Genomic DNA, 57,500 nt, shown 5'->3' with positions numbered 1-57,500 from the left:
TCATGGACACGCCGAACGACTTGGGCGGGGGTGCTGTCTTCGCTCGAGTGGTCGTGAGGTCGCTTCGTCATAGGGTCTGTAGGGTCGGCTTTGGGCTCTTCCTGGTCGTCATGTGATGCGGTCAAGGCTGGGGACGGGGCTGGGGAGAGCGGCTGGTCGGGTCTGAGCACAAAGGGCGGGGTTTAAGTTGGGCGGCGATCTCCATGGGCTCTCGGCCGATGGACCCGGCGTACGGTTGGCTTCGACGGGGCAAGGCGAGGATGGGGATGAACAGCACCTCCAACCAAATGTTACGAGGTGGCATGACAAGCGATGGAACACGGCGACACAACAAAAACAGAACGACGTAATGACATGACGATAAAATATTCTTTAATGGCCAGCGGGCCTGGCGCGAGCGCTCCACCCCGCGCCACTGCGCGCTTTGTCCTCTTCGTAGCAGTATGATGACCAGCCCCGGTATTTGCTACCAAATCATCAAGACCACCTGAACTAGAATGGTAGAACTAAAGCGATGGTGAGGACGAGGGAGAGGACGTTAAAGAGGTGAGCGACAGCAAGAAAGGAGAGATACTTTTGCATTTCCTCCCTTATGAAGTCCCCGTTTTGGTCTGATTATTCTCTTTGTAAATTAAAACAATACTAGGGAACGTCAGTGTATTTCCTTTAAAAACTGGACGGCGTTAAGTAGCAAGTATGCATGACGGGGTGTGAGAAAAATATGACAACACCTGATTAATACACGGCAACGACTGGGGCACACCGGAGAAAGCCGGACAGTCATTTTCAAGCATTTGTACCTTGTCAATTTGCCGTTTGTGCTGTACTGGTTGCAAGAATGATGAAACACGTTACCAGGAAATTGCGCACAGCTTACTTGCACCTTTTGTTCCTATCTAGCATTGCACATTTTCATTTACTGCAGCTCTAAACTGCTATCCTTAGTGGTTTTATTAAGTGACATTCTAAATATTCTTGTTTAAGACGAGCAAAGAAGCTTCCAGCCAAATAACATAGCAGTTAGGGTGTTGCAGTGGTTGAAAGACCAGTTAGAGATCGTCAAATCGTAATCCGCTGAATAAACCTTTCGACCGGTAGCGAAAGCCGTCTTCACAGTAACCGCAAATAGGAGCGAATGTGTATCAATGCTCTTATTCTTTTAGCGACAGCTCATAACACATCTAAGTGACAGAATAAAACAAACAGAGGCAAATCCTAAACGATTAGAAAACGTTCTATACGGCCTATAAATGAACAATCTCAATGAATTTGGAAATTTGTTCACAAGAAGATATATAACTACGATTTATGTATTGCATGCACTTTTACATTTTTTCATTTTTGTGTTCTATTTTCCATCATTCGTTCGTATAAAAACGCAGGCAATATTCAGTGTTTAATTTTTTTTTATTTCAGCTTAAAATTTCGCATATCTCTTCTTGGCACTTGGAACAATTTGGTCTTTCTATAAGCAGCAATTTGCTCAGGATTCGTAGCGGGCGCGTATTTTATGACAGCAAACCCGCGTACGCTTAGAAACAAACCGACACCACGCGCGTTTTTGCAGCAGACCCAACTTTAGCTCTAACTTCAGCTCCTGGATCTCGTCCCTCAGTACAGCAGTAGTCTTGCTTCATTTCCTGGTATACTGTGATCCGGTTCTTGATGTTCTCGGCTCGATTCGCATGCTTGAGTTCGTTTATAGTCTTTGTTAAATCTCTGTTACATGGAGGGATGTTGGCAATTATCAGGGTACTGCTGCTTCCTCCCAGGGAGCCCTGTAATAGCCTAGTGAGTATGGAGTTACGATATGGAACATGTGACAACCTCCTCGATGCGTCGCCCAGGGCTCAGACGGCATATTCGAGATCAAGGAAGCCACAGTTTATGGAGATGTCTTCCTCGGCTTTGTCCTCCTCGGCACGGTGCTGTCTTTGTAGCTGTCAGCCCCATCCGCACTCGTATGGACAATTCGGTGTTGCTTGATGTGCAGGGTGAAGATTGCGTTTGACCTGGACGACTGCATATTCATTTGGGTGCTAGCCGTTGTTCCTGACAGAGCTCTCGATTAAAAGTTCTTCATTCTGTACAGCCTTTTTGTCATGCCCGCAGTGCAGATCTCACCATTTGCATGGTGGATTTTCACCGACCTGTCCGGTTTATGCAGGTTTTTTCCAGAGCTCAATAGGCCGAGAATTTCTTTGCAAAGCTTCATAAACTATACTTTTACTTTGAAATCGGGCGATGGACTCCCTGGTCTCGCGCCTCTAGTTGTCGGCTAGTGATGCCCTGTAAGAGGAGCTCCACAGCTCGTGGGATGATGCCCTGCTCGTGGGGATTAACTTGGAGGTCGGAGCCAGTTCCCATTGTGTTCGTCTTGCCTGAGGCACTCTGTCCGCAGGCGTGGACTGTGGCGTTGTAACCTTCGAAACATCCCTCGATGAGGGGCTGCACATACGTATTGAAGATTGTGTATGTCTTCCGAGGAGCAGTCGAAAACGTGGTCGAAAGTGAACGCTTCCCCCTTGCCGGCAAAGATCTGGGGCGCCCCATTGGGAACACGGCTTCAGTCATGGTACATATGTCTATCACCTCCCTGCGTATCAAGGGCCGCAACCGGACGGCTCCCCTAATACTGATGTCGTCGCCCATTTTGCGGCTGGCAGAGGCTCGTCGACAGCAGGTGGCTACCTCAGCCCTAACCTGCGCTCATCCTTTGTTCTTCTTCTTCTTCTTCCTCTGCTTCTTCTCCTTCGCTGATCCCTGCAACATCCTTGTGCACACGAGCATGCTGCTTCGTCGTGTGATGCACCCAATGAAAGCGCAAGCAAGACCATGCGCGCCATAGTCAACGCTCTATTTTGGCACAATTTTGTTAGCCGTGCTCGGTTTCCTGTCTTGTATTCTAAGCGTATCGGAAATCATAGTGAATATATTCGCTCAGTTTAAAAATCACTCGTCCGGCCGAGCGCAGCGTGCTTTGTTCAAAAAAGCTAAATCAACTCCTGTTCTTCCGGGGGTCCAAATTTCCAAGCGTCTGTTTTAGTTTCTGAAAATCTATTTAGATTTGTAGCCCTTGAGTACAAATTTTGTTTATATGAGGCGAATATCTTTTATCATGCAGTGCTAAATGTTCACTCAGTTGGTTTCGTTTGGTAAAACTTTATTTCCCACAGTAGGGGTCCTGGAGGACACTCGGCTAGGCGCCAGGTGTAGAGGGCAGCTCCCACGTCGGCACAAAGAGCCCGAAGCTCTCCGCCGCCGCGCGGGCCTCCTGGACAGCCCGAAGCTGATAATGTAGTGAAGCACTTTTTAAAACTTTGTCCCAACGTTCCTTGTTCTTGGCGTAGGCGTCGCTCGATGCACAACCACACAGCATATGGTTTAAGTCTACACGGTCACTGCACCGTTCACACACATGTTGTCCGTCGTAGTCTGGGTCGATGTGCTTCATGCGCCAGGGGTTGGGGTATGAGTTCGTTTGGAGCAAGCGTAACGTGACTGATTGGCTGCGGGTTAATTTTTTATCCGGGAGGGGAAATGGTCGTCTGCCTAGATAAAAGTGCTTAGTGAGCTCGTTGTACGTGAATAATTGATCTCTGTACTCGATATGTGGAGTAGCAGGGGAAACCGGAGGGACGCGGTCGATGTCCTCGCGCCGCGATTCCGCAGGCCGCCCCCTAAGCTGCCCATGTGTGCCGGGAAGCATACGATGGAGTGATCGGTGATGTTACTTCCGCCTAAGATCCGCAGCGTCGTCTTGTCTATCCCGCCCTTGGCGAAAGCTCGAGTGGCTGCTCTAGAGTCGCTGTATACAGTTGTGAAGTCCGAGACTTTTAGAGCTAGTGCTATCGCTGCTTGTTCAGCTACCTCTGGCTTCTTAGTGTAGAGTGCGAGTGAGTTGCGCGTACGCCCGTGTCCGTCGACTACTGCTACCGAGTAGGCATGCTTTTCCGGTATGTACGCTGCATCCACGAAAGCTGTCTGGTCGGGGAACTGTGCCGCGTCCGCAGCGAGGGCTTTGGCGCGGGCGAGCCTTCTTCCTTGATTGTGGATTGGGTGTACGTTTCTTGGGAAGGGGGACACTTTGATTACTTCTCGCACGACTTTAGGTAGCTGCAGGACGTTGTCCTTTTCTACTATGGTGTTCAGGCCGAGCTTAACGAGAGTCTCTCTGCCCGCTTTGGTGCTTGATAGGCGTGCAATCTGTACCGTGTGCTGTGCCTCGATGATTTCGGCAAGGGTATTGTGCACTCCTAGCTGTAACAGTAGTTCAGTGGAGGCATTATCGGGGAGCCCCAACGCTGTCTTGAAAGCTCGGCGTATGTGTACTTCAAGCCTTCTCTGATGTTCTTTTTTCCAGTTGAGCATTGCAGCCACGTATGTGATGTGACAGAGTACAAAAGCATGGACCATTTGAATAGCGTTGTCCTCGCTCAGTCCCCTGTGCCTATTCATGATGCGCCGAAACATCCGGATCGCGTTTGCAATCTTGATCGTGATGCTGTGAAGCATCGCCCAGTTGGACCCGTTGCTTTGGATGATTAATCCTAGAATTCGTATTTTATCTACCGTGGGTATGCGATTTCCATCCCTGTCGTGTAACTCTATGCATGGTGTGTAGTGTCGGTGCCAGTCGTTGGACGGGCGCCCTGGTCTTGGGGGGTGGTAGATGAGTAGCTCGGATTTTCTAGAAGAGCAGCGAAGTCCCATTGGGGCAAGATTGGCCTCGATAACCGTGATGGCTTCTTGTATGCGCGCTTCCAATTCCGCATCGCTGCTATCGGTGCTCCAGATGGTAACATCGTCTGCGTATATGGTGTGCTCCACATCAGCAATTTCACCCAATGCGCGAGAAAGCTTTGTCATCGCCAAGTTAAATAAGAATGGTGAAAGTACTGAGCCTTGTGGTGTTCCCTTATCGCCCAGATTAAAACTCTCCTAGGCGCGTTCGCCTATCCGGATAGTGGCCGTTCGATCCTGCAGAAACGCCTTGACGTAGTGGTAGAAGCGTGTTCCGAGATTGTGGTCAGATATGGCTTTGAGAATGGCTTGATGTTGGATTTTGTCAAAAGCTTGCTCCACGTCGAGTCCCAGTAGCGCCTTGGTGTCTCGCGTGGGGCGATCCAACAGACTTTTCTTGATGCGTAGCATAGCGTCTTGCGTTGAGAGACCAGGCCGGAAGCCAATCATATTGTAAGGGAAGTACTCCTTTTCTTCTACGTATTCCGATAGTCTATTCAGGATGACGTGTTCGGCTAGCTTTCCAAGGCAGGACGTCAGTGAGATCGGCCTTAGGTTGGGTAGGCCCAGCGGCTTGCCCGGTTTTGGGATGAGGATCGTATTGGCATGCTTCCACTCTGCAGGTAGTTGGCCAGTTTTCCAGACTTCATTGATTTGTTGCGTTAGGAACGTGACCGAGTCGTTCTCTAAGTTTCGGAGAGCCCGATTTGTGATACCACCGGGGCCGGCTGCAGAGTTACTGTTGAGTTCGTGAATTGCGAAGCGTACTTCGCTTTCTGTGAAGTCCGTATCTAGCTCTGAGTTTGGGGCACCGTCATAGCTTTTCCTTTGTAAGGTACTGGGTAGCCCCAATTTAAGCGGTAAGTACCGTTCGGCAAGGTCATCCAGAAAGGCTTCAGCGGTACTGATTTGCTTCTCGCGATGTACTAATTTACTTAGCCTGATCCGTTGCATAGTTTTGGACTTTGTTCCGTGTTCGTCGAGGAGGTGTTTTATGAGTCCCCACCCACTTCCTCTGCGTATTTGCCCATTGAGGGAGTTACAGACTTCATCCCATTGTTGTCGGGAGAGAACCATGCAGTATTTTCAATGGTCTTGTTGAGTTCGGCAAGTTCCCTTCGTAGTCTTCTGTTAAGACGTTGACCCTTCCACCTGGCTAGAATGGAATGTTTGGCTTCGAGAAGATTCGCTAGCCGACTGTCCATCCTCTCTACCTTAACGTCCGTGGTAATTGTCCGTTCCGAGGCTGCAATGTCTGCTTTGAGCTGCTAGGTCCAGCTAGTTATCGTGTGCTTTGTGGTTGCTCCTGATGAGTTGGATGGCTGCGCCCGTACTGCACAAAATTTGTCCCAATCGATAAGTTTGTATTCCCTTTGCCTCTTTCCCGGTATCTCTGCATCAATTCGGAGAATATATTGGTCACTCCCAAGGTCTATTCCCGAGTTGTGCCAGGCACATTTTTCTAGGCCCCGGACAAAAGTAAGGTCCGGTGTGGTGTCTCGACATGTGGAAGTGCCACATCTGGTTGGGGTCTCCGTGTCTGTGGTCAGCGTGAAGTCGAGATCGGAGGCTGTCGGGAGAAGACGATTCCCCTTGCTAGAGGGATACGCGTAGCCCCAAGCCTGGTGTGGGGCGTTAAAATCTCCACCTATAATCAGCGGACTGTCCTTGGCGATGTGCGCAATATTGGCCAGAATGCCTCTAAACCCTTGCCTAGTATCCTTAGGGCTGCTGTACAGATTGGTGAGGAAGATGCTTTGCTTGTTCCCTACATGGTCGTTCGGTATGATCTCAATCGTGAGGTGTTCTAGATAGCAGGCTGTGTGGCGGATCTCATGCCGAATGTACGGGATCTTCTTTCCAATCAGTAAAGCGACGCCTCTGCCCTGCTCTTTTCTGTGGGCTTCGGCCGTATATCCCGTAATGGCCAGTTCGGTTGTGAGTGTTTCTTGTAGCATGATAACGTGTGGTTTCTCGGTTTCTGATTTAACCATCTGCAGGAGGACCGCCTTTTTTGAGGCGATCCCCCTGCACTTCTATTGCCAGACGCGGAGACTGCGTGTCTTATTCGGCACTGTCATGTTGGCCGTTGTAACCTCCTTCGCTTGCAGTGAGACCATCGCGAGGTGGGCCTTGCGCACCGATGTGTTGTGAACTCATCCTTGCCATTGCCGGTACTAGCGTATTGTTTAGATATATTTCCATTTTCTGTACTCGTGAGCTAAATATGTCCATTTTCTCGTTCATTCGCACCATGCTCTCGTGCATTAGCCTCATATTCTTGCTCATGGTATCCATAGCTTCCTTCGTGGTTCGCGGTTGCGTTAAAGCGCGTTTCTTAGAAGCGGACATTCTTCGATTTGTTCTTCATGTCTCTTCGTCTCAACGAGTTGGGGAATTTCGATAGCTGTTGATGGCTCAAGTGTGAGCTTTTGTTTACGGCTGTTCGCTTTACCCATTGCAGTTAATTCGAGCGTTAGCTTAGTATAAGCGGCTTTTAGCTCTCTTAGTTCCTGTTCTAACATAGCTATTCGCTCTTTATCAGGATTGCAGTTACAGCGTACTCAGGAATTTCTGTTTATATTGAATGGAGCATGTCGATGATTTAAAATATCATAATGTGTTAGACACCCGTGTAGTGCTGCCGATGACGTCGCCTGAAGGGTGTACCACAATAGATATTTGGAGGTTGATTTTTTAGTACAATCGCCAATGCCTAACGTAAACAATCCTCAAGCGCATAGTCTCATTCAACATCATTTCCAAAGTCCGCCAAAAATGCAAAAGAACAGGTTTTGATTACAAGCCTGCACGCCTTACGCTAGAAGCTTCCATCCCAGAGGTCCATTCCTAAGACCACCAAATCAATAAAACTGTCTGCCTCGGAGGCTTGAAACGTAGAAGACAGCTCCAAGCCAACTAGGCGCTGGGTTCGCCGCTCGGCTGTTGTCGTTGTCTCATTCTTGTAATGGCACCGGCTAGAGGTAAGAAAAGAGAGGGAGTAATTGTTTCGGATTAAATTAGGAGGGGAAGACAAGAAACGTGCGTGCCGCATTCCGAGAGAGGTCGCTCTTTCTTTTCCACTGTTTGCTTATATTTATTTCATGAAAGCAAAATGAAATTTAGGAGTAGTTGCAGTATCTTTTGAAGCGATTTTTATGCAACTGCATTACATTTTGGGAGCAGTATGGGTAAAGCAATTTACTGTTGTGTTTGTTGGGTTTAATGACGCATAAACGAATAAGGCTGCCATGTGTGCCAGGCCCGAGGTGAAGGTAAAGTAATTTAGTTATATTCGTGTTACACTTAGACAATTATTCAGTAAAATAATTTTATTCCTTTTCATACATAATTATGCCATATATGCTTAAGAGAGAGTGCTCGACTCGGGATCCATGACTTCAGGAGGGTTCAGTTCTTATCTCGCACACCCATCTAAAGCGAGCTTTCTGAGTGGGCAGCTGCTGCTATCTAGGTCACGTGACGTGGTCTCATGGTGTCACACAACGAGCCGACCAATCAAAGCCATTCTTACCACCTCCCAGCTACCAAGAGTCGGAGGAATGCTCCTTGTTTTTCACCAACAACGCCGACGTGTAATTTGCTGAAGAACACACACCTTATAGCTACCGCTTTAAACAACCCATTGGTGCCATGAAGGTACCCGATTGGACTGGAGTGGTCATGTGGTCTCTTGTCTGCCCAGTCACGTGAAATTGTGACATCAGTAACGTCTCGACCAATCGGGCAACTTCTTAGCCTAGTTGGCAAGGGATCTAGCACGTGATAGTTGGCATCGCTGAGCGCAGTGCGGCACCACAATACGGGCCATGACCAGGTAGGCAGATGCTCTTGCAGAGATTTCTGCAGGGTTGTGATGTAATGCACTTGATCGGCACCTGAACCAAACAGCATTTAGATGTACCTTTGAAGAAAGGAAAACAGCTTCGCTCAAAAAAAAAACAAAGTGGTCAACAAGGAATCGAACCGCAGTACTTTCGGCCGCAAGCAGGGGGCTCAACCTCTATCCACGGAGTAGAGTTGGCTAAGTCCGAAGGCTTAGAGGCTTTATGCGAATCCCTATAGGAGGATTGTAGGCAGCAGCCGTACATTACATTACTGACCGTTGGTTAAAATTGAGATAACTGATTAGCCTTACTAAGCAGCTGAACTATTTCGTTGACTAATGACCCCCACCTGTCAGCAATTGATCAAAAACCAATACCTAGCAAGAGTGCGTAATGTCCAGAAGGCAACGATGTCTGAACAAATCAAGGATACAGGCTTCTCCTTTGCCTTTCTTACGGGTCCCAGTCTGGACCTGTAATACGTATGTATAAAATTTAGCCACATGAAATGACAGCTTCAGGCCCGTAGCCATGGCATGGCCCGATGCCCCCGACCCCCCCCCCCCCCCCCCCTGCCTTTTTTGGTTTTATTCGGCAGTGATCTCTCGCACAATGTTCGCCCAACGTTTTCCGCGACGTGTCTACGTGCTGCACGTCAACTTTACGCTAGCCGAGTACCAGCCATTGTGTATGTATGTGATCTCTTTTCTCAACCGGATCACTCCAATGATTTTATTGCAATCTGACATGATCACCGTCCATTCGCACTATCGTTTTCTTCCACTCTCCAAAGTTAAGAGTAGCCCACCAGGGTCGTCAACCCATGTTCAAACGGCGCGAAAAAGACGAGACAGAACAACCACATCATGGGTGTTTGAGTAGCAGATAAGCACTCAGAGACGCATGCAGGCACCTTCAAATCAGCCAACCTTTTTCCTTTCATTTAATCATTTATTCAACCTTCATCTCATACCCTACTGATGCCCTGAGGCAATAAATATCGATAGAAAAATCAGCCAGATCTGTGGAGATGAAAGGTATGCCTGAAATTTGTCAGGAACACCTCGCATTGACGTGAATGGCAGCGGCCAGAATGGAAACCCACTAACACGCCGGTGTGCTCTTCTTTGTCCTCTCCAGTTATTAACACGTTTAATGAAACCTGTCATGAAGTGGAATAATTATGTTTCTGTTAGGCCTCTAGAAACATGTCACATACATAAAAGAGGGATCGTGCAAGGTGTAGTGGCATTTAGAAGACAACTGCAACAAACATACTAGCAGGAAGCATGAATTTTTATAAATGTGCCAACGAAAACCGGCGGAAGAATAAATAAAGTAATAAACATAACATTCTGGTGGATCAATTATCTCCAAGAATTTTAAGTAGGCATTTCAACCTACCGGTTGAAATTACTCGAAAAGTTTTAAGAGCTAGCACTTCAACCTACCGGTTGCAATTACGCAAACATGGAGTCTTACAAACGTATCCCAATGGAAATCATTTGGTGTTCACATCGAACGATAGTAACACTGATAGAGTAAAGGGAACACCTAACCTGGAAACAGGGACCCGCATCTAGATATTACTCTGCAGCTGGAACGTCCGGCAGGAGAGGAGAAAATTTTCTGCAGATTCAACTTCCCTGCTTGAGATTTGTCGATGTCCACTCACATCTGTATAGACAAATTCAAACAGGGAATCCTGCACCACAACAGCGTCATTGATACCTCACGCAGCTTGGTTTCACAGGAACGAACGATCTAAATTATATGTTAAGTGCTGGTAATTTAATTACAGGGAATTCAGCGCAACACAAACACACACAAGAAAGAGGACACCATGGGTGCTGATAATAAGTGGTATTTAGTAAGGAATCAGGAAGACTTGCTGATATGTGCTGGAATCACTGAAACCTGAAAATCGCAAACAGACCGGGATATATCACTGGCGTATTAAGAGCCGGCCTTGCAAAGAAATGAGCCACCTCTTTTGCATGATTACCTGCATGGCTAGGGACCCAGAGGAAGCGGACCTATTTCAAACTGCATGGAACACAAAATCAAGGAAATAGCTGAAAAAAATAGTTTCTTGAAGTTTCAAGTGATCTTAAATCTGACATTTAGCGAGGACGATAACGTGTGCCACAAGACATATGTTTTAGCCCAGAGCTAATCCAGGAAACATTAATTCCGCAAAGAATATAGGTCTATAATCTTGTATTAAAGACGGAATAGCTCCGTGCAAAATCCTGCGAAAAGATGCAAACTTCCGCTTTTTCATATTTGACAAATTTTTACAAAAGCAAGACATCGAAACACTCAAATGTCGGTTGTATCAGCTGTTCGCCCATTCAAGGTGTAATCAACATGAAGGTGAAGTTTTGGTGTCTGTGAGCGTTTAGCCTGCATTCGGCGTATCCTGCAGCTTGCACGCGGGCATTTTTCCATGCAATGTTGAAAATTCGGTTTACGTAATAAGCATCTGATATTCTTTCGCGCTACAGAATAATATTCGACATTTATATTAGTACATTCATTATTATATGTACGCGGCATAATTCAAAAGAACTCAAGAACTGAATCTGAACGAGATCGCCGAATCCCCTTTCAAACAGGCGTGCCTGGTGTGCTAGGTTGGTTTCGTTGTAGATGTTGCTAATATTCGACAGCTTTGAGCCGTTCGGATGTTACATAATTTCGCACGAGAACTGTGTCTGACGATCTATGTGCATGACTTGTGAGGGTGCTTTCTTTAAAAGTGTTCAGACGGGTTACTTGAGTGTTTTGATCTCCGTGGATCTTAAAAAAGCGAAAGCATTTCCTTCTACTGGTGTCAGATTAGGAAACAAAATCGCTAAAATAGCACTTTTAAGATGTTTTGGGGCATGTTATGAAGTGAAAAAGTGTTGAGGTCATTTAAAAGGTTTTAATAAAGTTTAAAATATTTGAGTACCCCAAAACCCCTTGCGTAACAGTTACGTCAGACGTTTGCCGATTAGAGCCATGCTACGGGTGTTTCTAGCCGCCGTAAGTATGACACGTCTAGCAACCAACATTCATATCTTTGGCGAGACCTTTTATAGGCTTACTCGATGGATGTTAGCGAGCATTTTTGAGGTTCCGGAAGCTCAGCCGAGCACTAAATATGCGTTGATAACCACACAGACTGCATAGCGCAATGAATACAAAGGCAAAGACGAAGACAGACGAGCGATACTATCAACAAACGTTTATTGCGGTTCCGGAGCAAGATATATATACTCTTCTGGTTCATAAGAGAAAAGAAATAAGAGAAAACTACAGAATCGTCACGTGCGTCCTACACCCGAAACCCGAGGCGCACTATTAGACACAGCGATTCCTTAGTACCTTGTTAGAGAGAAGCCGTCTGCAAAATTTCATGTGGTAGGCGCTATTTGGGCAAACTGGAAGATGCTTGAATGCCTGGCTACTAGAGCACACTAATAAATTCAGCAATCGTCATAGGCGGGTAGCTAGCAGCCCATTCAAAAACGCATTACCGTGAAGCACGGTGCTAACCTCTCTTCGACCAAGTATGCATGCAGATATACTTTTTAAACAGCTTCTCCAGGAACACCAGCCGGGTGTTCTTATCGGGCAGCGTCATGTACACTCGTTTTATGAAGCGCCTCGACGCTGAATCGTCTAGCTTCTAAGACCGGTTCTTGGCCCTATCACAAGCACTGGCTCTTCACTGCCCGTGTGAAGTGAATCAAATTTTACAAATAACTCTGCCTTGACCCAACGTGTTGCCTTGTGCTCATTGTTTTTTCTCTCGCTCAGCATAGAACCAACTTCACAAATGAGGATGATGCTTGGCTGAAGCTCCCGTGCCACAGCAAACAGAGCTCGCAACAGCTTCTCACCCTCTCCAACGTATTTTGATGTCAGTGATTCAGCACTGATGTTCAAAAATGTTGAGATGAACTCGCGGGTGACTTCCTTAGCGAGCATGGTCTTGCCATTGCCAGGTTGACCAAAACGCTGCAGGTCCTTGGGCAGTGCTCGCAGGCCAGTGAATACCTCTGGCCTTTCTGTGGGCAGGATGCCGATCTCGCTGAGAGTCTTTTTGGCAACCTCCTTACCAGTTATGTCACTGAAGAGCACCGTGGGTTCTCCGTACACGATCTCGTCCAGGATAATGTGTGCCAGCCTTGAGCCAGCCCCCTTGAGTGTGGACAGCCTGCTGTTTGGAATGTGGCTGCCCCTGTATGAGCCGTCGCATGCACTGGATCGCGCCAGTAGCATTGGCTGTGTTTGCTGCTGACCCTTGGGCAGCTGCCGAGAACTTGGCTGCAGCGCCAGCAAGCGCCGCCTGGCTGCCGTTGGTGTTGGCGTTGGAACAGCATCGTTACCCATCGCCTACCCGCGATGGGTATTTGGTCGTTGTCCGAGGACCGATCGGTGCGTTGCTAGGCTGGGGCTGAGCTCTCCCAGAAACGCCGTGTGTAGTCATGGTTCCTCGCAAACATGCAGGCATCTGGCTTTTAATAGTCACTCCAGAGAGCGTTTGTGGTGTTCGCATAGGCGACTTGCAGCACCTGGTCCTCTCATGCAGCTGCCAATTCTTGGCTACACCTCCATTTTGCCAACTTCATCCAAGACGGGCTGTCCCAGTTGGTGGAAGCAGCCTCATGGCCTTGGCAGTCTTCTGCCACACTCGACACCTCTGGCCGGAAGAGGGCAAAGACGCATCCGCGTACCAGTGCAGGTCGTTGCCAAGGTGCTCAATATTCACCATGCTCTCTAAGTGTAGCCTGTCACTGGCCATCTTCAGATAAATCCTCATCTTTACTGTGAGTTTATATACAGGCTCTAAGGTGGGGCCTCATTGTCATTCTGCAGTTCTTCAGTGCTCTTGCGGTAGAGCGCAATGGTCAGCTCCTTGTATTTATCATCCTCCTCGTCGTACTTGAGTGCTTTGGAGATGAAGCCGAAGGCCTTTTTGTATTGCCGCTTCTGGCGAATGAGCAGGTTGTCATCTCGCTCCCCACTGGTATCCGCAAATATCTCGGTATCGTCCAGCGCCGTCAGATGGCTCGCGAGCTCGACGCCACCGCAGCCGCCGCGCAAAATGAACGCGGACAACACCTGCACTCACTGCACACCAATCGCAGGAGCCACAACACCACAAGCACCAGGTAGAAGACCAAACCCACGCTCCTCAGGGCGCGCCGGCGACCGGCGCGCGCTGCAGCATCCGGTGTGCTGAAGTTGTAGTCAGCGGCGTCGCTCGCGACGGGCTTCTGCGATACGGTGAGGATAGCCGCCACCTGTGCGTCGCCATAGCAAACCACTCGTAAGCTTCTGTGCCTCTCTCTTGCGCTAATCCGCTCGCAACCTTATATAAATGAACCGCAATAAACATTTGTTGATAGTGGTTCCCCTTGTACTGCTCTACCTCGTCTTCTCGTCTTTTATTACGGTAAGCATTACGTGTGACAATGAACCACCGTACCACACACATGTTACCTTCTAAATTCCTAATAACATGAACGTATTTTATTAGCTGAATGGGTGTATAACCTACGCAGAAACTTAACATATTGGCTCCATTGAATCAATGGCGAAATAGGTTTTTCCGGGAACCACCTCGCCTGCTCACGGGTTATACGTATGTGTTAATGCGAGCATTCTCACTTCGTTGTTTGTTTATAGAGTTTAGCATCCTAAATAGCTCCGAAAATGTTTCTCGCCTGTAGTTTTGGTTTTGGGTGGCGCGGCCGACAGATCTGCCACGTGTAGTAAACGGCTTCTTGGTCGGTATGAATTTCAAGTGTGCAAGGATGCTGCCATCACTGTATGGTTGAAAGGCCACGAGTTCACTGCGGTGCTTTACCAGTCGTATGAAAGAATCCCGGGCAGCCAGAAGGCGAACAATAAAAGATTTCTTGACAAGATTTGTGGTCGGGACGAGCGACGATTTTCGTGTGGCTACAGGTGAGAATTATCGAAACGTGCATACGAAGTTCTAGGTGTCGGTCCCGTTGCATTACGTCTAGCGTGTTTCTATTGAGAATGTTACTAGAGCCGCAATCTTTCACATGGTGCATACAATTGGTCGCACGAATGGTACAATAAAAACTGCCGAGTTATGCGAGGAGTATTGTCTGCAGTTCATAAATAGAATATCGCTTACGCGGAAACTCTCACAGCTCTCTGGAGCCTATACCCGTATCTACTTAAACCAAAAAATTAGCTTAGATGTTGTCGTAGCATAAATATCCGAAAACAACATCTTGTATGTGCTTCCTAACACAGTAACGCTAAAACCTCCTTCTCCAAAAAAAAGGAAAAAATCCGGCGTTTGCTTTCTCAGTGTCATCGTCAGCGCTGTGAGATATAATTCACGGGAAGGGCTAAGGCAGCTGGCATAGACGGCAATTGAGAAGCCTAATGTTGAATTCCAATGGCAGATCGCGAGCGCTCGGCCGGAGCACCAACGGAGCGCCTCGCTCGTGCTCAGATCTCTTCCTCCATATTTACCATTGGAACGCATTTGCTCCCGCGGGAGCACGTAATGCAAGAAAAGCTCTTGAGGCAGCGCTAGACGCGACCGGATCCTCATCATCAACCGGATGATCCCAGTATCTCATTCGTGTTTATTAGGGCGAAAACCTTTAATGGCTTATACTGTTGTGGACAGTGTGTCCCGCTTTTGTGGCGGCGGTCGCGTGGCGTTCCTTGGCGCGCTTTCAAGTGTGGGATTGCAGATGACAGGAACGCTAGACAAGATTCTGTTGAAGTGCAATGGCAGATCCTGAGCAGGTTTTTCTGCTCTGGCCAGAGCAATTCTATGCCAACGGCAGAACGGGAGCGCGAGTTGTCTGTTCAAATGGCAGATCGGGATCTCGCGTCGATCCCGGATCGCTCCGTGGAGCGACGATATTTGCTCAGTCGAAATCGGCAGGTTTGGCCGGCAGCCAGCCTGACGTTGTACCCGCTTCCGTTTCACCTCATGACCGGCTGCGGCAGCTCCGCTTCACATCGTCGCGGTGCGTCGCAAAGCAATGGACGACACGAACCCTGCGTCTCGCCGTGCGGCGCTAATTTTGCTCTATAGAAGTGTCAGTTCCGACACAGACGATGCAAGTTCGGAGTCAAGCAGTGACGACTCATCCGAAACAGATAGTGAGTGTGAAGCTGCGGTGTATAGGAGGACATTCGACGCGATGTTTCGCCTTCCCGTCAAGAGGCTTAAGGTGGCAGGCTTCGTCGAAGACGTCGTTCGGCAGTGCTACTCGGACAACGAGGTAACTTACGGCTCCAGTTGTGCTCGTATGCCGGAAACAGCGCATTTTTTCTGAAAATCCCATTTTCTCCAGTTTCGCAGCGCCGATGAAACTTGCTGCAGAACGTGGGATGCAGGTGGCGAAGACAGGAAGGAAATTACGAGGGACTTTAGCGACTAAAGTAGCGAAAGGCGAAAGCCTGAGGTCTCATCTTGTCTAGCGTTCCTGCCATCTGCAATACAACACTTGAACGCGCGCCAAGGAATGCCACGCGACAGGAGCGACGGCGTACCTCATGCATGCAAACGCGCACTACTGCGCCTTTCCTCCGTAATTAGCGCCTCACGGCGAGACGCAGCGTCCATGTCGTCCATCGCTTTGCGAAGCACCGCGATGATGTGAAGCAAAGCTGCCACAGCCGGTCGTGACATGAAACGTAAGCGCGTACAACGTCACGCTGGCTTCCGGCCAAACCTGCCGATTTCGGCAGAGCAAATATCGTCGCTCCATGGAGCGATCCGGGATCGACGCGAGATCCCGCTCTGCCATTGGAATATAATTGCTCTGACCAGAGCAGAAAAACCTGCTTTGGATCTGCCATTGGAATTCAACATAAGTGCGTCCGTGTGCTGTGCGATGTCTGGGCAAGTTACAGGCCCCCAGGTGGTCGAAATCACTCCGGAGACCTCCACTACGGCACCCCTTTCTCTCTTTCAGCTTTCACTCCCACCTTCCTCCCTTTCCTTGTGTTACAGATACTGCGCCTTTCCTTTCCTGTGAACCGTATTAAAAAAAAACACTGTTACTGCGTCTATACCTTGATATTTCCTTTCTAGGCTGCGTTCTGGTTCCTGATGTCCAACTGCATGCTTCATATGAAGTACTGATGGAACACCATCTTTTGTCTTAACGCACTATTTAAACGCTCCTCTGTCCAGAAAATGTGACGTTTTCGATGCTGAAAGCGAAATATTGTAACCATAATGAGTTTATGGGTGCAGGTTACGTGACGGACACTGACTAGGTCGGCGATATGTGTGCCTCGTCACGAGGTCCCATAACATGACAGGAGCAACCAAGTCGACTGCTCCTTTGAGATGAAAATTGAACCTACCAGTACCTTTGGAGACCGAGTCACACACCTTCACGCAAATAAAAATATCTAGGCTTGTTTTGCACGTACGAACGTGATAACCTTAAAATTAGGCTAAACTGTACGTAGACGACACCCACTACTGCTGCCGTGTGATACACTTAAATACGGATCTTAGGTGTGCCACAGGTGTTTTGTTTGGTAGTCCTATCCACAGTCTAAAGGCTGCCTCTTTAAATGGCTCGCATTTGTGAATGAAACTTCAAGAACAGTTCGTACTGGTCAACCGAGTGCCACACTTCCTGAGTGCTTCCCACAAGTGCTCCGCAATAAAACGTTTGTCTTTCTCTCGCCTAACTAGTGTAACACACTGTCAGTGCGGCTCTATCTCGTGTAAGGCGATGGGTACACTTTGTGCCAACAATACTATCCCTTATTGCTCAGATGGCATCCTTACTGTTACTACTTAGATTCCGTCGCACCCGAGTCCACGATTCTGGGACACCTTTTGTTAGTAAGGCAACTGTGGGATACTGTAAGACATATTTTGCGAGCATATTCATACAACAAATGTATAAGTTTGAGGTGCGCACCAAAACTTTAATTCTAAAGTTTGCTCTGCCCTCACAATGAGTTATTTGGACTGGTAACTATAAGTAATCTCAAACGTTTCTTGACATGCCGAGGGTTGACCTGCGGTGATACCGATAGTTGTCGTGATGTTATGAAATACATGGAAAAAAAGTATGCAATAAAAAATTCACTGTCAAAAATTGTAAAAAATTCCTGGACAAAATATATTAGCATCTGCATAAATACCTCAGCATTGGAGCTACATTTATTGAACGCGGAAGCATTACGCATTTTTGTTTTCTTCTGCGGAGTTTCCTACTCAAGCATTAGACAGAACGCAGCAGCCAAGGGAAGCTTATGCATATTAGCATGAAGTACCTCGAAGGACTGTTAAGAACTCCCATTATACAATGTCTCTAAATAATAAGACTTTAGCAATGCGCTTTGGTTACCTCAGGGTAGCCATATTAAGAGCATGAGGACATGCTAGAAACTACATCTTCTTTGTGTGTCCAATTGAAAACTGTGCCTGCGCAATTTGGTCGACGCCCACCACTGCGGTGGGCCTGGATGTGACATTAAGGACTATTACGGGGCTGGTCACCACCTGTGATGTGGTGAACGACGGCGGTCGTGAATGCGTCGGACGTGTGGTGGTTGGCCTGGGCCTCCGAGTGATGTGTACACCGAGAGGATACGTCGTAGTTCGTGAAAGGCTGCTCCAGCGATGCTGGCGTCTCCGGGGTCGTGAAGCCGCTCTCGGCGGAGACGCCGACCACAGGAGGGGCGGGGCGCTGGTTGTGGTTGTTGCGGGCCTTTTGTTCGCCACCGTCGCAGATATCGCTGTAGTGGTTGGGACTAGCAGCGTGAGAGAATGTGACACAAGTGTTTGATTGCGAGCCAGGGCGATTGTTTCTTCGACAATCGAGACTTAAAGATGTTTAGTGTCTTAGCTATAGACTTTGTAGCTATTGATTCACGCTTATGTTGTTAATAGTATTGTGAATTGATCTGTCGCAAAAACAGAAAAATTAAATTCACACTTAGAGAGTCTTGCGAATGCATGGTATAAAGGCGAACTTTAATTTGGCTGCACCATCGGTATTTTGATACATACCACTGCTTCCGGACTGCAAAGGCAACATATTAACGGAAGCTATAGACTGCTAAAAGGCATTGTGACATATCATCTCTGTTTCAATGTTATGTGACGTAGGAGGTATTTGATTATGGTATAGTCGTTGCATTGCGACGATGCTGAGAGGCTTAGTTCGAAACCCAATTTGCGCAAAGGCAGCTGTGCAGTATGCGCATCATTTTTTTTACAAGTTTCCTTCGCTTTCCAGTTAATTTCATTCATCAAGCCGTAAGCTTGAGGATTCCTTCCCAGCAGATCTTTAGCTGTCATGAAGTAATTTTTCACCTGTTTCTTGCATGTCTATAGGTATGCGCACAATCGGCGATATTTGCAAGGCACCCTAATGGCACAAACGAAAATGGGAGAGACCGAGTTGTTGTCTGTTTTTTCAATAACGTAATGAAAGTATGTGATGAATTTCATCCCATTTCGGGGGTACAAGATGAGAGGAGAAAACGGATCACCGGCCATTTGTGCTCTTTAGTACAAACCGAGCAGAAATGTGTGTACGGCAATAGCTGGTTCGCAATTGAGGTGAATGAGACGAAATTGCGCGTGGCCACAGGGGGCGGTCTGCACATGCTTGCGTTGCAAACGGCGCGTCACTGAGATGTGCACTACGCGGTGGAATGGCGGCTCTACAATCAGTTGAAAAACTTCTTTTCTGGAAGAAGACGACATTTTGCGGCCCGATAGTCAAAGTAAATTGAAAAGGAAGGTGGCTGTATAGAAGCAAAAAATCATGTTTGCGTTGCACGGTCACCCTTTAGCGTAGAGCGAAAAGCGTAGATAGATTTCGTTTTTTACTTGCTCTTATATCAACGTCCTCGCGATGTCAACAATAAAACAAGAAGTACAGTCAACGTTTGGTATATGTTAAAATGAAAATTAAATACCAATCTCGTTACCTTATCTTAGGAGAAAAAGAACGGTGCGCTGGAGAGGAGAGGAACGCAGGGAAGGCACCAAACCGACGTTCAGTGCACACGCCCACAAACACGAAGTAGCATTAAAATCACGCAAAACCTTATAAAGCTTCGACAAGTGGACGAAGACAAGTCCACTTGTCGAAACGTTGGCTCGACCTGAAAACTGCGGCTTCCCCCCCCCCCCCCCCCCCCGCTACCTTGGTGCCGTTGCTGAGTAAACAAAACTATTTGTATGGAACTCCTGATTTCTTTCACCAAATACAGTTTGTCTCAATATTTCTCACGAAAGAGATCCTTTCGTGAGAACTTTCCTCGTTGGCATCCATCCCCTACTGGTTGCGCTGTACAGGTCTGATTGCAAGAGACGGGTAACACCACATGAGCAATGTAGAGCGCGTGCCCATTTAGTACTCACCCTCCCAGGACAACAAACTCGCGGGAAGAGCAGGTTCTGGAAGCAGATAGACTGCCGGAGGCGGCTAAAGTCAAGAAGCAGATAGATGCAACGCGTGATGTCGCCGCAGGTGCCCGGAAGACCCTGAGGAGTACGGCAACGGTTAAGGTCATAGAGCTGAGAGAGCATCTGGAAGAAGGAAAGACCTAGGGAGAAAAACAACGCTGGTTATTAGTAATCATTTACCATATCAATCAATCAATCAATCAATCAATCAGTCAGGCTGTCCTAGTCTTGCACAAAAGGTAAAATATAGAGAAAAAATTGTCATTGCGAATTTGGTTTCTGACACCATTTCTGCAATTTTCTATATCTATAACTCGTCGACTTCGGACACTTCATTTGCTTCCGGAAACAAATTACTAATTAATGCTATGCACCATTCATGACTCCAGAGTCCAACATGTGCTCCCTCAATCGGGAATTGGGGGGCTGTGTGTAGTGTGCTATAACCAATGCGTTCAGGATACTCCTGACCTTAGTCCTGAGTTCCCGTTTCTGTAGAACGGCCCGCCACGGCGGTACAGTGGTTAGGTCGCTAGCGTGCTGTGCCAAAGGATGCGGGATTGAATCCCGGCGGCAGTGGCCACAATTCCATGGAGACAATACTAGCACCTATAATTAGCTGCCAACAGTGAAACAGGGACCGGCTACTTGTGTTGCATGTTTTGATACTTTTCAGGGATTCATTTAACTACACTAGGTTCCCGTTAATGCGAAAGCTCCAGTTGCATAAAATTTTAACAAAAAATTTCGGGGGACACTTGAACTAAACCATTTAGGAATTGATGCGACAGCGTTTCACACACGGGTGATGTTTTTCAATTCTTATTTATTTCTAAATTTTTAGTTTTTAATATTGTCACGGTGTTGGCGACTGGGGCTAGATTAACAGAGCCGGTACAGGTAGAATCACACGGTCCAAGGTTTAGATACGTCCTGCGAGTCCGGAGCCGATTCACTTCAACGTCGTCTTTCACTCTGAGCGCCCCCTGGCATTCCTCCCTCCTTAAGCGTAACGCACACAGTTACACGTGCACACAAGCGTACAAAAGCAACCTCCCCCCCCTCTCAAAAAAAAGTTTGTAGATGTAGTTTGTCAGTCACCGTGCAAAGTACAGCTTCAGTCGCAAGACATGAACTGTCTCTGGACGAGGTAGCCGACGGCCTGTGTGCTCTGATCCATCCGGGAGCACCTCGTAATTGACGTTACTGATGCGTCGCACGATTTTATACGGTCCGAAGTAGCGGCAAATTAGCTTGTCTGAAAGGCCGCGGCGTCGAGCAGGAGTCCACACCCCCACCTGGTCCCCGGTGTTGTAGGAAGCTTGTCTGTGGCGGAGGTTGTACCGGCGTGAATCCCTGTCCTGTTGCTGGGTGATGTGGACGCGTGCTAGTTGGCGTGCTTGCTCAGCATCTTGGGCAAACTGCTCGGCGTCAGAACAAAGTTCGGTATCTGTTTGGTAAGGGAGCATTGCGTCCAGCATCGTCCGAACCTCCCTGCCGTAAACGAGGCGAAACGGCGTGAAACGTGTAGTCTCTTGGACTGCCGTATTGTATGCGAACGTCACATATGGTACGATCGCATCCCAAGTCTTGTGCTGGGCGTCGACGTACATCGCCAGCATATCCGCGATGGTCTTATTAAGCCTTTCCGTCAGCCCATTGGTCTGCGGATGGTAAGCAGTAGCTTTTCGATGCGCCGTACCACTGAGATGAAAGACTTCGGCCATCATTTTTGAAGTAAAGGCAGTCCCTCTATCAGTAATAATACAGGTAGGAGCACCGTGCCGTAGTATGATCTGGTGTACGAAGAAATGGGCAACTTCAGACGCTGTACCACTAGGTAACGCTTTGGTCTCGGCATAGCGAGTCAGATAGCCTGTGGCGATGATTATCCAACGGTTGCCACCAGAGGACCGAGGGAAAGGACCGAGAAGGTCCATGCCGACTTGATCAAATGGTGCTCGTGGTGGTATTATGGGCATGAGGAGGCCCGCAGGCTTTGATTGCGGAACCTTCCGACGCTGACATTGCCGACAGCTCTTGACATAGCGCTTAACAACAGTGGCAAGGTTGGGCCAGTAGAATGTCTGTCGTATCCTAGCAAGTGTGCGAGAATAGCCCAAGTGGCCAGATGTTGGTTCATCGTGGCACGCGGAAAGGATTTCCTCTCTCAGAGCTGTGGGTACCACGAGGAGGTAGGTTCTTGACTCGGATCTAGAGTTCTGCTTATAAAGCACACCACCTCTCAGGCAGGAAGTTGAGAGGCTCCGAGAAAAGCACTTAGGTATGGTGGCTGGCTGACCTTCTAAATAATCAATCAGTGCTCGTAAATCTGGATCTGCACGCTGCTGATGTGACATATCTCAAGCATCAACAGCTCCGAGGAAACTGTCAGCGTCATCCGTGTCTGGTGGAGCGAACTCGACAGGCGCGCGGGAGAGCGTGTCAGCATCTTCATGCTTATGTCCGTACTTATAAACAATAGTGAGATCGAACTCCTGTAGGCGAAGGCTCCATCGCGCCAGGCGGCCGCATGGGTCACGCAGGTTGGCCAGCCAACACAAAGAATGGTGGTCAGTGACAACTTTAAATGGGCGACCATAAAGATAGAGGCGAAATTTCGCAGCAGCCCAAATAATGGCGAGGCATTCCTTTTCAGTAGTTGAATAGTTCGTCTCGGCGCGGGATAAAGTACGGCTGGCATAGGCGATGGCTCGTTCAACACCCTCTTGACGTTGCACGCGAACCGCCCCAAGGCCAATGTTACTGGCGGCCGCATGGGTCACGCAGGTTGGCCAGCCAACACAAAGAATGGTGGTCAGTGACAACTTTAAATGGGCGACCATAAAGATAGAGGCGAAATTTCGCAGCAGCCCAAATAATGGCGAGGCATTCCTTTTCAGTAGTTGAATAGTTCGTCTCGGCGCGGGATAAAGTACGGCTGGCATAGGCGATGACTCGTTCAACACCCTCTTGACGTTGCACGAGAACCGCCCCAAGGCCAATGTTACTGGCGTCGGTGTGTATTTCTGTCTCCCCCTGCTCATCGAAATGGGCTAGAACAGGCGGCGATTGGAGACGGAGACGCAGCTCGGCAAAAGCAGCTTCTTGTTCGTGCGTCCAAACAAAAGGGGTGTCTCCCCGGGTGAGCTGAGTCAGCGGTTCAGCGAGATCAGCGAAGTTATCGATAAAACGCCGGTAGTAACTGCACAAGACGAGAAATCGGCGAACAGCTTTCTTGTCACGTGGAATCGGAAATTCCGCAACAGCAGCAATCTTGTCAGGGTCGGGCTTCACGCCGGCGGCGCTGATGACATGGCCGAGAAATTTAAGCTCTCGGTAGCCAAAGTGGCATTTCTGTGGCTTAAGTGTCAAGTTAGCGATCGAAGGGCTTCGAGTACTGACCGCAGGCGCTGAAGATGTTGTGCAAATGATTCTGCGAAGACCACCACGTCATCTAGGTAGACTAGACAACACTGCCATTTAAGGCCGGCGAGGACAGTGTCCATCATCCGCTGAAATGTGGCCGGCGCGGAACACAGGCCGAAAGGTAGAACTTTAAATTCGTAAAGGCCGTCGGGTGTGACGAAGGCCGTCTTCTCACGATCTCGCTCATCGACCTCAATCTGCCAGTAGCCACTTTTTAGATCGATGGACGAAAAATACTTTGCACGCCGAAGGCGGTCGAGAGAGTCGTCAATCCGCGGCAAGGGGTAGACATCCTTCTTGGTTACGGCGTTCAGTTTGCGGTAATCGACGCAAAAACGTAACGTGCCGTCTTTCTTTTTAACTAGAACGACCGGGGAGGACCACGGGCTATTGGAAGGCTGGATAACCTCATCTTCGAGCATTTCCTTAACTTGTGACCTAATAACTTCGCGCTCGGTCGAAGAGACGCGGTAGGGGTGCTGGCGGATTGGGCGCACATTATCGAACGTCACGATCTGGTGCTTGGCGATGGGAGTTTGATTCACTTTTGACGACGATGCAAAACACTCTTTGAATTCGAGTAACAATGAAAACAGCTGGTCGCGCTGGCTGACCGATAGCTCTGAGCTGACATCGAGATTGTCGAGGGATGTGGGCGGTGGCACGGTTTCTGCGGACAAGCACTCGGAGACATCAGATATGCGTTCGGCGAAAGCTACGGAAGTTTCACAAAAAAGGTGCCGATACTCGTGCGAAAAATTTGTATCAAGTACCTTGGACTGACCACGGTGAAGATGTATCAAACTGCGGGCCACGCAGACTCCTTGTGTCAACAGTAACGATACGTTAGTTTCGGCTATTGCGCCACCATCGTTAAGGGCATTGCATTTGACATTAACGAAGGTGCTGGTTCGGGGTGGCAGAGTGACACTGTCCTCATAAACTCGAAGCACATTGAGTGGTCGCTTTGCACCGCTGAGGGCCACTGCTTTTTCAGTAGAAAACGAGACCTTAGAATTCCGGAGGTCAATAATTGCGCCATATTCACGAAGGAAATCTACGCCCAGAATCAGGTCACGCGAACAGCTTTTCAGAACAAGGCAGCTTACCACAAATGTTGATTCTTGAATTTGAACTCTGGCCGTGCACATGCCCAGAGGAGTAATCAGATGACCACCCGCGGTGCGAACGTTTGTGCCAGCCCACGGAGTCAAAACCTTCTTGAGAACTGCGGCAAACTGGCTGCTCAAAATAGAATAATCAGCGCCAGTATCCAACAGAGCCCGAACATGGCGACCATCCAGTACTACGGGTATGTCCAACGAAATCTGCTCGCGAATGTCAGGCTTCTGAGTCTTTGAGTGCTCTGCGTTGGTGTACGCGGTCTGCTTCACCTGCAATTCGTCGTCGTTGCAGGTGCGTTGTTGCAGCGTCCGTTCCACCGGCAGTTCGTCGTCGTTGCGGGTGCCTTGTTGCGTCATGTGTCCCACCGGCAATTCGTCGTCGTTGTGGGTGCGTGGTTGCGTCGTTTGTTCCACCGGCAATTCGTCGTCGTTGCGGGTGCGTGGTTGCGTCGTTTGTTCCACCGGCAATTCGTCGTCGTTGCGGGTGCGTCGTTTCGTCGTCGGTTCCACCGGCAATTTGTCGTGGTTGCAGGTGCGTCGTGGTGGCGTCGAGGTGGCGGTATGATCGGTAACCGCGGACTTTTCCAATGTCGATGCGTAGTCTTTCCGTGTCCGCATCAATGGGGGGTCTCCCGCGCCGCGATTTTCAGCGAGCCTATCCCCGAAGGTCGCTGGTTTCAGTTTTCCCTCTGGGGACTGGGCGAGCGGCCCTGCGCTGCCCATGAGGAACTCGTAGCAGATGGCGACGGGCGAGACCTGGGTGACGGTGATCTAGATGGTCGCAGACGAGACGGAACGATCCGGCGCTGATCATTGACGAAATCTTCAACGGCTCGAGGCCGTTCGCCGTAGCGAGGCCGCGGAGAATCAGTGGAAAACCCTTCGAGACCTAGTCGACGGTAGGGACAGCGCCGATAGACATGACCCGGTTCGCAGCAGTGAAAGCATAGCGGCCGTCGGTCGGGGGTACGCCACTCGTCTGCTTTCCGTGTAGGCGGTCGAGAATCTGTGACGTACTGGATCACGGGGGCTGCTGTTTTCGGCCCAGCTACGTTCGGAGGAATCAGGGACGGCGACGAGGGCGGAGAGTATTGCAGCACCTGGGAGTATGTAGGGCGGTGACACTCTGGTGGTGTAGGAGGAGGAGTAGGGCCAGGTTCACCGATTGGAAATGGAGGCCGGAGCGCTTGCTGCACCTCGTCGCGGACAACGCTATCGATGGAGGAAGGAGCTGGTTGAGGTGTGCCATACATCAGTCGGAGTTCGTCGCGCACAACGGAACGTATGAGCTCCCGTAGCGCCGATGTGTCCATGCTATGCGATGGGAACTCAGCAGAGACGGAGGCGTCGTGGATGGTGGGATCCCGTGCCGAAGCTCGCTGCTGAAGCACTTTCTCTATAGTGGATGTTTCAGCAAAGAATTCTGCAACAGTTTTCGGCGGGCTGCGCACCAGGCCAGCGAAAAGCTGCTCTTTGACGCCACGCATGAGGTAGCGCAGCTTTTTGTCCTCGGACATCGTAGGATCCGCACGCTTAAACAGGCGCGTCATGTCTTCGATATACGCCGCTACAGTTTCGTTAGGCATTTGGATCCGAGTGTGTAGAGCGCGTTCGGCCCGTTCGCGGCGATCTGAGCTTCCGTAAGTTGCCGCAAGATGACGTTTGAACTCACTCCAAGACGACAGCTGCTCTTCATGGTTCTCGAACCACGTCCGAGCGCCATCCTCGAGGCTGAAATATACATTTCGAAGCCGTGCGGCGTCATCCCAGAGGTTGAATGTAGCTACCCTTTCGTAGTGCTGCAACCAGTCGTCGACGTCTTCATAGGTGTCCCCGTGAAAGGTCTTTGGGACGCGGGGGTTTTGCAACGTCACGTAGGTGGGGGTCGCGCCAGGCATTGCGACGACGTCGTGGCTACTGGTAGTCATGCCCGAGGGGGAAAACTCAGGTAGTAGGCCTCGTTGCCTGCGGCTAGTGCGGTGAACGGGCGTTTCCTCGAATATATGACCAGCACTCCTGCTTAGCGTAGGGGTACGGGACATCAGACCTGACCTCCACCAGATTTGTCACGGTGTTGGTGACTGGGGCTAGATTAACAGAGCCGGTACAGGTAGAATCACACGGTCCAAGGTTTAGATACGTCCTGCGAGTCCGGAGCCGATTCACTTCAACGTCGTCTTTCACTCTGAGCGCCCCCTCGCAATATTTATTTTCGTTTAAAGCCAGCCGGGTGATGGCGTCACCGGTAAGCTCGGAATCCGCTTCTTGAAAGTGTCTTAGTGCATGTTCAGCTGAAAGCGCTGCGTGCTTTTGACGTATCTCCCGGTGGCACCACCATTAAGGGTATGGTGCATTAGCGTTTCCCACGTACGGACTGTTTTCTTTTTCACATTTTGTATCTTACATTGTTTTTTAATTTTTATACTCCTACTTAGCATCCGCAAACATTAGCTTTCCATGATGGGTATATTGATACATAATAATAATAATAGTAATATTGTTAAGGTTTATTTACAGAGTGGTTCTGCACCTTAGCCTGATGTGCTAACCAACAGATGGTGAGCTTCCTCTTATTCCACTTCGATTCCTGAGAGCCTTTTTTGCACTTCCTTGTTCTCTTCTGTTCGCATGCCTGACATTTCCCTCTTCGCAGACGAAGCCCCTGGGCTGTCAGTCAGAGTCCCGAGCGAGAGTGGCAGCGCTTCATTCTTGCGACATGAACTACCTGTGTTTTCCGAGAGGGCTGACCTTGGGAACATTGGCGAGACAAGACGTAATTCAACTCATTGATGCGTTTGAGCACAATAAATGAGCCTGTGTAGTGCGACAACAGCTTCTGGGACAAACCACGCTTGCGGAGAGGTGTCCAGAGCCACACTAAGTCGCCGGGAAGGTAGGAGACATCCTGATGCCGACGATCGTAGCGCTTCTTAGAGTGGTCCTGCGAGGCCAGAGTGCGTAATCGGGCGACCCGACGAGCCTCTTCAGCGCGGCAGAGGGTGCTCGAAACAGAAGGCTCGGTGTCGAGAGAGAACGGCAAAATGGTGTCGAGAGAACGTCGAGGCGGACGGGAAAAATGGAGGAAAAGAGGAGGAAAAATGGGCTATAAGAAGTTGTCTCATGCTTCGAGGTGTTATAGGCGTGAGTAATGAAAGGCAGCACGTCATCCCAGTTCTTATGCCGCGAGTCAACATACATCGCAAGCATGTTCGTCAGTGTCCGGTTTGTACGCTCAAAGAGGCCATTTGTCTGGGGATGGTACGGCGTAGAGGGACGCAACTGGCAAGTGCAATAGCGCAGAAGCTGTTCCACAACATCTGCCGTAAACTGGCGGCCTCGGTTACTGATAATTACACGAGGAGGTCCATGAAGGAGGACGACAGCGTGAAGAAGAAAGAACGAGACGTCAGCGGCGGTGGCGGAAGGGATGGCGGCAGTTTCACAGTGACGCGTGCGATGATCAACGCACACGATGACCCAGCGATTGCCTTTGGACGAGCGGGGAAACGGGCCTATGAGGTCAACACCCACTTGCTCATATGGTGTGGTCGGTGGTGTCACCGGATGTAAGTGGTCCGGCGGAGAAGTCGTGGGGAGCTTGAACCGCTGGCACTGCACGCAGGAGTTCACGTAACGGTGAGTCGTTCGACGCATATTTGGCCAGTAGAAACGTTCCTTAATGCGCGTAAGAGTCTTGGCAAACCCCAAGTGCCCAGCTGTAACGTCATCGTGCATAGAGTGTAGAACAGAGGATAAGAGGCTAGCCGGAACGACTAGCAGAAAGCGTGCACCGCCAGACGAGTATTTTTTTCGATACAGCAAACCATCGCGAATGCAGAAAGGGTTCGCGGATGCCGGATCACGAGCTTTTTCAAAAAGTGATGCCAAGTCTTGATCTTTTCGTTGTTCTCGCTGGAAAGTGGCAAGATCCGGAAATAGTACGGAAACGGAGGCAAGATAGTCGTCAAAGTTGTCATCGCAGAGGGTAGTTGCGAGAGGCAGCCGCGAGAGGCAGTCAGCGTCAGCGTGTTGGCGGCCACTTTTGTACGACACTTTAAAATTGAATTCCTGAAGGCGTAATGCCCAGCGGGCCAGCCGACCGCAGGGGTCGCGTAGATGCACCAGCCAGCAAAGCGAATGATGATCGGTGATGACTGTAAAGGAACATCCATAAAGGTACGAGCGAAACCGCTGTACGGCAAAAACGACGGCAAGGCACTCTTGCTCTGTCACGGTATAGTTGCGTTCAGACTTGCTAAGGGTGCGACTTGCGTAAGCCACAATGTGTTGGTTTTCGTCATGCCGTTGTACGAGCACAGCACCCACGCCGATGCCACTTGCGTCAGTGTGGAGTTCAGTAGGAGCTGTCGGACTGAAATGACGCAGTATGGGCCGCGAGATAAGAAGAAACGTGAGCTGGCGAAACGCAGAATCACATTCAGGAGTCCATTTGAAAGGAATATCCTTTTGCAAGAGGCATGTGAGGGGGTAGGCTACGTCAGCAAACGTAGGGATGAAGCGTCGAAAGTAACAGCAAAGTCCCAGGAAGCTCCTGAGTTCTTTCACAGACTTGGGCTCTTTGACGCAGCTGACAGCTTCAGTCTTCTGTGGGTCAGGCCTAACACCGTCTTTGTCAACCAAATGTTCAATCACAACGATCTGGCGTTCACCGAAGCGGCACTTAGAGTTCAGCACGAGACCAGCTTCCTCCATGCAGTTAAGGACCACAGCTAAACGGATGTTATGCTCGGCGAAGGTCCTCCCGAAAATCACTACGTAATCTAGGTAACATATGCAAATTCGCCACTTCAGTCCATGCAAAAGAGTGTCCATAAATCTTTCAAAGGTAGCCGGAGCGTTGCATAGGCCCATAGGCATCACGTTAAATTCATATAACCCATCGGGAGTCCCGAATGCCGTCTTCTGCTTGTCTTTCGGATGCATCGGTATCTGCCAATATCCGGACCGTAAATCAACAGATGAAAAGTAGGAAGCTGAATGGAGGCAGTCAATGGCATCATCAACACGCGGGAGCGGTTAAACATCCTTCTTGGTGACAGTATTGAGGCGGCGATAGTCGACACAAAATCGCCAGGTGCCATCTTTCTTTTTCACGAGAATCACAGGGGCGGCCCATGGACTAGATGATTCCTGAATTATCACGGACCTGTTCGTCAATTATCTTACGTTCTGAAGGTGAAACACGGTATGGTGTCTGTCTCATCGGGTGTTCAGATCCAGTGTCGATCATGTGATAGGTGCGGGAAGGTGGAATCGGTGGTGGCTGATCTCGAGCAAAGTCGAACACATCCGCATGTTTCATAAGAACCTCCATCAATATTCGGCGGTCGTTGGTGGGTAGCGATTCATTTATCATGGACTGAAAGAGGGAAACAGCATGATCGGGACGTCTAGTTGAACCAGCAACGCCGTTAATGAACGCGGCGATGTGCATAGACGGGCGTTCTTCAAAGTCGGCAAGTTTTAAACCACGCGGCTATAAGGCAGGTTCATTGGTGTGGTTGACAGTCCAAAGCGTGGCACGGCCCTCGTTCACTCGAACAACGCTGCGGGGCACCAACACACTCTTTTCGGCACCGGAAAGGGAAGCGGGTTCCACCAGAGCGTCGAAGGCATTGGGAACCGCGCCCGAAGACACAACTGGGACGAAGATGGCGGACATAGCCGGAACGACGGTATCCTCGAAGACAGAAAACACTTGGACAGCCCGCGGCGATTCTTCTATGAGGGCCGATCGAAGGCTGGGGCTTATTGATATCTCGCCACTGTTGAAGTCGAGAGTTGCGCCACACTGCTGTAAAAAGTCAACTCCTAGAATAACGTCGTGCGTAGAGCGAGGGAGAACCGTAAATTCAGTTCTAAACTCGTGTCCAGCCATAGCTACATTTACATAACAAATACCAATCGGAACCAACGATTCTCCCCCTACACCTCGAAATATGACAGTTCTGTCCCAACCAAACATAATTTTGCGGCCGAGATGATTCTTAAAATCTAAGCTCATCACGGAAACTGTAGCACCCGTATCCACTAAGGCCATAACACAAACACCATCCACTAACACTTCCAAGCGATTCTTCAGCATAACGACCGGTAGAGGAATTGGCAATATTGATGACCTGGCGACCGCACCTCCATCGGCCGCACACGCTAGTTTCCCGGTGGCGGAGAAGAACGGCGAAGAGAAGGCGATTGTCGGGAGCGGCGGGCAGGAGGAGTCAGGCTGCGATCAGAAACTGGTGAGTCGTTGCGTGATGGTACGTAGCGGTAGGAGCCCGAAGTAGGGGGATAGGTCGGGTCACGGACTTCTGAACTCACGGTAGAACGACGATTTGACCATTGGCGCTGGTAGCGTGGTGCCGGGTTCCGGCGGCGGCAGAATCTGGATATTTGCCAAGTGTAGAAAATGGAGGATACACGTGTCGAAAACGCTGCACATAGGGGGGCACCCGAAGAGCGCAGGAAGAAGAAACGAGAACACAAACGGCTTCCAGGAATTGGTCCGCACTTCGAACGCGCAAGCGAAACCCGAGCCGAAGCTGCAGATGGCCCGCTCCTGCCCCGCGAAGACCAGCATGCCGAAGCCACAGCAGAAAGCTCTCTCCCTCTCCCCCTTTCCTCCTTTCATGTTTCTCTCCTCTCCAGTGCTGCCCGACTCTTGTAAAATAAACCTAGTCTCCTAACCGTTACCGAACGTGTGTGTGTCGTTCTTTTGAGGCTCCTGCGTGCGCGGCCCTGCCGCCCGAACGAGTAACGCGCAGTAAAGGAGAATCGTGGCGCGACCTTGCTAGCATCGCTCCGTGGGGCTCGCTGTACAGTGAAACTAACCTAACAAAGAAAAACTAGGAACTCTACATTTTGGTGCCGAAACCCGGGAAGTGTTGGTCAACTGCCCTCAACGGCGACATGGAGCGACTTCAAAAGAAGCAAGCAGCACTACGACAGGCCATCGACAAGATTGTCGCAGCAGTCGCCAACCTTCTACAACAGCCTGCAGTCGAAAGCGGTGAGCTGGAAGAACAATTTGACCTTCTTGTCGAGCAGTCAGAAGAGTTAAAAACAGTCAACGACAGCATTGAAAACAAAATAGATCTGCAGGAACTTGACGCAGAGTTGTCCGCAAGCTCTGCCTACAATGAGAAGATAAGCGTCACTAAAACGCGTATCAAAAGAGCTCTGCGAGATCAAGCCTCAAGCGAAGACCGATCGACAACTCCATCAGTAACGGGGGCCTCTTGCGAGCCTAATTCTCGGCAGTTAGTCCACGCCAACGTTACCACAAGCCAGCTTCCCTCTACAACAACGAAATTGCCTAAGCTCGAAATTGTCAAATTCAATGGGGACTTGCGATCATGGCAGAGATTTTGGAACCAATTCGAGGCAACTGTTCATGAGAACGGAGCTCTTTCACCAATCGATAAATTTCAGTACCTGACAAGCTATCTTACAGGGAAGGCTGCCGCGGCTATTGAGGGTTTGTCGTTAAGCAATGAGAATTATGTCGTTGCCATCAAGACCCTGACAGAAAGATTTGGCAAGGAGGACGTCATAATCGAGGAACACATGTCTCGCTTGCTCGGTGTTCGTCCGGTGAACAGTCTCCATGACACAGAACAGCTGAGGACCTTCTATAATGAGGTACAGTCTGGGGTCCGAAGCCTCGAGGCACTGGGCGTGACATCGAGCACGTACGGCGTGTTGTTGCTGACTGTACTTCGGAAAAGCATTCCAGATCAGCTTTGCCTTGAATATTACCGAAGGAAGGCCAGTGCTACAACCGTTCCCCAAGACGAGCGCCAAGATTTCCTCGAGTTCTTAAGAATGGAAGTGGAAAGCAGAGAACGAGCACAGTGTAGCAGCCGACAGACCCTGAACAAGGACCTTAAACCGAGAGAGTCAAGCCTAAAGTGAAGACCGCCAACTGCATGAATATTTGTTGTAAAAACCACGAGTCACAATGTTCATTTTGTGGAGCAGAAGATCACGTTACAGCAGACTGCATGGCCTCCGTTTCATCAGACGTCAAGAGAGAAATAATGGCCAAAGAGAGACGATGCTTCAAATGCACGAAAAAGAACCATCGTGCCGCCGAGTGCAGAACAGTCAAGTGTCTCAAGTGCGCGAAATGCTCCGCCCGGCACGCGACAGGCGTCTGCGAAGTTAGCAACTCGACAGCACCCGTCAAAGGAAAATTATTCTGCACCTCCTCAGACTACCATGCATTCATCGTTGCAGGGTGCGCAGACTGGCTGTACGCCTCGCGTGCTTTTACAGACAGCACAAGCCTGGGCAGAATCGAGAGAGAAGCGCGCCTTGGTGAGGATTCTACTCGACGGTGGCAGCCAGAGAACGTTCATAAAACAAGGCGTTTCTCAGCGTCTCAAGCTTCGAGTGGTTGCAGAAGAACGTCTCGCTATTCACACCTTCGGGACCACCAAGCCAAATGTAACAACATGCAACAGAGTCGAGGTGTGGCTACGGAGCCGGCATTACGACCATGTAATTCGAGTCGAGGCCCTCGAGGTTCCAGAAATTTCTGGGGACTTCCTGGTACCCCCTGACGCTGCCGCTACTCGCCTGGTTGCAGACCAAGGGCTCCAACTCGCTGACCTGGACCCGGACGACTATCGGCAGGACACGAAGAGATTTTTGCTGCAAGCATCAGCGCGTATTTTCGACCCCTTTGGGTTCCTTGCACCAGTTTCCACCACAGCGAAGGTTTTGTTTCAAACCCTTTGGGAGCGAGGTACACACTGGGATGAGAAACTGCCTTCAGACGTACTTGAGAAATGGGAAATTTGGTGCCAACAGCTTCCTGAGCTTCGCCACATCTCCGTACCTCGAAAACTAGCCGTGAAAGGAGAGCATGACGAGCCTGAGCTTCACATTTTCTGCGATGCCAGTCCGAGAGCTTATGGTGCCATCGCTTACGTCCGGACAAAAACGAAGATGGGAGCTTCACTGTATCCCTTTTAATGGCCAAGTCAAGGGTGGCTCCGCTAAAGCGCCTTTCATTGCCGCGGTTGGAACTAATGGGGGCCCTGATAGGAGCTCTGTTGGCAAAAACGCTTCTTCAGCAGCTGAACGTGAGAGCCATTTCGATTCACTGCTGGAGTGACTCAACCGTGGCCCTGAGCTGGATAAAAAGCAGTGCCTTAAGGTGGAAACCTTTTATTGCCAACAGAGTACAAGAGATTCAGTCTCTGACTGATCCAGTGGTTTGGAGGCATTGCCCTGGAAAGACAAACCCCGCAGATCTATTAACAAGGGGCATTATGCCTTCCGCTTTGGTTGAAAGTGAAACATGGTGGAATGGGCCGGCATGGCTGAGGACGGCCAACGAGCACCCTGCGTTTCTACCGAACACTGATTGCAGCTCTTGCGCAGAGGAAGAAAGGGTTGTGCAGGTGCTCAATGCAGTAACCTGCAGTGCACCGGAGCCACTGTTGGATATTGTGAATATCAGCTCCTTAACCAGAGTTATTCGGGTAACCGCATGGGTACAGCGCTTCCTGAATAACTCTCGAAACCCTTCCCAGAAACAAGGAGGTGAGTTAACTGCGACAGAGCTGGCACAGGCCGAGAAGTACTGGCTTCGAGTGTCAGAAAGGACAAGCTTCTCTGAAGAAATAAGCGCCATTCAATCGTCAGCTACCCTGGACAAGAAATCACCCATTCTAGCTCTCAACCCTTTTCTCGACGCTGACGGCATACTTAGAGTTGCTGGCAGACTTCAACATTGCGCGGAAGAGGAGAGCACAAAACACCCCTGTATACTCTCCTCAGCACACCGGTTCACACTGTTGCTCATAACGCGAGAGCACAAACGGTTGCTTCATGCGGGAGTGCGAGACATGCTATGCCACCTTCGTGAGCGCTACTGGGTACTTAGAGCGAGAAAGACTGTAAAATCCATAATCCAGCGCTGCCTTCAGTGTCAGAAACAACGCTGCCGACCTGCTACAGAGCCTGTGGCCCCCCTTCCCTCAGACCGTGTCACAAGGGCTGACCCATTTCAGATCACAGGTGTCGATTTTGCGGGCCCTTTATTTTTCAATGACAGAGGCACGACACGCAAGGACTATGTGGCTCTCTTTACGTGCGCAGTAACCAGAGCAATCCATGTCGAACTCGAAGGCGACCTCACTTCAAACTCATTCATCATGGCGTTCAGACGATTTGTCTCCCGCCGAGGAATGATCAAAGTCATGTATTCAGATAACGCTCTAACATTCAAGAGAGCATCAAAAGACCTCGAAAAGATGTTCCAAACGGCGCGGGGAGCTGAAGTCCTCACGTACATCGGACAAAATGAAATATCTTGGAAATTCATTGTAGAGAGAGCGGCATGGTGGGGCGGCTTTTGGGAAAGGATGGTGCGTACTGTGAAAGCCTGTCTTCGCAAAGCCCTTGGAAGAAGCTGTCTCGATTTTGACGGCCTGCGCACAGCCCTAACAGAGGTCGAGGCGGTCGTAAATTCCCGTCCCCTAACGTACGTCCACTCGGATGCGGGGGAGCCAGCGCCCCTAACACCAGCCCATTTCCTTGTCGGGCATCGGCTTACAGCTTTGCCATCCACAGCTGCAGCCACTTCTGCGGAGTCAACGCGTGAAATACTGCGAGGGAGATGGAGGTACCGCGTCACGCTAGTTGATTCATTCTGGAGACGATGGAGGCGCGAATAACTCCTAGAGCTGAGGTCTGCGCACTGGACCAAACCCACGCGGCAGCGAAGTGTTACGGAAGACGATATTGTGCTTTTAGGCGACGAACGGACGCCCCGCCAGATGTGGCCGATGGCTCGAGTCAAGGAGACCTTCCCAGGGAGGGACGGCAATGTACGCGCCTGCGCAATTGCGCTTCCAAACAAGAGGGAGCTTCGGCGACCAGTGCAGGCCCTTTTTCCTCTCGAACTCCAAGGCGAGGATGTCCCACGCTCAGACCAGAAATGAGCTGAAGCTCATTTGGGGGGGAGGATGTAGAAAATGGAGGATACACGTGTCGAAAACGCTGCACTTAGGGGGGCACCCGAAGAGCGCAGGAAGAAGAAACGAGAACACAAACGGCTTCCAGGAATTGGTCCGCACTTCGAACGCGCAAGCGAAACCCGAGCCGAAGCTGCAGATGGCCCGCTCCTGCCCCGCGAAGACCAGCATGCCGAAGCCACAGCAGAAAGCTCTCTCCCTCTCCCCCTTTCCTCCTTTCATGTTTCTCTCCTCTCCAGTGCTGTCCGACTCTTGTAAAATAAACCTAGTCTCTTAACCGTTACCCAACGTGTGTGTGTCGTTCTTTTGAGGCTCCTGCGTGCGCGGCCCTGCCGCCCGAACGAGTAACGCGCAGTAAAGGAGAATCGTGGCGCTACCTTGCTAGCATCGCTCCGTGGGGCTCGCTGTACAGCGAGACTAACCTAAGAAAAACTATGAACTCTACACCAAGCATACCACAGCTGTAACAGACGGGTGGTTCACGTGCACGGTCCAAATGATAGCATTCGGTAACAGGATCGAAGCGATCAGCAAAGTCCAGCCGCTGGGGTTGTTGCGGAGGAGGTGGCGCCCTGTAGTGGGTACGAGCTAGGGGAGCAGTGCCATATGAGTCGTTTCGGTGGTCACGGACGGGAGGAGGAGCGGTAGAACCCCAAGGGCGCTGGATGGGAGCTGCCTGCAGGGAGCAGCTATCAGAGGGTATTGCACGGCGGTTCACATCTTGATGGCGGGAGAGCTCATCACGGACAATTTGGCGAATCATGTCGGCCAAATTCGGAGGCTCATGTGAATGCTCGTGGAAATCCACGCTTGCAACAGTGGTCACGTTAGGCAGACGGCCGAATTTCGGGGTTATGCGACGCAGCTTTAAAGTTTCGAACGTACGACAGTTCTTGATCACGGCCGTGGGAGAATCTAAGTTTTCTTTTGTAATTAAAAAGTTATATACGTCCACCGCGATGCCCTTTAAGGGGTGGCCAACTCTGTCTTCGTCAGACATGCTCGGATTCACCGCTTTGCAGAGTTTTAGGACCTCTTCTGTGTACAATGTGCATGTTTCACCAGGCCCCTGGGCTCGCTGGAATAAAGTCCGCTCAGCGCATTTCCGTTTTGCCGTGGTATCCCCGAAACAATTTCGAATCTCCTCTTCAAAACGATCCCAGCTCCTTAGGGACGCTTCATGGTTCTCAAACCATGTCAGGGCTGTGGAGTCCAAGAAAAAAACATTTCCCAGCATTACAGTGGCATCCCAGCGATTGTACTTGCTCACCCGCTGGTAATTGGTGAGCCAGTCGTCCACGTCTTCGCCAGCCTTGCCAGAAAAGGTCCGCGGCTCACGGTAATGCTGTCATGCGGGTGCCGCTGGACCTGGCTGCCGTGCGTCGCCGTCTTGGATCATTGTGGCAGTCAAAGGGGGGAGCCCAGCGAGTCGTCGGCTCGAACGAGGTAGAGAGGAATCCGGGGTGATCGTTGCAGCGCCTTCCACCACACTGTTAAGGTTTATTTACAGAGTGGTTCTGTACCTTAGCCTGATGTGCTAAGCAACAGATGGTGAGCTTCCTCTTCTTCCACTTTTATTCCGGAGAGCCTCTTTTTGCACTTCCTTGTTCTCTTCTGTTCGCATGCCTGACAGTATTGTTAATAATAACAATAATAATACTAATAATAATAATAATAACAATATTAATAATAACATTAATAACAACAACAACAACAACAACAACAACAACAATAATAATAATAATAATAATAATAATAATAATAATAATAATAATAATAATAATAATAATAATAATAATAATAATAATAATAATAATAATAACAATAATGTTTATTCCGTTTTATGCAATCCAAAGGTCAAAGACGTATAGGATAAATATGCTACAAACACCTGACAAGGGCCTTTTTGAATTCTTTTTCTGATATGCCATTTTTTAATTGGTTCAAATAATGACTTGATGAATTACACAGTCTACATTTTCTGAATTAGCATCAGCAAGCATTGGCTTTTCATTCTGTGCATTTTGATACCTTTGAAGCCCCTTTTTTTAAGTTTTAATATTTTTCTAATTATCTGAAATACTTAATTGATCATTTACGCATGCCGAATTTCCTAATTAGCATCATCAAGCATTGACTTGTACTGCGATCATTTTGACACTTTTGGGCCACCCTATTCACAACTTTTTCATTTTTTAAATTTCTCAAATTCATCAATTATCGCAATGATTTCCTTAACTCATCGTAAATCATCGATCACCAGTAAATCATCGATCACCGGAAGCCCAAAAACCACGGTACGATATTTTACGCAGCCTCTCAGTTGTTCCCGGCAAAAGGGGCCGACAACTACAACTAGTACTACGGCGCCTATGGCTTTTCGGCTGAATGAGCTATGTAAGCTATCCCTTAAAGAAAGAGTTTATGTTGAATAAAAGCACGAATTTTCGGGAAAGCTTAACTGACCACAATCTTCATAATCAATGAAGGTTCAATGCCATGCCGTAATCAGTGTTCAGTACACACTGTTCAAAGTGGAGCCCGTTATCTCGATTATATGGTATGGAGCGAGTGCCTAGAGAAGCGGGAAACTCTCTTTGCGACCCCCAAGCCAGCACAAGTAAAAAAAAAAATCGGAAAGAAAAAAAAGGGTGGCTCCGAGATGGAGTAGTCTGAATTGAGTTATGCTCACCTCGCACAAATGCGAGTGCGGCACCTTGCAAATCGAGCTCAGAACGCCAGCCACGGTCCGTTCCAACGGCCGACCGGGGCCCTTCGGTCACGCCTAGGCCGGTAAGAGCGCAGGCATCCTCCCTCGACCGAACCCCGCGGCGTGCGTTTCTTGTGGAGCCGACCGACCTCTAGGTTGGGACCCGCCTAGGGCCTTCGCAGGGCGGGCTCCTGTCTCAGACCTTCCCAGGGGAAGCAATTCGAGCAACAGTGTGCTCTGGAGGTGTCCCCTTATGCAAGCATCACCCCGCAACCCGACAGCTAACGCCGATAGGCGGCCATATTTATAGTCAAACACCATAGTAACAACACCATACTTATAGGAAAAAGACTTTATCAAAACACTAAGTGGCCATCTAAATATTTCGTCTTATTTCTCATTGTGACAGCATCCGGTAAGAGCGCAGGCATCCTCCCTCGACCGAACCCCGCGGCGTGCGTTTCTTGTGGAGCCGACCGACCTCTAGGTTGGGACCCGCCTAGGGCCTTCGCAGGGCGGGCTCCTGTCTCAGACCTTCCCAGGGGAAGCAATTCGAGCAACAGTGTGCTCTGGAGGTGTCCCCTTATGCAAGCATCACCCCGCAACCCGACAGCTAACGCCGATAGGCGGCCATATTTATAGTCAAACACCATAGTAACAACACCATACTTATAGGAAAAAGACTTTATCAAAACACTAAGTGGCCATCTAAATATTTCGTCTTATTTCTCATTGTGACAGCATCACGGTGCTATTCGGCACGTTACTTTTATTCAAATGAAGCAATACTGCGTTGCGGAACAGGCGTATGCAACTCTTAAATGACCTATACGAGGCCCGTCCGCGTGAACTAACCAATTGTGCACAAAGGAGATTCATTTGGTCAACACTTTATTCCAATTTTCTCAATCCTACACTTAATATGTTAAAAGCAAATGTCCCGTAATTTTGTATGCGGCTGCCGCTGCTTTGTTTGCTTATTTAGGTGCGCTGGCGTCACGCATATGATGCGCGTACGAAACGAAAAAAAAAAAAAAACATTTCGCTCTTAGTCGCTCCAGCTATTCTTGAACGAATAAAAAATACGGTGCTTTAACCTGCTTCTCGCTATGCAACATATTTTGCCAAATTATGCGCAGCTACACAAAATACAAATTAATAAATGGCTAGTATTGAAAACATTCAATGTGGATTTTTTTCCCCCCTTATGATGACACACAAACGTCGTGGCATCATTTCTGAACATGTGTTTTGATTACAAGACCGTCATATTTATTTTCCAAACTTTCTGCAGGGCTTTCGAGAGAAGAAGGGTGGAGAGAAAAATAAGAAAAATGAGAGAGCGGGGTGGGGAGGCAGCCTGTTTTGACAGAGCGCGTAACTGTAGCACTTAATAAAATCTTTGTGGCGCGGAAAATTAAAACGGCACCATAGTGAAGCCCCGCAAATCGACATTTTTATCAAGTTCAATATACTGCAACCTTTAGGGCAAAGGTTAGGCTCTTTTATATATATTTTATTAGTATTTGCCCCGTATAACATCTGTAACGAATAGGAAAAGCACGGGCAATAGCATAAAGTTTCCGCATATACGGTCGTTCGTTATTGTGTTGCCTGTGTTTTTCTGAAACACTCTCCAGCATATCCTCGAGCCACAGTTGTTATTACTCAGGAATATTTGGTCAAACCGTTAACATCGCATTTGTTTCGCCCAAGCTGCACGTGAGGTTGCACCGTGTAAGGATAGTCTTCGCACAGAGATTGCTCTACGTTAATGTGTTCTGGAATTTTCAGTTTATTTAACTAATGGTAACCTCCCACTACTTGATATGGTGACTTTCCTGTTAATGTTATTAATGTAATAACAACGCAGTTACCAATCGCTATGTTAAAGCTTTCAAGCCTGGCCAGCGAAGAAGAAGGCCGCTGGCTGGAAAGCGCAGACACACATCGCTCGGACGGGTTGGGATCCATCTTCGCACAGAGTGGCCTTATTCCGGCAGAAACCATGCTGAAACCCTCGGGTTCGCGAGATGTTTTCGCGAGACTCCGCGAGATGTGTCTGCGAGACGTAACAATAAAAATAATAAGACGTCGACATGATTTCCCCTTTTGAGTAGGGGTAAAAATAATGAAGTTTTACTTCCTTCCTTCTCTTTCGGGTAGTTAGGCTTTCATTCTCGAATTTCGAGGAGAGGAGTCCTGAGACGCCGATGTCGCTGACGACGAAGCCAAAGAAAATAAATAAATGAAATTATAACAAGTACACAAACACGCAACATAGATATAGAGAGAAGAGAAAGAAAAGAAGGAGGAATTAACCTCTTGTAATTCTGTAATTTTTGAATCCCCTCTTTCTACCTACCGTCCAAGGCATCTCTTTGGGAAATACCTGCGGTAAATCTAAAAACCTTCTCAGGCATAATCTCGTTAATGTTTGTCTTCATTATTGGTATCTACCAAACATGTGCTACATTTTGGACCGGAATGTTATTTCCTGCGGTTGAAACTCGCTGAATTGTTGCTTCATGCCTGCTTGACATAGGTTTCAATCATCATCATCATCAACATCAGCCTGACTATACCCACTGCAGGGCGAAGGCCTCTCCCATATTTCTCCACTTAACCCGGTTCTGTGCTAGTGCATCCACTTGACCCCGACGAACTTCTTAACCTCATCCGCCCACCTAACTTTCTGCCGCCCCCTGCTGCGCTTTCCTTCTCTTGGAATCCAGTTTGTTACCCTAAGCGACCATCGGTTATCCTCTCTTCGCACTACATGTCCTGCCCATGCCCATTTCTTCTTCTTAATTTCCACTAGAATGTCGTCAACTTGAGTTATTTCTCTGACCCACTCTGCACGCTTTCTATCTCTTAATGTTACCACTACCATTTTTCGTTCCATAGCCCTCTGGGTTGTCCTCAACTTAAGTAGAACTCTCTTGGTTATCCTCCACGTTTCAGCCCCAGAGGTGAGTACAGGTAAGATGCAACTGTTGTATACCTTCCTCTTTAGCGATACTGGTAAGCTGCTAGTCATAATCTGCGAGTGCTTTGCAGATGCTCTACATGCCAATCGTATTCAATATTTCAATATCAGTTTCAATATTTCTAGCTATATGACGGTTGATTTTTTGCTTTTCCCTGAATTTATGCTTTTATGCTTTTATGTGTTCACTATCATGATCATCACCGTAGTCCTCATTTATGATACCTCAAAAGACAAAAAAAAAAAAAGAAAAATAACGATGTGGTAAATAGGCATTTACCGATCAACTATAAAGGGCAACAAAATTTTGACAGTGTTTTATCGCATTACACCCCACCTGTGGTCTTGAATTTAAATTGCATTAATTTGCGTGATGAAATCCGCTCTCCCGATGAAAAACACGCGGCATCTGTCTTGATTAACAGTGCAGAGCGCAGTCTGCCGAGGAATACAGGGCGGTTTTGTGAACATTTCCGGGCAAAAATCCGCGGTGCTTACAAGAAAATTTTTAAGTGGCTCAGGAGATAACGACTGAGATTTTCATACCGAATATAATTTGAGCAGAATGTCGCACGCCACATTTTGCACTGGCGGGGCGGGGGAACAGTTTTTCATGTTGCCTCTGCGTGCTGTCGAAAACAAAGAAAGCTAGGGAGGAGTGAGAAAAATGAACTTCTCTTTCCTTCCTAAACAACGTCAAAGTGGAACGCACTTGCAACACGTGCAGTCGGTTCCAGCAGCAAGTCTGTGGTTTTATTATTTAATGAAGCGCGAATTTCCTTTGCGTAATATCTCTGCAGAAATACAACATTTTGTGTTCTAAATGTATGCTGCCAGCATTTCTGTGAGGCAACGCCTTGGCGATGTAGAACAAGGTTTTAATAAAAACAAAAACAAAACTGCGCATAATCTCCTCAGGATTTCCACGACAGCAGTAACGAACGCTTCATGGCAAAGGCGGCGCGGCTCGGGCTTTGAATATAAAAACTGAATTTATTTTGAAAGAGAAACTTAATATTTATAGAAGTGTTAACTATAGGAACATATGGGATTATTTCTTGGCACGAACGTGTATATATTCGTTTGAAAAGTTACGAGCTCAGTCAAGAAAGCCTCGCTAGCAAACACAATTACTATTTATTTTCTGCCGTTTAAATCAACGCTTTTTGTAGCATTTTTTTGCTATGAATTCATTCCGGGACCCAAAGACTCGGTCAGACGTCATGACGTGATTGCAACAAGTAAATCTTCATTCCGTCCCGACAAGAACTTAGAGTATTAGGCATTGTGCTGCTAGACATCATTATTCATCTCTTCCGAACAGACGCGGAAACCGTTCTCTGTTGGAATGCCGCATTCACCTCATTTTATCGAGAAGTGCGCTTCACACACAGGACCGCCCCCATTCCGCCCACCTGTACACTTTTCTTCATTTTTCTCTCGCTCCAATATTTTCCCTCCCCCCTTCGAAAACATTGCTGCATGACATTCACATTGCCTCTTCTTTTTGTCATAACCTTTCATCATCAGCCTTAGTGCAAAAACATCACCTACTGACCGATTCAACCGGTCCTCTGCTATCGTCGACCATTTAATCCCCGTTAACTCTCTAGTCTAATGTGCCCATCTCAATCTCTGCTGTCCCTTTCCCGCATTGCCTTCTGCTGGAATCTGTTACCGTCGGTTTCATTCTCCGTATTTCATGACGTTCTCGTGTCTGTATTTCTTCTTGAGTTAAAATAAAATATCGTCAACGGAATTTTGTTCTCTCACTCACTCTGCTTTAATTTTGCGGATGTTACGCTGTGCCTATAATTTTATTTTTCAGAGTCAGCTGTGCCGTCCTAAAATTAATTTCAATCATTTTTAAGCCTCCAACAATCTGACTGTTATACACGAGTATTGAAAATATGTAACTATTAAATACTATTATTTGAGAGATACTGGCAACCTGCTATTCATGATCTGAAACTAGTGCCAAATACCCCCATCCATCATTCTATTTCTCCTAATCATTTTGCTCCTCTTTTGGTCTGGATCTACAGTTATTGCCCTCCCCATAGGCAGATGTTTTATTTTACCTGTTCCGGTGTATTGCTATGTATCGTGAACTGTGGTTCTTTTTATTAGAGTGTTGAACAGTGGCCTCGTTTTCTTCAAATTAACTTTTAGATATACTATTTCCTGTCTAAGTCCTCGATCTTCGTCTGCTATTAGTTTCCTGAGGTACTTAGAAATGTTGCCATTAGAAAATTGGTATTTTATATATTGAGTTTATACCCTACCCTTCCCAATCTAGTTTTCTGCATACCTCCCCAGAACACGCGATACATATTGGTAGATATATTTTATCTTCCTGCCTCACAGTCTTCCTGATAGTGCTTTCATCAATTTTTAAGCGTTCCCAAAGCAAGATATATGTAGTTTTGGCCCTGCAAATGCTTGCTGTCAATTTCATCGCGACTTATCAGACCGAGTTACGGAGGGGATCACTCGATTGCTGCTAATAAAACCGACGGTCTCTTAACTGCAGCTTGTACTGAGGGAGCAATTACTCATCACGCGGCGTTCCTGCAGCTTATAGGTGATCCTCCTTGCAATTGTTTGTGTGAAAGCAAGAAGTGCCGCTGTTCTCTACCTTCTTGATATTACACCGTCGTCATGCCAGTTGCAATATATCGGGTGAACGTGCTAGGGGATCAGGATTACGAGTCATAGGAACAGACGGTTTCCGACAGAGCACGGCGAGCTGCGTCGGTACTTTGTCGAGTGCTTTAATCCCCGAGGATTTATTTATATGACTGCCTCGGGCTGTGAACTGGTACTTCATTCTTATCTTCCCGGGCGCCAAACTACGCGGAACGCTGGGGACGATACGTATATGACTTTGCTTTCAACTGTCGCAAGACCGACTACACGGCTTTCCGCATTTGTTAAGAAGTTTTCCATAGCGCTGATTCTTTGGAACAGTATTCGTGCTAGATCGCGCATGAAAGGCAAGTGCTATCGAGCACTGTTGCCTATAAAACGACAACAATATCGCGAGTGCTGAAAGGGCGTGCAAGTTAATGCAAGTTAAATTACGATGCGCTATGGTTTCACTGACACGCCGCAGTGACCTTTAGCTATTTGAAATTAGGGTATTTTTATTTGTTTATACCATACAATAGTGGTTACATTCATTCTCGCGCTTAGATTCTGTCGGATACATTTCATTAGGCGCGACACCACGCGAGCTTTGAAACAACGATAGGAATCAGTAGCCGTCACCGTGTTCGCCTCATTGCACGCTTTCTATTTTTATGGACAGCCATCCGTTGAATGGTAAGAATAGCAGCCAGATTTGCTCATCATGAATGTTGCAAGCATCCGACTATTGAGTCATGCCTGACTGTACTGATTGATTTATGTGATATAGGAATGGAAAGGCGCGGTACTATATAACTAAGAAAAGAAGGAAGAGATAAGAACAAATACGGCGCCCTTACTCTGTTGAACGTTATTTCTTCTGGGGGCTGTTTTGCTTTAATATCTGACCATCACGCATAGATAACGGCGCAGTCTTTTTTTTTTTTTTCTGAGCATACAATGCTCATTCGCAAGTCAATAATAATGCTTTTTTTTTTTCAAGCGAAAGCCTTTAATGGCTCATGCTGTCGTGGACAAAAATGTGTCCTGCTTTTTCAGCGTTCTGATTGGCCGAGGCAGGATGCTTCCCTGCCATCTGCAATACCGCGCGTCATGCGACAGGAGTGATTGATTTATAGGAAGAGAAAGGCACGGTAACTGTCTCACTTGATTTCTGTGGACACCTCAACCGCGCCAAAAGGGAAGGAAGGAAGGTGGGAGTGAAAGTGAAAAGAGAGAAAGAGGAGCCGTAGTGGAGGGCTACGGAGTAATTTTGACCACCTGGGGATCTTTAACGTGCGCTAACATCGCACAGCACACGGACGCCTCTTCGTTTCGCCTCCATGGAAACGCAGCCGCCGAGGTCGGGTTCGAACCCGGGTACTCCGGCACAGTAGTAAGGCGTGTTACCACTGCACCACCCCGGCGGGGCTGACAGGGGCGATGGTGTACCATCCAAACACACTTGCTGGAGAAAGTGATAGATACGGCGCCTTTCCTTTCGTGGAAACCAATTATAATTATATGTAGCACTGCAACGAATGCCGACAAGAGGCTAACAATGGGAGGCAAATTGTAGGATAGGAAGGGTAGGCTTTCGCCATTCTCCTCTTAGAGACCCTCTAATTTTTTGTTCATCCTGTTGCATGTTCCGGCAAGTCTTGTTGCTTATGCAGGCGGAGAAAAAAAGAAAAGCTGTGTGTGCTATAATAATAATAATAATAATAATAATAATAATAATAATAATAATAATAATAATAATAATAATAATAATAATAATAATAATAATAATAATTGGTTCACAGGAAAGGAAGGCGCAGTATCTGTCACACTTGTTTCTGTGGACACCTGAACCGCGCTGTAATGGAAGGGAGGAAGGTGGGAGTTAAAGTGAAAAGAGAGAAAGAGGAGCCGTAGTGGACGGCTAGGGAGTAATTTCGACTACCTGGGGATCTTTAACGTGCGCTGACATCACACAGCGCACGTTAAAGATCCCCACAGCGCACGTTAAATATCCCCAGGTGGCGTATTGAGTTCCAGGAACACAGGCTTCGAGCATCTTTTATTGAAAAAGCAATACTACTCTAGTTTTCGAGCCTTCAGCGTAGCGCGGCGGTAGCCACGTACGTCCAACCCACGTGCCGCTTTGACGTCCCACCCCACGTGACACTAGAGTGAGAGATGGGCTACCAACTCAAGCGGTCGGCGTAGCGCGGCGGAAGCCACGTCTTACCCACGTGACGCTGTAACGTCACATCCCACGTGACACAAAAGCGAGGGGGGGGGCTCCAAAATCAAGCGGTCGGCGTGGCGCTGTCGGAGCCGCGGCTCAGTTGGCAGAAGCTGCCAATTTGGGTCTCTCGTTTCACATGAGACTGCTATGTCAGAATCAGTCTGCTAGGACACTGGCATTCACGTTACCCCTATAGGCCACTAAGGCACGTTCAATACGGCTTATATGTGGGCTGAGGAAGAAGTAAAAGAGAAGAACACTCAGTCACCCGCAGCTAATGCTTTCGCTCAATATTTGGTTCAGCAACGTTGAACTCTTGTAATTTTTTTCTTACATGAGCAATACGATCGATTCTCTGTGAAAGACTTACGCCAAAAGGGGCTGGAGAAATAAATAAAAGTAAGACAGCATGATTAACACCGTCCGAATTTTTCTTATCACTCGAGCCTTAACCGATAGCAATAGAGGCTTTACAAAAGTTAGCTCCATCTAGTGAAAAAGACAGAAACTGTGCGCGGCGGCCATGTTTTGTTCAGTCCGCCTGCGCCTCCCATCGAGTACGCTGTCAACGTGCGCCTTCGTGGAACCCGTGCTTGCACCGCAAGGTGCATTAGATGATCACAAGCGATTGTTTCATTTTTTAACATCACAGCAGTCGCTGCTTGTACCAAGCTCTATTCGGAATGATACCAGCATGTTGCTGCGCACCCTTCTGCAGCACACGCACCGTCGTAGACGCGCGCGGAAACAAGGTATACGCGTGTATGCGACCGCTCGTTTGCAATCCTAATCGGCTTTACAAGTGTCACTTGCATCATTTAAAGCATTACTTCCCGTCCCTCTTACTGGGAGCTAGCTCACAGAACGTGCTATCACCTAAAACAGCAAGGTTGTTCTGCGTGCTATATAGCCTTGTTAACTTGAAGGATAAGCCGATGCTTCGGTGGAGGACACGGGAGAAGGAGCAATGCATGTATAACGAACGCTATAGTTCAAATACGTTCTTTGAAACCTTTTATACGTAGGTTGCATTTACCATTGTGTATTTGATTTAAGACAAGGGCATGATTACCGAAACTTTTCACAGTCGTACGAAATGGAAGTGCTTGGTGCAGAGATCAATACGGCTGTCTAGTGCGCCCGAGGTGTGTGCTTCACGCTGCAAAACCGGCTGCCAAACCCGCGGCGTCTAGTAAAGCAGGAAAAGATGACATCCCACTAGTGTGTTGTAATATGCTCACGTCCAGCCCATTTCGAAAGATGTTATCACGTGATAATGCATGCGAAGTCCGGTCCACGTCCAGAGCGCGCAGCTCAGGTTTGCATTCTGTGCCTTCATACCCGCCAGCGCGGCCGATAAAATAACGAAGCGTGCGCTTCCCTCTTGTGTGTTTTGTCGAGTCCCCCGATGGTTCGCTAATTGACAGCCACATGAAATTCAGTTGATTTTGTAAATATGCCGATTTCTTGTTTATTCCCTCTGTCAGATAGTAGACATTTGAAGCCTTAATCTCATATGAAAGCGCTGCCATGGGAGCTTCAAGGAACTAGGCTGAAACGAAAACAAATTTGAAAAGTCAACTCACATTACTGCGAAGTGTATGTGCTGGGTACAATTGGCTGTGTTCATAAAGTCAGATTTATATTATATAATACTGTTATAAAAAATTAAAGGGACACTTAAGCTCCGACGTTAAGGGTATGACGCGCTAGCGTCTCTTTCACAGACAGACACGATGTTTTCTTTCTTCACGTTTTACATTTTTAGCTTTTATTTATTTTAGATTTCTATCATTTGCTTCTTTATTTTATTTAATGTTTTATATTTTTATACACCAATACTCAGGGTCAGCAACAATCGCCTTTCCACACTGAGTAATTTGACACCTCTGAACGCATTCTTCAATTATTTCAATTATACAATTACACGTTCTAAATTTTCTTCATTAGCATCACCAAGCACTGGTTTTTCATTCTAGCATTTTGACACCTTTAAACCCTCAATTTCCATTTTTTTCTTTTTTTCTTTATTTCATTAATTGATCAATTAATTACAAATATTTTATTAACTCTTTACGCCTATCGCGCATCAATCAATCTTCACTCACTGGAAGCAGAAATTACCATGACACATTTTTTTTTACGCAGCCCTCGATTATTTCCGAGACCCGTGCCAACAACTGCGTCGACGGCACAGGCAGGAAAGTGCTAAGCGCCATTCCAACTTACGTCAAATTACGCACGATTCTTTCATCTCAAAATAAATTGCATCCTCCCTCATTTCACCAACAAGTATCTACCAGTGGGATAAGCGACAGTAATGCGCAAACCAAGCAAACAAACTCGCGATCATCTCTCATAGTCGTTCAAATAAATAGCAAAGGCACACGGACGAAAAAAATTCTGGGCATTACAAAACTCTGGATACTGTACCTGGATAGGGGCGACGCTGTGCGGATCGACAAGGGGCCCATGCACGACTCGTAGGGCAGTTTGTAACTGCGCTCCGCAGCGCGGCCGGTAGGTCCCGCTACGCCTCGGCTGTCAAAATACGCTTCTTGGCGTCGCTAACAGACACCACCAGGATAGAAGAGAAGCTCAAGCATAACACACTAGGTTACAACGTGAAAATCGCGGACAGAACGGCGGGCGCTTACGGACGGACACGAAGCGAACCAAAGCGAACGGATGGAGCAAACAAAATATGGCTGCCAGCGCGGGATCAGTGCGCCGCTCATGGTTGCCAGACTTACTTTTGTAAACCCTCTATTACGCCCTAAAATTGCAGTAAAGGTTTGCCTAAAACAATTACATATCACAGAAACTTTCCAGATCTCATCAACTATTTAGTAAGGATCCATCACACCTGTATAGCGCCTTAAGAGAAGCGAGTAAGGTGGGACGGAATAGAGAAAGAGGTGCTTGTGGAGAGCACAGGAATAATTTTGACCACCTGGGGATCGAACAGCATTTGCGTTTGTCCTCCATCGAAACGAAGCCGCGTGTGATGTTAGAGATCTTTGACACACTGGAACGCGCACCAGTTTGGCATACGTCTGCACACACGCAAGTCGGGACGAGGTACGTCTCCATTCAGGCCCATTTTCGGACTTTGCTTGGTGGTGGTCATGCGACAGCACTGGTATGTAGTGTATAATCATGGTTAGGTTGGTTACGTAGACCCCTCGCCGTCCCTGCCCTCTTCGCGTTCTGTGGTTTTATTTATTACTCAAGTTGAATTCGAATGGCAGATCGCGAGCGCTCGGCCGGAGCACCAACGGAGCGCCTCGCTCGCGCTCAGATCTCTTCCTCCATATTTGCCATTGGAACGCATTTGCTCCCGCGGGAGCACTTAATGCAAGAGAAGCTCTTGAGGCGGCGCTAGACGCAACCGGATCATCATCATCAATCGGATCATCCCAGTATACCATTCGTGTTTGTTTACTAAGGCGAGAGCCTTTAATGGCTTATGCTATCGTGGACAGTGTGTCCCGCTTTTGTGGCGGCTGTCGCGTGGCGTTCCTTGGCGCGCGTTCTAGTGTAAGATTGCTGATGACAGGAACGCTAAACAAGATGAGACTTCCGGAGGAAAGGCGCAGTATGTCACACTTTCTCCCACAAGTTCGCGTTTGAATGGTGCGACATTGCTCCTGTCACGTGGCGTTCCTTGGTGCGCTTTCAAATGTGGGATTGCAGATGGCAGGAACGCTAGACAAGATTATGTTGAATTGCAATAGCAGATCCTGAGCAGGTTTTTCTGCTCTGGCCAGAGCAATTCTATTCCAATGGTAGAACGGGAGCGCGAGTTGTCTGTTCAAATGGCAGATCGGGATCTCGCGTCGATCTCGGATCGCTCCGTGGAGCGACGATATTTGCTCAGCCGAAATCGGCAGGTTTGGCCGGAAGCTAGCCTGACGTTCCGTTTCACCTCATGACCGGCTGCGGCAGCTCCGCTTCACATCGTCGCGGTGCTTCGCAAAGCGATGGACGACATGGACGCTGCAACTCGCCGTGCGGCTCTAATTTTGCTCTATGGGCCAAGTGCGCTGGTATGGAGGCGCCACTGCTCCGGAACAAGTGGCGCCACCTCCCGCCGGCGCACCCGTATGTGGTACGTCTGCTCGTCGGAGAGAGGCGGCGGAGTGAAGGCGAAGTCTACGCTTCTCGACAGCAAACTTGTTAGAACGAAACTTTCTTCGGCCATTTCCTGCCTCGTTCCACATGCCCACGTAAGAGACATGTGTACCATGTGTTGAAAAATAAATCAAAACCAAAGCAAAGAAAGCCGCTACTCGTGCATGTCGTCTGGTAGAAGGCCGCCGGCGCTTGGGGCGCAGCGCATCGTCGGCGCGCGAGCGCTTCTGCCGACGGCTCTTCGTTTTTTTTTCTTTTTGAAGTAGGAATTTGGAATGCGCGCAATTTGGCAGTTTGAAAGTAAGTAGATAAATCAAACAAAAACTAAGCCAGTGTGCAATGCGCACCACTGGCTTTTCCCCTCGATCGGTGGCAGTGCATGTGTAGACGGCATATGTTCGACCCCCCAGAACCGAGAGCCGAGTACAGCTGGGCACCGTTAGTCGATGGAATCGCACTACAAAAAAAAAAAAAAAAGCAAGCTCTTTCGCAGGACAGGAGGAGCCCAGGTTGTATCTGGAGATGTGCCCTAAGGCGTCGGGCCATGTGTGCACGTGCTTTTTCGCCACTGCAGTTCTGCCGTAGTTTTTATTTTCTATTCGGTGCGTCGAAACGAGAGGTGACTTGTGACAGTGCAGTGCGCAGAAAAACAGGCATAGCTGAACAAGCTCCGCAGCGCGTGCTGTTCTGAGGTGGCGATCCTAGAATGTTGACTTATTTTAAGAATAACTGCTTGGTGCGCGGTCAGAAACTGTACGAAGCCAGCACGTGTATGGAGTGCGCGAGGAACTTCACAGTGCAGAGGGGCCCTCGGATATCTTCGGAAAATGCACGCCTTCTACGATGTCAGCTTGAAGGTTAGTTTTATTTGGCCCTTTCGGCGTCTATTCACCACATATGTGTATTTCTTTTTTTTTTTAATGTAGTTTTTGGCAAATTAACCCACGCAATATCACCGAGGCCAGTTGCATCTGCAAGGTCGGGGGCCACTGTTAACGATGAGTCGCATCGCTCTCGTATGATTTCCAAGGAAACCGAAAACACTTTGATTTTCGGTTGCTTCCCTGCGGTTTTTGATAACTATTAAGGCACCCATAAACAAAGCAGTAAATCGAGCTGTAAGTCTTAAAGGAGGTTTTCTCTCTGCGGAGAGCCGTGAACGCGTGGCAAGAGCGCGCACTCCTACAATGTGCTTCGCTCTCGATGTCGTACTTCTTCAGGCTAGTCTTCCCAAAAACGAGCGCCGATAACAGCTGGAAACTATCATTACGAAGTCATTAAATAAATAAATAAAAAAAAAAAAACATCCCGCTGGGCAGGAAGACTGCGAGCTCTCTACATTAACACACAGGCCGTGTCCGAAGACGTGCCGACCACTGCTTCAAAGCATGCACGCATAGTACAACTCTTAGGGCTTCAGCTGAGTCCAGAAGAAAAAAAAGAATACTACCCCGTTTTTTTGTTTTTCGCATGCCGCGCGCTCGATACGACCAAGCGATCGGTCGTGCACATGCTTGAAAGAAACCTAGCGTGCAGTCCTGAAAAAGAAAAAAAGAAAATATGGGAAATGCGCGGCCGAAACGAAAAGCAATGGGTGCGATATCAGGTTGGAAATGACCCTAAAAACAACAGTAAATAGAGGCTGTTGTTTCAGTCGGCGTTTATTTGTTTATTCTTACGGGGAACCAGGGACAAATCGGAACACAGCGTAAGCGCTACCCACGGCTGCGGATCCAGACAGCCGCCTTTCTCGACGGCGCCTCCCAAATGGCGCCACATGTACGGCCAAAGCTGCAGCGCACCAGGCCCATAGAAGTGACAGTTCCGACACAGTCGACACAAGTTCGGAGTCAAGCAGTGACGACTCATCCGAAACAGACAGTGAGTGTGAAGCTGCGGTGTATACGAGGACATTCGACGCGATGTTTCGCCTTCCCGTCAAGAGGCTTAAGGTGGCAGGCTTCGTCGAAGAGGTCGTTCGGCAGTACTACTCGGACAACGAGGTATCTTACGGCTCAAGTTGTGCTCGTATGCCAGAAACAGCGCATTTTTTCTGAGAATCCCATTTTCTAGAGTTTCGCAGCGCCGATGAAACTTACTGCAGAATGTGGGACGCACCTGGCGAAGACAGGAAGAAAATTACGAGAGACTTTAGCGACTAAAGTAACGAAAGGCGAAAGCCTGAGGTCTCATCTTGTCTAGCGTTCCTGCCATCCGCAATCCAACACTTGAACGCGCTCCAAGGAACGCCACGCGACAGGAGCGACGACGTACCATGCAAACGCGCACTACTGCGTCTTTCCTCCGGAATTAGCGCCTCACGGCGAGACGCGGCATCTATGTCGTCCATCGCTTTGCGAAGCACCGCGATGATGTGAAGCAAAGCTTCCGCAGCCGGTCGTGACGTCAGACGTAAGCGCGTACAACGTCACGCTGGCTTTCGGCCAAACCTGCCGATTTCGGCAGAGCAAATATCGTCGCTCCATGGAGCGATCTGGGATCGACGCGAGATCAAGATCTGCCATTGGAACAGACAACTCGCGCTCCCGTTCTGCCATTGGAATAGAATTGCTCTGGCCAGAGCAGAAAAACCTGCTCTGGATCTGCCATTGAAATTCAACGTTAGAGTTTAACGATGTCACGCGACCACTTGGTATCGCTGATTTCGCAGGAGCTGCGAATACAGACTTCCCAATTCAGATACGAGGGTGAGGGGAATCGGATCATCCAGGACCCTTTCTTTCCAAGTCTGACATGGCATTCCTACGCCACGCTGGCACCTTCTTAAAACTATGTCAAGCGGGATTTGTTTATGTCTATGTCGTAGCTTAAGGAAGTATGCTAAAGGATACTTATGAGATAAAATAGATAACAAATGAAGGAATAAAACCAGCGGAAACGTGCATGCATGCGAACTCAAATCCGCATGTCGAGTCGAGGAGAGGAGCCATTAGCGTTCTCGCGTCATATTTGAAGAGGAGCTTAAACGTCCTTTCCCCGCCCCACTTCTTCCGCTTCCTCCCCCCCCCCCCCCCGAATCCGCATGAAATGAAGTGCCACGGTCTAAGCAATTTAGCCTTCGGCCACCAAAAGCACTATTGCTGAAGCGCGTATTCTATCGCCCCTGTGGATTCCTCTCTTGTGCCCACACAAACAGGGAGCACAACCACCGTAGCTAGTCTAAATTCTAATCTTACCGGCTCTGCTGGAGTTTCTCAACGCTGTTCATGCTCCTCGAGTGTGAACAAAGGCGCTGGCACCGAACCATCCCCGTGGGCGGTGGCCGGGCCATTTTTTTCAACTCGACCGCTTTGCGCCAATTGCCACGTATAGATGCATGCCTCCTTGGACGAAACATAATGCTCCAAACTTCCCAGAACACCTCGAGGTCTGCCTCGGCGGAGATGGTAATTGGGCCGCCATTGTTAGCTTTCGGCACCTCGTCAGCAGTAGCCATTTCGGTGCACCGGAACAGGCCGTCCAGATGCATGGGCATGGTTGCCTGTCCTAAGCTGAAAGATGAGTGTTAGTATGCAGTAAGTTCCCCGGTCGCATCGAAAAATCGTTTCCTTACTCGGTTAGTATGTTGCTAAATACGCGAGCAACCAGCAGCTCCTTCACGCGTACAACGTTCCGAATGCACCTCGTGACGCGCGCTTTCTCGTGATCTTCTGCCAACAGTGATCACGCGACCACTAGTCATTTAGCAGCTCGAAAAATGATAAAATCCACGATTTGGCCACACCTGAATACAGCAGAAATGGCAGTTAAGCTGTTTGATAAGAAAGACACAGAAGGCGAATTTGAGGATTTCAAAGAAATTGTTAGAAAGACAGACAGTGCCTCGAACCGACAAAGTTCTAAGCTGAAAGGAAGAGGTTATATGAAGAAAGTTGCAGGGGGAGGGGGCTTCCCAATCTACTCGCACTAAGCAGATGGAATCCGGCATTACAAGATCAGCGGTGCTCTGTAACGAAATTGCAGGCATGAATTACATGGTGTGAGCATGCCCTAGCTACAACGAACCAGACAGGCATATGGAGTCCTGGAAGGCTTTAATAGTCAGCCAAAGCAAATACATACAAGAAAAAACCATCTGGCCCGGGACACAGCTTAAATCCAAAGGGTTTCCAGTCTCCTGAAAGAGGAGGACGATTCCTTGGCGGGTGTAAATAAAGTTATTCATAATTGAATGGCACCCCTTCCCCAGTGCAGAGTAGCAGCCTAGAATTTAATAATACCGGCGAGCCTCTCTGCTTTTCGTATCATTTGAAGGCCCCCTTCAAAAAAAAAAAAAAAAAAAAAAGCGGGTCCGCGAGCCATGGTCTCGCCCGACGAGTGACAAATCCAGTCTCTTAAAAACACTGGTTATAAGAACAGGCTGTTCATGCGCGCGACAATAAAACACCAACGGAAAGCGGGAAGAATGTCAGGGAAGCTTTACCGCGGCGAAACAAAACACACTGCGGAGCGAATAAAACAGCAATGGGGCCAAAGCGCTAACGACGGCACAAGAAACGTTGCTCCTCGCACAACAGCAACTAACGCGAATACGCCTAGGCCATTTCGGCAGGCACTGCTTCAATCTTCGTGTCGGCGATCTTTCAGTCGTCCGTGCACACCCTGCTGGCCCATGACGCTCGCCGGCTGCCCCACGCCGACCTCTTCGCCGGGGCAAAAAAAGCCCCGCGCCTTGCTTCCGACTCGCTTATCTACCCTCGTCTGTCGCCGCTAACATAACGCCCCCCAAGATTATGTGCTCGCTCATGCGCACTCGCGCTGCCCGTGCAAACACAATACAAATAGGAAGACGCGCGCGCGGTTTAAAACACTTAAAGGGGCTGCGGAGCCCCACACATTAAACCTATCTATCTATCTAAAATATATACACTGATATATATATATATATATATATATATATATATATATATATATATATATATATATATATATATATATATATAAATATGCAATATGATAGAAAAAAGGGTCTAGTGTTAAAAAAAAAACGCTTAATTTAAGCTCAATAAGGAACTTAAGGGGAGAAACGATGGAATCGGTACACCTAGCAGGGAATTCTAGCAGATGCGTTTACACATTTTTGTACCGCGGAGCGAACATTTCTGTTACAGAATCCTAGCTGATTGAAAGTAAATTTCGAACAGTCAAAGATATTGTGACATATATGCCCTGCATCGCTGGACGTTAAAGAAGACAACGATCAGCAACAGTGACGCAGAAGACGACAAAGTGGTAGCAACGTTTAGTGCTAGAAGAAGGTTGACACGGCTGTGCTTCTGTGCTTTGTGTGCTGTGTCATACTGGACTAACCTTCGTGCACTAACCTTGCCACGTATCATCTTGGTGGAGGTGACTAAAGATCCCCGTGTGCACACATAAATCCATGTAAGCAGCTGAAAGCTGGATTTGCGCAGTGGCTGCCACCTACCTGTGATCACAACGTCAACAACGGCCGCTATGACCTCTGAGGCAGCTCCTGCCACCGCAACAATATCAGCACAGCCACTCGTCCTCACAAAAATACGCCACCCTCCCATCTTCAATGGCGAAGACAAGACAGATGTTGACGACTGGATGGATGAATACGAGCGATGCAGCAGTAACAATGATTGGGACGCGACCATCATGCTGGCCAATCTGATTTTCTATTTGGCGGGAACCGCTCGCACGTGGTTCGAAAATCACGAGCACGAGCTGGTGACCTGGGAAATTTGCAAGCAAAAGCTTCACGACTTGTTCGGGAAGCCCAGTGGACGGGCTCTCGCAGCCAAAACCGAACACGCCTGCGAAGGCGCCAGCGTGTCTTCATTGCCAGGGCAATGAAAAATATATAGAAGCGCATATCAACCTTGACCTAGCAAGAGGCTTGCCTCGACGACGGCTGTTCTGCAGGAAGAACCTTCGCGAAGCGGCAGCTCGCGTAGCATCGGGTATCCACGTGCGGCGAACGCTACGGGAGACTGCCCTTGAAACTATGCTCTTATCAAGGGTGGTGGTGGAGGGAGGACTAAAGGGAAGGACGCATGCATTGCCGCCCCAGCAGTAAGGTCGTTTTGAAGTTAAGAGAGTTTGCCAGAGAGAACTGACGCGCCGACAACACGATCCTCGCTTCCGCAGGGTCAGAAACCAGGTCTAATCGTGGGAAGCTGGTGACGTATTCCTCGACGTGCCGTAACCTACGTGAAAGAACCTTGTGATCTTCGTGAAAGGACCTGGAAGGCGGGTCTAAATGGTGTCGTGTGCAAAAATGTTAATTAGTGCTCTTATATTGGCAAATCTTCAAGGACAATGGATTCCCTACCGAGGTACCTATAGGGACAAGACAGAGATTAAACACCGGTCTCTTATTATTGCTGGATAGAACGTTTCTCGGAAATCTCTACGAACATGTAACCTTGTAAATAAATTAGCATAACAAATTCCAAGAGCTCCTCGCTTCCGTGGTTCCTCGCCTCGCTGACCTTCGCTACTTTCGGCTGCGGCCCTGCCGGCGTCGCAACAAGCCTAAGAAAAGGAAAATCATACGTGTGTCTAGGTTTGTGGGACAAGGCTGTAAAATAAAAAAAAAAAACTGTCGGCATGTTCCGAATGAATCTTGAGTCCACCTCTCTTCAATAACAATTTCCCGCCACCTCGATGGCGTACTGGTTACAGCGCTCGACTGCTGTTCCCAAGGATGTGGGATCGAATCACGACCGCGGCATCCTCGTTTCGATGGAGGCAAAAAGGAATGTGCCTGTGATGTGTGCAATATCCGTGCACGAATTGAAGAAACCCAGGTGATCGAAATTTTCGGAGCCCCCCACTACGGCGTCTCTCATAGCCTGGGTGTCTCTAGGACGCAAAATCCCACAAACAAACTAATCATTTCTCGAGTTTGGTGGCTGCGCGGATTACGCACCACGGTGAGAGTTGGGCTGCTGTGCTGCATTCTCATCAGCGATAAGAGAGTAATTGTACCCTTTAGCACCTCCCCCCCCCCCCCCCCCCCCAAGCACAGCCATATTGGTATGAAGAAAAGCTGTGTATTTCAGAGTTAAAAGAATCGTCTTAATCCTGTGTTTGAACACGGGTCTGCCTCGAGCCGAAAGCTGCTGAAGAAACTAGAGCGCGCATCTCAGCCGCCCGTCCCTTGCTTTGAGCGTCTTCGCTGTCGCGTAACAGTTCGTAGTTGGGCGACCCTATC

The 57,500-nt window shown here is 48.6% G+C and overlaps 2 non-coding genes and 1 pseudogene across 2 annotated transcripts; all 3 read right to left on the bottom strand.

Annotated features, from left to right (window-relative positions):
* Positions 1 to 12,129: 12,129 nt before the first annotated feature.
* Positions 12,130 to 53,789, bottom strand: LOC146172255 (spastin pseudogene; annotated as a pseudogene).
* On the bottom strand, positions 38,261 to 38,573 carry LOC146172257 (Nuclear RNase P). Its single transcript, XR_014702611.1, has one exon.
* On the bottom strand, positions 38,681 to 38,912 carry LOC146172256 (Nuclear RNase P). The gene has a single exon (XR_014702615.1).
* Positions 53,790 to 57,500: the final 3,711 nt, after the last annotated feature.

This window comes from Amblyomma maculatum, unplaced genomic scaffold (genome assembly GCF_055883805.1).
Source record: "Amblyomma maculatum isolate TAMU_Amacu unplaced genomic scaffold, ASM5588380v1 scaffold_13, whole genome shotgun sequence".
NCBI lineage: Eukaryota > Metazoa > Arthropoda > Arachnida > Ixodida > Ixodidae > Amblyomma > Amblyomma maculatum.
The sequence above is the reverse complement of the archived record's forward strand: the minus strand, read 5'-3'. Positions and strand labels throughout refer to the sequence as shown.